The sequence below is a fragment of the Ambystoma mexicanum genome, chromosome 6q (assembly GCF_040938575.1).
Source record: "Ambystoma mexicanum isolate Mex_15411 chromosome 6q, UKY_AmexF1_1, whole genome shotgun sequence".
In the NCBI taxonomy this organism is placed as follows: Eukaryota; Metazoa; Chordata; class Amphibia; order Caudata; family Ambystomatidae; genus Ambystoma; species Ambystoma mexicanum.
Window position 1 is genome coordinate 383,391,081 of NC_090937.1, and position 72,089 is coordinate 383,463,169.

Sequence of the window (72,089 nt, forward strand, 5' to 3'; positions counted from 1 at the left end):
AGCGGCCCAACTGTGGAAGCAAGGGGGCCACTCTCTCCACTCCCTGCACTATGATCTCCCCAGGCCTGCCATTGACAACGTGGGATCCCCACACGCCAACATCCCTCAAAGTCGGACCAACAACAGGTGGCCCCTGGCACACGGGGCAGGCCTCCATGCTCCGCTTCTACCCTTTGATCACAACCACAAGGGGCACAGCTCCCCCCATCAAACCCTGTGAGCTCCACAAAGCTGGGACACCTGCAGCACTTCACAACAACCCTGGGGCTCATGTTGCCGCTGTTCAATAAATGTCAGGACCTGTTAAACGCAGTCCCGTGATACCGAAGAGGATCGCAGCACTCTCCACCACACCTTACCACAAGACAAGTTTCCCCTGGGATTGTTGTCTTGCCTCCTGATCTTGCGACCCCAGCCCAGCCAGCACTCTCCCAGTGCAACCACTAGACCTGGTCAGGTGCAGTGGGAAGGGATCAGCACGCAGGGCCACATCCTGTGCTATCATAAGGATCCGGAAAAGGAGCAGAAACTTTTCAAAGATCTAAAAGGGGCAATTGAAATACATCGCGGGGCTGTGATCCCCCTCACTGAGAGACTCCAGGAGCTATATTCCATGCTAACCCGAGCAGCAGATCATTGGACGACAAACCTTGAGACGTCCTGGCGGCCCTCATTTCCAAATACCACCGGCGTTCACATATAACCTTCCCAGACACCAACGCGGGTTCCCCCCCGCTCCGGGTGATCCTGGACCTGCACCTTGGACAGGCTGCGTTCATTAAGCCATACGTCTGGAGCCATGGAGCGCAAAGAGGTCCAAAGCTCCACTGAGATTCCAGGGAATGATTGCGATAGTGCCACTAAGTCCGATATCCACCTGCTGTTGGGGAAAATCCGGTCCATCAAAACTAGCCTAACAGAGACTGTCACAGATCAACAAGCAAGAATGGCTAAAATGGAAGACCGAATGGAGGCGGTTGAGCACAACCAGAAATCTGCAGACATCACATTGATGACATTCAAGGCCAGATTTCAGGAGGAAGGACAGTTCTCACTCTACAAAATAGCAACGCCACATTCACTTCAAGGCCCATCACAAGACCAGTCACTAATCAGTTTTATATTCACCACACAATCCCGAATGCTCGTTTTGAGCAAGAGGACATGTAAACAGCCCATACTACAACATGGCCTCACATGACAAGATAACTATTGGATCCCTTAATGTTAAAGGCATGGTCCAGTAAAAATGTTTATTGTCCCTATGGGTCGGCCATGTTTTTTTAAGCCTAAGTGGCTCGATTTTAGAAAACATTCCTATGGACCTTACCCGAGTTTTCGTCCATTAAACGCACGCGAAAACAGGCACCAGGGAGCTGCCATTTTGTTATAATCCTATCACTTGCCGCATCGCCCTGGCTGACCTGCTTCTGCGGCACTAAATCAAATCCCCCGCCCCTGAGCCTGTCATCAGCAGACTTGTACCGCCCATTTCCCAACGCCAAAGCACGTCTCGTGTCAACAATCGCTGCGCCTCAGCTAATGACGTGTCACCATGGAAATGGCAGGACGCCTCTTTCCTCAATAAGTATAAACAGACCGTTTCCCAACACACAGCAGCAGACTTTCGATTCCATTCATCTCTCTGTGTTACTTTGAGTATTCTGTGACTCGTTTCTGTGCTCTGGTCAGCTACCTTCGCCGCTTGTAGCCCGTGTGAACACCTGTACCATCTCTGTAAATTATTTTACTTTGTTTACCACACAATGGCTACAATAATGCCCTACATGTACGAGCCTGAGTATACCGAGGAGGAACTACTGGAATGGGAAGCACGCGAAAACGATGAGGATTCGGACGGCAGTTGGGAGGACGATTCAACAGATGAAGAGCCTGGGCCTAGTCACATGGATGGCGTCTCCACCTGGTGCACATGCAATCGGTGCAAGCTAATGCCAACCGAGGACGAGAACTGCTGCTGCCGAGAAAACTCGGGATGCCTGGCCTACATTTCGGAAGGCGAGCCACGACCGCAATGCATCACCGAGCTGCCAGACTTCAGGGCAGCCTGCCTCACACGGGCCGTGTTGAGAATAATGATGGTGCTTATGCACGAACTTCGTGCAACTGTTCGTCCTCGTAATCCGAGTAACGAGTAAGTATACTCTGCTTGTCATGCCACTCCTATTTCATGTTCTTCTACTATATCCAAAATTATATATTCATATCATAGTAACGCATGAAAGTCGTTCAATAGTGTGCATTGTCTAGATAGCATTTGTCCGTGCAGAATGCCATTAGTTACAAGAATTGTCATTGACAACAAACGTTTATTAAACTTATCTTGGTCATTTAAAAACAGTTTGTTTCATTCCTTTTCACAGGTGGTACAGGCTGGTGGCCTATCGTTCCTTTACATGGTGGCTCCACGGGAGGCTTGGACACCGCGTTCGAAGAGTAATACCCGCCTGTGCCGTTCGTGCCATAAGAGAAACGTTCCCGAGTGACAGCGGTCAGTACAGGGGATTTTCTCTCGCTGTGCTGCAACCTGACCTGTATAATCTTTAAAGTCTTGTATTTTTGTGTCATGAAAATAAGATACAAAATAAAACACCTCATGAAAAGTCTGTACAAGGGATTCTTATTATAATGTTGACAAAAAAGTGTCAAGGATCATTGGAATAAATATCATGAGCTACTTAGTGCATTAAGCAATACAGTGATATACATAGCATACATGATGGAGGTGCAATATTCATACTCGTGCCATGTTGAATAGTGAAATGATAACTGCTTTCTTATGACAGTTTTGCGTACTGCGAAACATGTAATAAGTAGCTAATAAAACCCACTCATTACATAATTGCATTATTACAGACAAAACACAAAGAGACAACAGCACATACAAATATGAGTATATACAGGGAAAGTAAAGTAACCAAAAAAGCAGCAGTGGTAGCAGAAAGTGTTCATAACCTAACTGATTATCTTTATGCAGAGAAATGATTGCACTGTTTCAAAGCTGCTACTTACCCTATGTATATGTATCACATGATGTGACTGGACCCTAAGGAAAGTAGTGTGAGTACAATGTATATAAATATGAGCATATAAAGGGAAAGTACAGTAATAAAAAAACAACAGAACTATCAGAAAGTGCTGATAACCCTACTGATTATCGTCATGCACAGAAAGGATTGCTGTCTTTCAAGCCTGTGTCTTCCCCCATGTATATGTTTCATATGATGTGACTGAATCCTAAGGGAATTACTGTAAGAACATACTTGAAGGATAAGTATACAAATATAGTACCTTTTGAATGTTTAGCTCCTGACTGTTACTGAAGAAACCCATGTGGCCTAGATATGTCAGTAAAGGAAAAAAGGGGGAGCCAGACATGTGATGTCGTCAGGGATGTCACCAATGACATTTGTGATGTCATCTTTGATGTCCTGGGTGTTAGTCTTAGCAGTGCACGGTGGTGGCGTGAGTTATGGTTTCTTAGCTTACCGTAACTGGCGAATTTCAGGGGTTTTTCGGTTTTACTTTGAACCATAACGTCCCTTTAACAAAGGTTTTTTACTGAATATATATATATATATTCAGTGTAGTGGTGGTTTGGATTAAAAAACAAATAATTATATGCAGCTTCTTGTGTGCTGTAGTAAAACAGTTTAAGTGGTTTAATAAAATGCATATTAAAAGTTTTGAGCTTTAGTGGCCTCTCACCTCGCTGAACTCTTCAACCTGACTTTTGACACTGCTTACTTTCCCTCTAATTTTAAACAGCCACAGTCATTAGTCTAATAAAAAAGCAAGGGGCTGACCTGAACCTACCGGCTAACTTTCAGCCTGTGTCTCTCCTGCGGATTACTCTTAAGTGCTTAAATGGTTGTGTTCAACCATCTTACCAATTTCTTAGACATCCACAACCTTCAAGGTCCCCTAGAAGCAGGTTTCTGCTCCTGGCACTCCCCGGAAACTGCGCTCATGAATGTCTACAACTTCATCGCCTCTGCTAAGCACTCCAACCTATCCTGTATCCTAATTCCCCTTGACTTGTCCGCTGCCTGTGACACTGTTGATCACTCCGGTCTCCTTAATACTCTCTTTGTACTTGGGATTCACAATCAAGCCCTTGTCTGGATTGAATCCTACCTGGCACATTGCCAATTCTCTGTCTCCTGGAGCAACAACACCTCTTAAATCATTACTCTAACAGTTGGTGTTCCACAAGGCTCTGTCTTGGGTCCATTCCTCTTTACACTCTACACCTCTGCTCTTGGGGCATTTATCTCCTCCTTTGGGTTCTTGTACCAACTTTTCAGGCACAACACCCAAACGTCTTCTCTTTTCCTGAACTCTCCACCGGTCTCTCTATCAAAATTTCCAACTGTCTTTCTTTTATTAAATATTGAATGGCTTTGGATTCTCAGATGTTAAACTCTACCAAAACAGGGGTGCTCTTCTTCCCTGCAAAATACACTCTCTCATCTGTTCCATGTTTTTCCAGTCCCCATCTGAAACTCTCCCCTTTTCTCCTTCAGCTACAAACCTCAGCATAATCTATGACTTTCTCACACCTTCTCTACTTTCATCTCCAAAACTGAAACGGCAGCTTGCCTCAACCTCCTCAATATTAAGAAGCTCAGGCCCGTCTTCCTTTCAACATCACCAAGCATCTCTTAACCACACTTGTCGTCTCTAAACTGGACTACTATGCCAGCATACTCTTTGGCCTCCCAACTATGCTTTTTGTCCTCTCAACAAGATAATTAACTTCACTACCATGACTCTCTTTCAAATCCATCACTTCACACCTATTTCCACGTACCGTCACTAGGCTGGATGGCTGATGATGCACAACAGGGTTAAATTTAAATGTCTTCGCCTGGTTCAAAAATCTATCCATGGTAAGAAACCATCATATCAACCATCCTCTATCCAACTCTACAAGCCTCCATATAGTCTCCCCTCTGCCTCCACGACTACCCTTGCGGCACCTTGCCCTCCCAGTGCTTCCTCTTGCTTCCGCTCTCTCTCTCTTCTTGTTCCACTTGCATGGAATTCTTGTCCATTGATCATCCCAGAATCAGTCCACATGGATCTGTTCAAAACCAAACTAAAAGCCTACATCCTATCCTTCGCATTACCCTCTTAACCAACCTCTCAACTGCCTCCTAGCTAAAAAAATTTCCCTTGCTTCTAATCTGCCCCTGTACCTCACTTTCTCTGCCTCCACTCTAGCACTCAATCCATTATGGTCACATCTAACATCTATCACAGCTGGCCGTACCGCCTACCTGGACATAAAAATGTCTAATGTTAGTTTTCCTTAATCTATTCTGTCCACCCATGTATTGTCCCTGGTGACTGTTCCATTTACTGCCCTCCACAATATGTTCAGAATGTCACTCGAACTCACCCCATTGTAAGAAGTTCACTGCTTCCCGTCAAATCTGATTTCTTATCTATTGTCCATTCTTTTTTGTGCTCAAAGGAGCATTGTTCCGCCCTGTTATAAATAAATAGACAAATAATAAAGATAATTTAAATGTGCAATTGATTCTTGATTCCATACGTTGAACTTCCGCGCTGTACAAAATAAACATTCAACCATAAACAATTCCTTATCAATTAATGTCTATAAAGTGTCAAGGAAAGCTATTTTACAAGAAAGGATTTAAAAAAGCGTGTTAGCTCTAAGTAAGTGCTGCAATGACAGCTGGAATTCTGCTCTGTGCTTGCCCGAGCAGCAGGCATTGTGAGGTCACAACCTAACTGTAATATCTGACTACGGTGCAGTAGTGGTATGCAGGTATTGCTGGATGCAATGTATTATACGTCATTATTGAAGTTGTCTAAGCAGGAACATCAAAATTTCCTCTTAGTTTTTTCATGTTAACATATGCATGTCTCATGTATGTAAGACTCTTGGCATCACTATTTGGAATAGCATCCAATTATCTGCAACTGGAAAAGGTGAATCCTTATTTATAATTGCTCTCAGGTATTCATATATTCTGATTTTGTATGTATGAATTATGCAACCTACAAATAATAAAATACACTGGCCTATTAGTGTGTGCACTTTATGCCCTGGTAAAATCTTTCTGTTACAGTTACGAAGATATGAAAGGAGTGACATCAGTACTATTCGAAAGATAAAACTGAAAGCATATCATTATGTAATCTACTCAATATGGAGTTGACTACCATTCTCTACTGTGCTTCTGTCTATGCGATTGCAATAGTGCACAAAACAAAAACTTCACACCCATGACATAGGGAAAAACCCCAATTTAATTTGAGATACCGTTTTCAAGGTCTTTGATTAGGAACCTGACGGATGTATCAAATTAGTATTGCCACTGCACTAAGGTTTATTAGAACCCTGTATGGGGGAGCCAGCCAATCAGGAGGGTAGGAACGTGGGCTGAAACCATGTTCCCCCACCATCTGTCCCCTTTAAAAAAAATGATTCCCCACTCCGCACTTACCTCTTCGCGGCGGCTGAAGTTCTTTCAGATTCAGTGGTTATTTTCCACTAAACAGAGAGTTTTGAGAAATCGCAAAAACGTGAAACAGGTAAATGGTGGGAAACAACCACCTTACAATCCTACTTGGATATCAAAGCTACCCCTACAGTGTTACATATTTTAATGATACCAACTCATGACGACTCAGACCCAACGCTATGCTAACATGTTAAGGATTTAGAATAAATGCTTCATCTCGGATTGTCAGAAAATCATTGCAGAGATTGAGATGTCAGAAGAGACATGCTTTTAATCAGTTGATGGAGATGAATGTAAAAAACATACCTCAAGAGGAAAAAAACCTTGAAGATTTTAAGAGGGTAATTCATCCTTGCAAACAGAAAACCTTTCTTAGAGATAAAAAAAGATTATGCATAGGGCCATATTCATTCATTTTCAAAATGATTTGATCAGCAATATTTAGAGAAAATCAAGAAGTACACTGTGGCAGATTCATTATCGGTCCAGACTACCATCCTGCTGTCAATCTCAGAGGTTGAGTCATCTGACCCTGAGGACAGAACAAGATGGTTACATTTCTTTTATGAGTTCAAATTGCTTCATATGGGCAACAGGCCAGCATAAGGACTAACAGGCCAACTTTAGGGAAGAGCGAGAAAGGTCAAGGATGAAGAAGAGGAGGACAAGGAGGGGCGTACAATCAAAGAACTCCACCATGTCAGAATTGTTCCAAGATGACAAAGACAATGGGGGAAGTACTGCTTATATTTAATACAACCATTTTTAACATCTCTGATAAAACTTTGGGTAAAAAAGAAGACACAGTCCACCTGGCTGGTCTCTTATTTTTTCCCACCTCTTCATTTGAGTATTTAGCATCTAAACAACAATGTGCCAGTGTTCCTGAACGATATCTTGTTAGGCCAGTCATTAGTTATTTCCGTTTTGAAGATCTTTGAATTATTGCCTGTTTAGACAGTTCAGCCACAGAAAAGGACATTTCTTTGGATTAAAACCTAATCTGCCTTGGCATTTCCTTTAGATTTGGCATATGCACTAATGATCATTTGGACAGTATTATGAAGGTTGGGTCAAAACTCCAACGTCAAATAGCTGGTACTTGTTTTGATGTGCTGGAACAACTAGTCACTCAAGATCTGAAAAAATTGGAACGAAAGAATACACCCATAAATTGATAACCTCACACAAACCCAAACAAAAGCACTAGAAGATCTTCGTGCTAATAAATCGGCTGTAATAAAATTAGCAGATGAGGGGGCAGGGAGTGTTATTGTTTAGGACAGAAAGCTTTATATTGGTGACGCGTACAGGCAATTGAATGATTCCACATGATATTAGATACTTACAAGTGATCACATGAAACAGATCAAATTAGAATACCATATTAAATTAGAGATGTGGAAAATCACGGACAACCTGAATTGGTATGATATTTTGTTGCTAAAGTGACACAATTCTGTCAAGTGAAGATCTTGTGAAGATAACCTCCACTTCCCATTCAAGTACTGAGAAGAAGTAGAGGCTTGAAGGTCAGGCATGTCTCATAGATTTACTTAATTATGGTCAGGCAAGCCGGCAAGGCAAACCCTTAACCTACACCTGCAGCCTATTAGTCCAACTAAAGTGTAGAAAGGTTGGAGCTGCAGGCATAAAAGCAGAGAAAAGGAGCAGAAGAACGGGAGCTGTGTGGAACGAGAAGCCAGGATGCCAACATGCAAGAGGAAAACCTGGGAATCCCGCTGGATCGTGAATGCTGTTCAGAGGTTCCAGAGAGGGGACAGCGGGCAGAAGGCGCTGCAGAAAGGCAAAGGTAAGGCTCTGATGAGCAGCCGGCGAGTGCGAAGCGAATCACTCAGCTATTTGGCTCTACGCTGGAAAGAGTAAAGGGAAAGAAGGAGCTGGCGGAGGAGCTGCCGAGACTGGGTAAGTGTCAGGGACACTTAAAATACCCAGGGCACTCAAAGAAGGCCATGCAGATGATAAAGGACTTGACTAAGTTACTTTGCTGAATACTGAACTGAATGAAATAAGTGAAAGTAACTTGCTGCTTTGAATGAAACAGACCGAGTTACTTTACTGAATACCGAACTGAATGAAATAAGTGAAAGTAACTCATTGCTTTGCATGAAACAGAATTAGGGCCTCATTACGAGGTTGGAGGTAGCCAGCCGTTTATACCGGCATTGCTACCCCCAAACTCGGGTCCGGCAGCGGGTCCCGCGAAAGGGAATTACCGGGCCATTCCGACCTTGGCTGGCCCAGTAATTCCAATTTCGCGGGACCCGGAGCCAGTACGTCCCCATTCACATTTGAGCCCCCATAGGGGTCAATGGAAATGGGGAGGATGGTAGCAGCGGTACCTTACATGACGGTACCGTTGCTACCATCCTGTTCTGCTTGCGGGTGCCGCTCTGCACGCCTGGTCTGGCCAGGCGAGCAGAGCAGCGCCGTGAGCAGAACTCGTAATGTGGCAGTCCGGTATGAACGGTGCCAGTGCCTTACCAGCACTGTTCATACCCCGGCCGCCACATTCGTAATGAGGCCCTATGTCGCTTATATTGAATACCAAACTGAGTGAAATAAGTGAAAGTAATTTAACACAATGGGCCTCATTACAAGTTTGGCATTAGCCTTGCTGGTTATACCGGCAGGCTGCCGCCAAACTTGCTAATTTTTCCAGCCCGTGGCAATGGGGAAATACAGGGTTATTAAAACCCTGGCGGACCCTGTATTTCCCCATTGCCAGGGGCCGGAAACTTTTACTCCCCATTCCCATTGAGCCCTATGGGGCTCAATGGGAATGGGGAGTTCGGATGCACCGGCACCATTCAGAATGGTGCTGGTGCATCTGACATGCTCTGCTCGCGGGTGCCATTACGGCTGCCAGGTCAGACCTGGCGGCCGTAATGGCACCCGCGAGCAGAACTCGTAGTTTGCCGGTCTGGGAACTACGGTACCGGCAAGCTTACCAGTACCGTAGATGCCGGACCGGCAAACTTGTAATGAGGCCCAATAAATGAAATTGATCACATTGCTTCTAATGAATACTGAATTGAATGAATCAAGTGAAAATACCTTATTTTGAATGCTGGATTGAATGAACTGAGAAAAAGACTACATTTATTGAATACTACTTTGAATACAACAAGTAAGCTGGCCTTAGATGATCACAGATAGAAAGGCAAAAGCAAAGCTATAATTTATGTAGTAAAAGCCACAGCTATGGCCGACTATTTATCTGAATGCAATGATATCAAGTGAAACATCATTGTTGAACAGTGAAGGAAAAATCAAACAGGCAGCTGAACTGAAGGAAAGAAGTAAATGTGGCAAAAGTTGTGAAGCTGCAAGAAACTGTTTATTGGGTCAAATATTGAACTTTGAAAAAAACCTGAAAGTTCCTGGTTCGTGGCCTGTAATGGGTGGACCTTGTGGTCTAAAACTGCGCGCAGACCAGAGAGCTATTACTTATGAAACAAAGGATGATGGAAAAGCAACTGTTACGTTCCTGATTGCGAGACTTGTGATGGGTGGACCGTGTGGTCTAAAACTGCACCTTGACTGGAGAACTTCTTGAAGTCAACAAGGAAGCTTGCTGTGGTGAAAGCAGTAAACCGAATATTGTTGGACATCAGACTTGGGGAAGGGAACCCTGAGTTGTGAAAGTCCAGCTGAAAAAACCGAACTTCAAGATATTTTATTTTGATATTGACACTAAGCTTGGGGAAGGGAATCCTAAGTTTTTGGTGTCCTGAAACTGTGTTACCCCAGAACTGTGTTGATCTTGGGGAAGGGCACCCTAACCTTTATAAAACTGTGTTTCATCTAATACTCAAAGGAGGAGAAATTGAACTTGATGATGAATCTATTGACATTTGGTAGAGAAAGCTGACGAATAAGCCAGAGCTAGAAATGGCTTAGAACTTTATGTTTGGAATACTTTTTGGGTTATGGTTACATATAGGATTTGGACATAGACAGATTTTTAAGTTGAGCATACTGACACAGACTTTCCTTAGATTCTTCAGGTAGGGAAATCCCACCTTAGTATAGGGCAAGTTAGGCCTTAATCCATCCTGACATTTTCTTTAATAAACATTGTTCAAACTTTGAATGTGTTGTCTGTATCTCCTTCCATGATGCCAACCTCACAAAACATCCACCATTCTACTCTCAGGGGTTCATAGCTTTGCTCCAAGTAACACTTTCAGGATCACATACACATCACATTCAGCCACCATTATCTGAGTGGTCAATGAATGGAGGGCCAGTGAGACAATACACCACCATTCCAGACAGACTCGAGCACTCAAGGCCAGAAATAACACATTAGCTATGAACAGCAAAGTGAGGTACTGGTTGAAATAACATTTCTCCTAGAGTATAATACTTTTTTTATTTAAAGAGCTATGCCAGTGTCTGGTGTGAGTTTCCCAACACATCCCCCAAAAATACTCAGTTGGCCCAGCTCAGGAGATGTTGTTGCCCAACCATTGTACCTTGGCATTTTGGTATTGTTGTTTACCGATGGCGTGGAAATCATGGGACTCACTAGTTAGGTGGATGAAAATAGATTCCCCCAGCTCAATGCACCAGGAGTTCAACCATTGATGTGCTGATGCAAAGCCAGTTTTGATGCATTTAGTTTTGGGTGTGAGTGCCATTAGTGGCAGATTACACATTCCCCAGATATTTTAATATGAATCTCAGTGAGAACAACATAAATGTGCCAGTCATTCCTATATGGGAAGAGAACTCTTACTAGATATGTCGCAAAGACAATTATAAGAATGAAAACCATTTCACAGTCTTGGGACTACCCAACATGACATTATTAGCTGCTGGGATCAAGGTTGCCAGCTTCACCTACTTGTCCCCCTCACGTCAGGTGGGCTTTGTGCAATTGAAAACTATTATCAAATTCAAACTGCTGAACCAAGCAAGGTTGGGTAAACACTTTGTTTATTGCAAAACCTAATCATATCATTTGAGGAAAATAGTGCCAGCATGTGCCTTTGGAGATGCCATCTAATTGTGCGAGATGGCAAGTGGAGAGGCAGGTGGACAAAGAATTTGAGTATCTTTTTACTCCGCTAAATACGCTGATAAGAACGTATACAACGTAAATCAGATCATAATTATGTAAATGTATTTAAGCGTTACACCAAAATGCAGGATAGTGGATGTATTAGCGTGTTAACATACAACACGCAAAACACGCTTCTAATAAAGCGTTTCTTAGTTTAACAAGGTAAAATGGATACATGGAGATGACGCGGTCACGCTAATTTGACGTGACTACGTCATCGTGTACATTCATATAGCGGCCACTTTAGTTTTCCTGGAGCCGAAATGCTGCGAGGAAAACTCTGAAAGGAAAAGGAAACCTTATACGCAACTAAAATTAAAGGTAAGCGTGCTTTAGACTAAATACATATGCGCAGACTGACTACAGAGGAGCAGAACAATGAAGGTACATAACGAATCCTTACTTATAAAGGGGCATATTCTTATATCTTTTTTCTTAGAAAGAAGATTCCATCATGTATACAATCAAGTGTTAACCTGATTAGAAAGAAGATAGTGCAGAAAGCACAACAGTAGGATTGGTTCACTCATCATACTAAGTGATTAAGTATTTCATATTAAGTAATCACCATTCAAATTAGCAACATGTGCTCATATTAAAGATACAGTAGCACACGCATTTACTATCGTATCTATTTGGTTCTAGGTCAATACTGTTGACAATTGAAAATGTGTTACAATACACAGATTTCTAAAACAAAATTGGCTGTATTTTAATGTGATTTCTCAATCCTGTTATTGTGATAGCTCTTTTCTATTCTTCTTGTGATGAGGATATATCTCTTTAACTCTAGATTTGGTCTTTGTTTAGAAAATGTTTCCCAATGTCTCTTGGTGAAATCCGTAATTAGCTTTTGATCTCTGTATAAACCTTGATCTCTGAATCAACCTTTTAGGGTTAATATATGCTCTCTAGTGCCCTGAAGGTTCATGTATGTTCTCTAGTTCCCTCAGCACGTGTTTCTCCATCACGTCATTGTAGATGGTTCATCAGGAGGGGTTATAATTGTCAACAGTATTGACCTAGAACCAAATAGATACGATAGTAAATGCGTGTGCTACTATATCTTTAGACATCGGATCCATCTCCTTATTTTCAAGGAGTTTCTTTCTGGTATTTGTGTTACCATTGCACGGAAAGTAATCTCCTTTTTAGCACAGCCGAGTTCTCTTTTACTCCATGTAGTCCATATGGGCGACCATGTTAGACTTTAGGAAGAAGTGACACTTTTGGTGCATCATTAAAGAACCGGGCAGATCAGTATTTTTGAATGCTCCACTGTAGCCTGTGTCATCACTTGGAGCCTTTTTAGGCAAAAGGAGTTGCGTAAGAGCTTCAATATTGATTTCAACAGAGACAAACTTCATGCTCGTTCATCACTAATCAGAGGTAGGAAAAAGCACATGCATTGGCCCTCAATCCTCAAGAACTGGCCGCCTTGCATTTTCCCTCACTGCTTAGGCTTGCTGGTTCACTCACCCATTGCCCCACGTCCTTTCACACAGTGCTTGTTTTGAGTACTTTTGCCAACCAATCACTGTAAATGGCCTTTCCACTATTCTTGCACTCATCACAATTACTTGTCCGATGGGTTAGACTACATTTTCCTATATTTCCCTATTTTTAAGCAGCCCATTCTGTTTGAATTGGTCCCCATGCCTCTTCATTTGACCACATTTCTGCTCACTCTGATTCCCTTATAGTTATAGCTTTCACTCTACCCTGTCCCTCACTCTTTCATCCACCCCCTGTTATGTCTTTCACAGTGGAGCAGCAGTCTCGCACTGTTCCTGTGCAGGGATGAAAATGCCCTGATAGCTCAGTCAACCTCCATTTCCTCGTGTCTCAGTCTTCTAGTACCATTGTGGGGGATTGAGGCCTGTAATGATAGGTGGCCACACTAAGTTGGAGCAAATCTTGTCTACATAGGAGTAGTTGCTATTCGGAAGGACATCTGGGTCAACAAGGCTGGGTCAACATCTGGGCAAACTGTTGGTTAAGGTCATGAATCCGAAGGGAGCACGTCTGTCTAGAGGGAGGTAGCATAGAACTGGGTGGGCATAGGTGTGTCAAGAGGAGAATGAGGTATCTGGAACTGTGGCCCTTTGCCCATTAAGATTGATCATTTACGCCAGGACTTAGCTTAGGTCAGATTGCTTACTCTTTAGAAGACCACAACAACATCAACTCTACGTTTCTTTAATTTTGTGAAAGGAAATTGAACATTGGTTTAAGGTTGAGGTTCTATAAGGATTTAGCTTAAGTGCAGCATTGTGAAATTGTACAAGTGTAGCACAAAGATTTATTGTCGTTTTTACCCCCATTTTATGATATCATCTCAGAACTCATCTCTCTGAGTTATGACTCAGTACAACATATGAACTCATAGAAAAGAACGTTTTTTTGTTCTAATGATCGGCAGTGTTCAACAGATTGTTGTTGCTGTGATAATGACCTTTCGACATCCCCCATCCCTCTGCCTTCTTCTGATAGTCGCCCAGATGTGGCTGTGAGGAGCAGACTCATCAGACTTTGCTTAGGAGTCGATGCTAATGTAATCCAGACCTCCAAGCAAGACCATACCTCTGAAGCCAGAGAAGTGAAGAAACCCAGGAAACAGAGCTGCCAACAGGAGCATCCTAGTAGCAGGAGGCGATGCAGTCAAATTAACAATTGGTTGGAAGACCTAGATGGAATAGGGCATGATCAGCCGGTTAGTGGGGCTGCAGAAATAAGACTGAGCACATTAGGAATCTATTAGGACAAAGGGTTGACCTCATAAGACCCTATGCTACAGTACCTACCAGGAAGGGTGGTTCCAGCAGGTGGCACCACTAAGAGGAGTGATGAACACTGAACAGGATTACTGTCTGATGGCCCCTTCAAGAGGGATATATCTGTCGACTAGGGCAGAGCACAGTGTTAGAAGTGAGGCAAAGAAACAGATGGCACTACCTTGCGCTAGGGTAGGTTTCTGGTAGGCCAAACAGCAAAGATGAAAGCACCTGGGACTACACTTGCATGCAATCCCTGGTTCGTAAACACAAGCATTCACATTCATACAGGTACTTTGACTAAGGAGGCTTCAGAGGCATGCACATACTGTAGGAGAATTTTCTCTCACAGCCAGGCCACGAGTACGAGGAGAGGCTGCTAATAATAGTGGTCCAGTGGAACAAAAGGAAGGTATGCGACTAAGGCGGCGGCTGCATATTTCAAAAGCAGTCGTTCATATGAGGGAAGAGGGCCAAGACAGGAGCACGTTAATAATGGTGGCTGCATATGCCAGGAGCGGTCAACGAGATGAGCGGGCCAGTTGTGGACTGGACAAATAGAAGATGGAAGCTGCATATGTCAGAAGCAGCTCCAGAGGTACAACTTGGCAGGAAAGTCAGCAGATCTGGACACTGTGGCCATGTACATCGGGGGCAGCCACCATCAGCATAATGAGGTGGGAAGAGCAGAAGACCTTGACACAGCAACCTTGTATACAAGAAGCACCTGCCGGCAGAAACCAGAGCAAAGTGAGGAGCAGCACAGAGGCACCAAACTACTTATAAATCTTGGAAAAAGGGCCAGACACACCGCCCGAGAGTCTCTATTAACAGGACAGAAATAGGACAGATAAGTCTAGGATGATGTGTCATCCATCACACATTGCCCTGCAAGTGCAACCTTGCAATTTAAGAAGATTATCAAAAAATGTTGGCCTAAGACCACCCGGGGGCGCAGACGGAATGGCTGCCTGAGCCTTCATCTCCCTCTTCAGGTGTTAAACCACAGTGAATTACAGCTTTCTAAAGTAAACTTCATGTGTTTTTAACAGCACGTTACTGCTGCGAAACATCCAGGGCACATCATAGCAAATTATCAGGAGAAACCCCAACGTCGATGAGGCCGAACGAGTTGAGCCAGGCACCCCTTGTCACGGAGCGGCGGTGGGCCCGTAATGATGTCTGCAGGTCGGGAACGCTGAGGATAAAGCATCCTTCAAGCAGGCACCCTGCACCTACCTACAGCAGCGAACATCTAGTGAGCCAATGGGCCGGAGCAGGGGCACTTCACCCAACGCAGGCAGCACTCCCAGTAAGAGGCCGGCAGAACTGGGAAGGGCAGCCGCCGTGTGGAGTGGACACTCCTCAGTGTGATCCCCAGGGTTGTGTGCGCCACGTCCCGGGACGAGCTGAGCGCCCCCCCCACTGTTCTTCCCCAGATTCGGTCGCCTGCAAAAAATGCCACAGCTCCCTCATCACTTCCCTCGGCAGCAGCTGCCCTGGGCCACCGAGCAGCACTGGAGCTCTACCTCTCATGGTGCGGCCCCGCCGCCTTGCAAGAACCGAGTCTACACGGCAAAGCGGGCCGCACTGAAACACCAGCATTTTGAGTGGAGTAATCAGCGCTGTGTTAGCGGCCCAACTGTGGAAGCAAGGGGGCCCCTCTCTCCACTCCCTGCACTATGATCACCCGAGGCCTGCCATTGACAACGTGGGATCCCCACACGCCAACATCCCTCAAAGTCGGACCAACAACAGGTGGCCCCTGGCACACGGGGCAGGCCTCCATGCTCCGCTTTTACCCTTTGATCACAGCCACAAGGGGCACAGCTCCCCCCATCAAACCCTGTGAGCTCCGCAAAGCTGGGACACCTGCAGCACTTCACGACAACCCTGGGGCTCATGTTGCTGCTGTTCAATAAATGTCAGGACCTGTTACACGCAGTCCCGTGATACCGAAGAGGATCGCAGCACTTTCCACCACACCTTACCTCAAGACAAGTTTCCCCTGGGATTGTTGTCTTGCCTCCTGATCTTGCGACCCCAGCCCAGCCAGCACTCTCCCAGTGCAACCACTAGACCTGGTCAGGCGCAGTGGGAAGGAATCAGCGCGCAGGGCCACATCCTGTGCTATCATAAGGATCCGGAAAAGGAGCAGAAACTTTTCAAAGATCTAAAAGGGGCAATTGAAATACATCGCGGGGCTGTGATCCCCCTCACTGAGAGACTACAGGAGCTATTTTCCATGCTAACCCGAGCAGCAGATCATTGGATGACAAACCTTGAGACGTCCTGGCGGCCCTCATTTCCGAATACCACCGGCGTTCACATAGAACCTTCCCAGACACCAATGCGGGTTCCCCCCCGTGCCGAGTGATCCTGGACCTGCGCACCTTGGGCAGGCTGCGTTCATTCAGCCATACGTCTGGAGCCATGGAGCGCAAAGATGTCCAAAGCTCCACTGAGATTCCAGGGAATGATTGCGATAGTGCCACTAAGTCCGATATCCAACTGCTGTTGGGGAAAATCCGGTCCATCAAAACTAGCCTAACAGAGACTGTCACAGATCAACAAGCAAGAATGGCTAAAATGGAAGACCGAATGGAGGCGGTTGAGCACAACCAGAAATCCGCAGACATCACATCGATGACATACAAGGCCAGATTTCAGGAGGAAGGACAGTTCTCACTCTACAAAATAGCAACGCCACATTCACTTCAAGGCCCATCACGAGGCCAGTCACTGATCAGTTGTATATTCACCACACAATCCCGAATGGTCGTTTTGAGCAAGAGGACATGGAAACAGCCCATACTACAACATGGCCTCACATGACAAGATAACTATTGGATCCCTTAATGTTAAGGGCCTAAATTCCCCACACAAGCGCTCGATGCTAGCATGACTATTCAAACTCTCGAACTTGGGTGTACTGTTCGTCCAAGAAACCAAATACACCCAGGGCGAGGAGCGCAAGATAATTGGTAGGGAAATTGGAGAGGCTATTTGAGCCTCGGGCAATGAAAAGAAGGGGGAGTCTGGATCTTGTATAGAAAGTCTATCGGCCTCCAAATACAGCACATCTACAGACACAATCTGGGTAGATATGTGGCCCTCAGGGGCACACTACAGTGACACACGGTTACCCTGTGTTCAGCCTACACCCCGAACCAAAACCAACTGCAATTTATTGAGTCTCTGCTTGATTTCCTAGAGGGCTGGAGAGAGGGCACTCTGGTCTGTGGAGGAGAGCTCAACATGATAGCAGACCCCAATCCGGATTGGGAATCTAGGAGATTGAACGCCCAACCGCCTAAATCCACACAAAAGGAAACATTCCTAAGCCAACTGAGGGAACATCACCTCATAGACTCCTGGAGGGCAAGGCACCTTGACTCTCGAGCTTTCACTTTTTACTGTCCCCCTCATCAAACCTATTCTCGTATTGACTACTTGCTATTGGGGTGGAAAGCGAACACCTGGTGCTTGATGCCACCATAGAGATAGTGGCATGGTCTGACCACAAGCTCTGTGTGTTAGGCCTGGATCTGGGTCCGCCTCACAGAATGGAGCGAAGATGGGTGTGCAACGATTATCTCTGCAAAGACCCAGTGTTCAAGGACACAATCACAGAAGCGATCAAGACTTTTTTCGACCCTTTTTCGACCGATGAAGTTACACAAAACACGATATGGGAGGCGGGAAAGGCCACACTGCGAGGGGTACTGATATCAGAGGGGGCGCACAAGAGGAAAATCCAACTGAAAGGGAACTAGAGCTTAAAACAGAGATTGTGCATTACAAGCGCATTCTTCGCACTCAGAAAGCAGGTGCAGACTCAATTTTAGATTATGTCAAATCACTTGGAGAGGAGTTGAAAGATATTTGGCAAAAAAGAGCACTCACACATTTGAGGCTGCTGAAACAGAAATTTTATGAGAGAGGCGACAAAGCCCATACCATGCTGGCCAACCGCTTTCGGAAACAAAGGGCAGACAGAGCAGTGTATACAATTAAAAGCGAGCAAAGCCTAATCCTGACCAGCTACAGGGACATAACAGATTGTTACTCTAGATTTTACACTAGCCTATATACCGCATAAAACCATAGCACAGAGTCAGAGATCGAAGAATACCTGTCAAGTCTGCTCCGACCACCGATAGCACAGGTTCTCCTAAATGCCCTCAATGCCCCTATATCGACCGATGAGGTCCAAGACGCCATCTCCCATCTCAAAGCCAGCTCCGCTCCCGGCCAGGACAGGTTCACCCCGGCTTTCTACAAAGCAAACTCCAGTGCCTTCACCCCTCACTTAACTAAACTCTTCAACTCGATATTAGAGACCGCGCAAGCGCCTCAGTCGTTTGCAGAGTCGAGGATAGTTGTGATTCCCAAAGAGGGCAAAGACAGAGTGCGCATCTTATCGCCTGATTTCCCTCATAAACATGGACGCTAAACTCTACGCCAGTATCTTAGCCTCCTGACTAGCTCGAGTTCTCCCTCAGCAAATCCACACAGACCAAGTGGGCTCTGTAAAAGGTAGGCAAGGGGCAGATAATGCACGGGAAACCCTAGATCTTATGGCACAACCGGATAAGGAAGAAGACTGTCCTACCTTGATGTCCATCAATGCCGTAAAGGCCTTCGAACGAGTCGAGTGGCCTTTCTTGACCGCAGTTATGAAATGGGCAGGCTTGGGGAGATTTGGGCTAAGGGTACAAGTGCACTATATCGCAATGCCTCCGCAAAAGTACTCGTAAATGGTATCCCCTCCAATTCCTTCGCTCTGACTCCCAAATTCATGGCATGGTAAGGGGGGGGAGGAATATAAATTAGCGATGTTCGCAGACAACATCCTGACGTACCTTACACCCATTGGAATCCAACCTTGCCCTCTTTAGAACCATGCAGGAGTAAGGATGACTATCAGGATTCGGAGCTAACTTAAAGAAAATGACTGCGCTGCACCTTCACCTGACCACTCCCCTCCCATCTCAGTTTATAGCCAGGTGGGGATTCCAAGTTGAAATGGAGGTGATTAGATACCTGGGGGTAAACATCTCGTCAACCCTCCAGAACCTGTTCTAAGCAAATTTCCTGCCCCTGTGGAACACCGTTAAATCCAATCTGAACAGGTGGTCCATATTACCATTATCTTAGGCAGCAAGGTTTACAACTATAAAAATGAACATTCTCCCTAGATTCCTCTTTCTCTTCCAGTGTCTGCCAGTCATAGTCCTGGATACATTTTTGGTAGAAATCAAGCAAACTCTATTAGCTTTTTTTATGGACAGACTCCAGGCCCAGGATCCCATACAGAACTCTAATCCTACCAAAGGATAAGGGTGGCACAGGGTTTCCCGACTTCTCTGAATATTACAGAGCAGCCCAATTTAGGATTCTCTCTGACCACCTCTGGGAAAATCTGGAAAAACAGTGGGTCTCCCTGGAGAACTCTTTCTTCGCTCCGGTTACACTAGGGAAATGGTTATGGGTCCCACGTGCCTCCATGCCCCACAGGATTCGAGAGCACCCAGTCCTGTCTGCACTGTGGACTATGTGGCACCCTTCACAATCCATGAAGGGTATAACAACGGTGCCATCCCCCCTGTGCTGCATTTGGTCCCCCCCAATACGTGACTTCCTTAGTGAGGTCCCCCGCTTCCAACAGTTATATGAGGAGGGCTTAGTTAGAGCCGGGCAGATGTGGAGGAAGGGACCGTAACTCTCGAAAGAAGAGCTACAACAAGCACTGCACAGTATCTCGATAACCCCTCTACTATATTTGCAACTCAAGAGTACCCTCCATGACCCTCGATGGGGAGACTCTTTGCACTGCCCCCTCACCGCATCTAAACAAGTCTTAGCGAAACACTGGGGCTCAAGGGGACTGATTGCCGAACTATATAATGCACTCATCACTAGGGGCCATCTAACACGTCCCACTTCAGAAACCAAATGGGACACTGACCTTGCACTTCACGACGCCACAGGGGCATGGCAGGCAATTCATAGAGGGGTCTGAGGTTCAACTATCTCCATGCAATACAAAATGCACAATGTCATATAGTTGTTTACATGGCACTATACGCTTCAAAGGCTTTCCAAAATGTACCCGGGGTCTCCCCCGCTTTGCTGGAGGGGGTGTGTGGAGGTAAGCAATTACTGGCACCAGTGGTGGAACTGTGTATATGTTCAAACCTATTGAAGTGAAGTGTTGGGGTGGATTCGAGCAGTCGATGGGATCTCCAGGACGCTTTCCCCACTATTAGTTCTGTTCTGCACTGAATTGGAGGGTGAAGACTCGTACGCATTGCTAACGCACATGCCTCGCAACCTTTTCCTGGCAGCAAAGGTATGCCTGATGATTAAGTGGAAGCGTGCCACCCTGCCCTCAAAAAGGGAATGGATCACCCAGGCACACGCCATATACGAAATGGAGAGTCTCACCGCCGCTCTCCAAGATTCACGAAAGCACATTGACCTAATATGGTTCCCCTTCATAGAACACTACTCAACTTACTGAGAATCCCTGCTGGTCTCACCTTAGCATGGGAAACTTTCTAGTTTGGAATCGGCTGCATCGAGTCCTTGCAGTATTGTTAAGCACATTATGCGCTCCTCTTTGAACTGGGGACTGAGAGAGTGTAACTTGTCCGAGACTAGATCATATTAGCGCGTGGCGGATGAGAGGGACACGTAAGTGACTAAAGTGGACCTTTTCGCCTAACATGAAACGATATAACAATCTTCCTCATAGCGAGTTGGGGGGAGGAGGGAGGGAAAGGAAGGGGGGCGGGGGAATGGGAAGGGATAGCTAAACGGAAAGACTGTTTTTTCTTGACTCATTGATGCACCCATCATCTGATGTAACAGGTTACTATTGTACTGCACCCAATATGGTTTTTCAACCCTTGTCACTTATGTTGTAAAACCAATAAAAAATACATTAAAAAAAATATAAATATATTGGCCGGTCGCCAAACTTACAGTACAGGATGAAGAGATTCCTATGTTCGCACTAAAACATGCTCCCAATCTGAGAGACAAACTGGCACCTTCTAGATATAGAAATACTGTACACAAATACACACTCTGGAACCTACGCCCACTGAGTGGCCACTATCCATGTGGCACATGCTCTGTTTGCAGATTCACAGAAAAGACTATGGGGTAATTCCAACCCTGGCAGTAAGGGGTTAACGGTGCCGGTAAAGGTGCTGGAGCAGTCAAGCCCTTACCGCCTCATTACGAGTTCTGCTCAAGGGACCCGCTAAAGACGCCTGGTTTTACCAGGCAGCCTTAGCGGGTCCCGCAAGCATCTCAGCATGCTAACAACAGGCCTGTTATTAACGGGCCCGTTGTTAGCATGCTCCCCGTTCCCATTGAGCCCTATGGGGGCTCAAATGGGAATGGGGATGGGTTCCTTGAATGAGGAATTACCGGGCCCTCCAAGGTGGGAATGGCCCGGTAATTCCTCATTCAAGGAACCCGGACCCAGTACCCGGTAAGGGGGTAGCCATGCCGCTAATAGCAGCATGGTTACCTCCTACCTCGTAATGACCCCCAATTTCCTTTTTAATCAAAGATAAAATATGGGAACTATGAGAACTCACCAATTGTAAAACACAGAAAGTCGATTATTGCATTGAATGCCCCTGTCACTTTAGGTATGTGGGTCAAACTAAAAGGGCAGCCAACATAAGGATTTCTGGGCACAGGTCAAGAATTAGGTGCAAATCAAATACTGGACCCTTGTTTCTCCTTTTAAGACATTCACCAGATGACTTTAAATGGTGGGTGTTATATACTTTTAAGGGGAACAATAATGTTGAGCAAATGTTGTTCAAGAAGAAATCACGATGGATCCACCGTTTGGGATCCCACAGGTATGGTCTGAAAAACCAACTTGTCTTTTGAGCTCTGGTACGTACGGGTGGTCTCGGTATATTGCAATTAAAGGTTACTCTGTAGACATGTATGTGAGAGCACACAATTATAACATACCCATAGTCTATGTAATGCGATACAATACATAACCCTCAGCGATTTTGGTTGTAGGTTTGGACCCCTTGTAATGTCACTGAACCATCTGATTGGTTTTGGGTGTCCATCAACTGAGGGATTCTGTGAAGGATATTACAGGAGTAATTTGCAGTTCTTTGGTGGAAATGGCAGACTGCAGTCGGAAGCCCGTAGGGTCTTAAACCTATTTTTTCTGCTGTTCTACAACTTGTTTTACTGTCTATATCAGACTACATCTAACTTTGAAACTGTGTATTTTACTCAAATGTGTAACAACCAACTGTAGTAATTTTGCTATATCGTACTGTAAGCAATTCTATTTAAAGTTAATGTCACCGTATGGATTTTTCAATGGTCCCCCCACTTTGGGACATGTCAAACTCATAAACTGCCTACTATCTCAATCAATTCTGAGAAACTATTACGGTGGGTACACCAGGAAGACATTATTTGGTTCCATCTCTGAAACTAGTGCACCGCGCTTTTGATGTTATGACATCATTCTTGACCTTTCAGAGCACTGATGCCGTTTCTGTAAACATCACTATTCCCATTGAACGCGGGTACATTTGCTAGTAATTTTGCCGTGAGCGCTCTTTTTCTGCTGCCTAATTCAGTTGGTGAGTAATCTTGCAGCTATATTTGTGTTACCCCTTAGAAGGATATCCTCTTCTCCCTCCAGTTCTGTGAATTACATCGATTTGATGTTCGCTATTTTTACAGCTAGCGGGGCACGCAGGAATCCTGTGTCCCCGTGCTGACTAACCTTACCTAAGCAGTAATTCACTTCGGCCTCGCACTATCAGTTTAAATAAGGTATGTGTTCCCCTCTCCTTTCTCGTGGCAATTCCTTTGCCCGCTGCTTTTGGATTTTTATCTACCTGGGTTTCCTTTAGAACCAACATATGTTGTCGCCTTTATTTTAGGCTTTGATGTGTGTCAAATAACAACACATAGTTTGTGCCTCCGCTTCCTTTGAAGCAATGTGTAATTTTTATTTGGCCTTCTTTATTAAGTCTATTGTCCATCTCGACCATGTGTTATTAATTTCCCACATTTTGGACTGCTTTCATTTTTACGACCATTGTGGGGATTGGACATTTTTCAACATTCTCCAAATAATCTGGAGGTGAGTTGCGTCACCTACCTTTCCTTGACAGTATTAATATTTACAATTCTCTTTGTTGCCCCTTTTTTTCTCTTTTAATACCAGGGCGCTGTTTGGTCCTGAGGAAGGCGATTCCATCTGGCTCACCGAAATGCTTTGTGTGCCACATTAATGATTCAGTGACACATTTTGAACTTTTTCTAGCATCGACCCTGGTTGTTTTAGGTTCACGCCACTTTTGGTTATAGCACCTTTTCACTTCTACACTCTGAGCACTAATGGGCATGATTGGGTTGTTGGTCCCAGCTAGATATGCTGTCTCTCACATCATGCCAATTGATTGATAAAGATATCAGAGTGATGCCCTAATTAATTTACAAACTGTGAGATAGGATTGATCAATGTCACACGACGATTTGATCTGTCCTTATCAAAGCCAATACATTGATTATGAGTGGATAAGTTCACTCTGTCTTGGATACCCAGGCACTATATGCATTACATGTGTTATATTACTTAGCCGTTTATAAATGAAACATGTACTTTGTCCAACGGGAACAACTTTTCTGTTATAGCAGAGGCACCAAGGCAGCAGGACAGACCCACTTGCAGATCCATGTGCTGGGGAAACCAGACAGCATCGATGTCTAGATGTTGGCCCCTCACCCTCCCCGCTCCCTCCATAGCATTACCCCAGCTGAAGTAACTGAAATGGTACTCGATGGTGGTGGATCACCCATCACCTGACCTTACCCCACACACTGTAAAATTATGTGAAGGCAGTCTACAGGCTTGGATAATTGCAACTTCATGTTGGGTTTGCATTTCTCCATCAATTGCATCCTGGACTTGCTGTCTTGGTTTGCGTGAGCGCCTGGAGACTGCCCCTGGGTGGTAGCAGTGCGGGGTATAAATCAACATAATATAACATTTTAATATATAGGATCAAAAAGTACAATAGTCAGTCACAGGGATTCTGCGAGCTAAGATAACAGGCCAAATCCGTTTCTCTTCATAAAACAGGCTATCGGGAAAGCGTTGGAAGCAGCTGGACTTGGATATATATCGCGCTAGGTGCTTTCCTCTAAGCTGTAAGCTGTGCTGTACGGCGCTGGAGTGAGGGTCTCTCTTATTTTCATCACACCAGTCCTGTGTCCCGTGTACCAGTCCTGTGTTGTGTGCTGAAGAAAATACATAGGAAAAGGGTAATAAGGCTAACAAGGCTAACACAGTCCAGTGAGAGACGGCTGTCTCGGGCTGCATAGGCCCCCTATGGTGGTAAGCCGACATGTTCTGGAGCTGGATGGGACGGAGCCCCGGGATCTCTACTGTGTGACTGTCTGTTTGGGAGAGAGAGCGTCTCCTTGCCTTTCTGCTTCTTTGTTCTGTGTAAGCACGTCGAGTGCAATCGGCACCCCATGGGTGACACAGCTGGAGCAGGTGGGGAGAGTTCCTTTCTATACTCACCTTACTAACTTAAACAAGGAGCTGGTGGAGGTGTGATATTGACCCTTGACCTTTGCTTTATTATTTAATCTCTTGAGTCAGAAAGCGTGCAAGCCTGTGAAAAACTTTACTGATCCACATTTACTGCCTTTACCACCTTTAGTGGTTATTGGCTAGCTATTGGCCCGTTAGTAAAACAAAAAAAAGAAAAACTTTTCACAGGAAGTGGCCTTAAGATTTGCAGTCTCTGTGCAGTGGGAAAGGCATAGCAGAGTTGCTTAGCTGGTTTAGTTGGCCATGGTGGCAACATTTTGAACACAAAAGGCGGTAAAGGGGGCGTTATAGCTAGAAATACGAGTATAAAGGCTGTAGGGCCCTCTAAATTGTCAAGACAGGCTACAATTGATTGGATGGCCCAAAGACAGAGGGCCATGGGGGCCCCTATAGTCGGATGGACAAGTGAATATGAAAGCAGGGAGACTGTGGCAGTGATGGCAACCAATACCAATATCAGTTCAAATGTAAGTGGGTTGAGTGGCCTCGAAGCTGCTTTTCCGCAGGATATGGCTGAACATCCAGTTAAACATTTAGTTAGGATACAGGGTGGAGACTTGCAGGTATTGATATCAAGTGATTCAGCAGCAGCTTTGGAAGTCCTGGATCCTCACTTAGCTATCTAAATCCCTACTCCAGGTCTTGGAATTGTTGGTAAGGGACACTCAGAGCTGTCTGCGATGAAGGTCCCAATCAACACAGTTTCTAATGTTGTTCTTCATGCTGGCCAAGATCCCTCTATTGTAGATGAACTCTCGTCAAGAGCAATCCTGGAGGCTTTAGAGCGTTCGATTCACTGCTATTATGCAGAAAATTGTCTACCTGGCTCCCTTGGATTCGAGGGGGAAGCAGAGGGGGAGGGGATTGTATAATTTTGGATGATGCTGATTCCCCTGATTTGGAACAGTCTGGGGACCTTTTGGTAATTCCCCACAGGATCAAAGTTCGTCAAGCACACGGGTTTGTCTGGCAGGTTCTGCTGGCAATCAGGGGAGTAGTCATTTCAGAGATCTCCCATGTATTTAATCTGTTATAAGGGAACAGGGTGTCTATCGGCCGGAGTGCTCACAGGCTGTCCTTTGGAATTCACCTCCCGCCTTTCAGAATCTTGTGGGCTTGAGCTTTTTGTTGAATGGCGCATCTGTTAATGTGCCAGCCGCTGAGTCAGCCGCTGAGCGTTGTGTGAGCCCAATTCTAGAACAAGTCTCATACCTTTCTCAGCATTTTAATAGGCTTGTTACAGCTTTTCTAGAACTGAGGGATGTGTTCAGTATCTTGATGGACAGGTGTGACAAAGATGCAGGAAAACTGGACTCTTGTTTCTGGGTGATGAGTTTGTTCGGAAATCCCTAACCAACCTTGTGGCAAGAGATGTAAGAGATATGGAAGTTATTAATTCCACAAATGTTCGATCTGGACATGTTTCTGCCTGCAATGTCTATAAGGCGGTGGTTAAAGCCACAGGAGATGGTCCGGTGTGTCCTCCAAGAGGCTGAATTGGCCCAATGGGTGGTTAAAGCCACAGGAGATGGTCCGGTGTCTCCTCCAAGAGGCTGAATTTGCCCATTGGGTGCATGTTGGTGGGGCTACTATTTCTAGGGATATGAAAAGTACTAGAGGACAAACAACTATTTCGACGCCGACTGGCAGCCTGGTGGAGAGTCATAATCGGCTCTCTTGCCCCTGAACTGTTGCTGCTAAAGTTGGTTCTGGAAGGTCGGGCTGCCCAAGCAGATCTGAGCAAGGTGTTTGCAGAGACCACATTTGGTGTATTGAGGTTCTGCAGGCCTCCCAGGGTGCTCCCTGCGATGATGTGGGGCGAGGAGTTGTCAAAGATGATCCTCTGATAGGCTGGAAAGACTTATATTTAATATGTTGCTTTAAGGGTCTAACACATGGCAATAAAAATGCCTATAAAAGAACGTTACTGTGTGGCCTTTGGGAAGTGCTAGGGGTAAACGATATTTCTTTTAAATTGTTTCCAACTGTCCGCATTTTATCAGATTGTATGTTCTGCAAGGGGTGCAATATCAATGCACATTTTCGTGTGTTCTGTATTGTCGAGAGGCTCTGGCAATGAGGGGGATTGAGGCTTTTGAAGATATGAAGGCCGATATGTGTCATGTTCATGATTCTGGGTAACACTGGCAGCAGGAGGGGCAAGAGGAGGGGGTATTTCTTTTTTTAAGCAACCCATTGTTCTCTCTCAGAATTCTGGGCCAGGTAGAAATATTGAGCCTTTTATCGATCCCAATTGCCTTATTATTAATCTGACAGGACCTGAATTGGGGCCGAGGCTGAGGCAGATCTCCCTGGCGACCTTTCACGTCTCCAAGCAGGCTCGGGAGAAGGTGTATTCCTCGGTCATTCAGGTCCCACCGATGAAGCAGCTTTAGGGACTATAGGATGATAGCTGAGAAGGAGGTTCAATGCGGGCCTGTAAGGAGCCAGGAGGATGGAGGTCTACCAAATGTAAAGTCTACTCAATCTCCAGCTTCACAGTCAGCGGAATTGTTGCCGATTGTTTCATGGAATGCGGCCGGCATCAAACTCAGATTAGACAGTCCAGAAGCTTTGTCACTTTTTCGGGGGGCTGATATTGTTTTAATCCAGGAGACATGGGCAATGGAGGATGTAATCACTGATGGGTTTATGGCCTATCACATACCAGCGCAGAAAAACCCTAGGGGGTTCTCCGACAGAGGTTTTTGTATCCTGGCCAAAACACACCTTGTGAGTGAATCCTTCCAGCTGGAGTTCTCCTGCCCTTTTCTACTGGTCGTGAGAATTTGTAGGGTGGGCGGCTGTGATGTTTTGGTGGTAAACATTTATAAAAACCCTCATACTCAGTATGCTAAGAACTGTCTTTCAATATTGGCTTCTGTGATGGAGGGCTTGGTAACTTGGGCTGCTGTGAATGCCCTATTCCTTATTTTGGGAGGGATTTTAAAGCTAAGTTGGGTGGTGGTCCAGGATGGACTTTATTGGATTCCTCTGAAGACCATTTTATGGCAATTTCGCCAGTCATCATGAGGGATGATAGAACCTGTGGGGAGGGGCTGAGGATATTGAAGCTCCTTTTTAATTGGGGGTTGTTTTCAGCCAATGGCTGTTTCCCCGATGATATTCTGGAAAATCTTACCTTATCCTCTGCATTCAGTCATTCCACAATTGACTACTTTTGTGTGCCAGTAAAATCGTGGGACTGTGTTACTGGGTTTAGGGGGTCGGGTGATATATACAGTGACAATTTCCCCATTCGACTTGAGGTCCGGCTGCAGGGCAAGTATGTCCCTGCGGGTCTGTTTTATCAGCTGGAGGTTTCCCTAATGGCCAGAAGTGTCGGTTAAAAGGCCAGTTACTGGACTGACAGAGTTTGCAGAGGGACATAGTGGGTGTTCGAAACAGTTTTCTCAGACAGTTCAGATCAGAGCATTATTTAGTCTGACTTGTTACATCTTTTGACTAATCTCTCTGCCTCATTTACTTAGAAGACTGTTAAAAGGAAGGGTAGGTGGCACCGTGGGTGGTTTAATGCAGAGTGCACAAAATGTAAGTCCTCTCTGCTCGAACCTTTGAAGAATTCCCTGGCCACGATGCACAATGTAGTCATGGTTCGATCCATTTACAAGAAAGTCACGGCCTCATCACGATTTGGGCTGTAGCCCTTTAAGGCGGCGGTAACGGTATTACCGCTGCATTTAAGGGCTGGCCCTATCACGAGTAGGGCGCTAAATGGGCTGTTTTACCTCCAGCTTTTTTCTGCATATAAAATTCCCATTAAGCGCCCTGTTTTCGGCAGTATTACTGGCGGCTGTATTATTTTTGGGACATTGTAAATAATGGGCTTTTTAAATAAATTTAAGCATAGTGGCACGGTTGTGATGGTCTCGGACCAGGCATGGGTTCCCATTATTCCTCCTTATATAGCAGTGATACTGTGGCGGTGGCTACGAACAGCCACAAGCTTTGGATTTGCAACACTTATTATCTCTGACAAAAGATAAAATTATCTTCACAGTTGGGGAAATTCTGATAGCTTTGAAATGTCAGGCTAGGAATAGGGCTCCTGGCCCAGATAATGTTCCTGCCAATCTGTTTTTGGTAGAACCAGATGCATGGGTCCCTATTTTGACCTTGGGGATCAATGCTATCTGTGCAGGAGGTACTCACCCTGTCTCTTGGTCTTGCACAGTGATCCATGAAATGTATAAAAAGGGGTCAAGGGCGTTCCCAGCCTCATATAGACCAATTTCTCATTTGGATTTAGTGTTTAAGATCTTAGGGAGGGCTCTCCTGGGGAGGTTGGAATCTTGGGCAAACAGTAGTTATTTCCTCTCCCCTATTCAGCTGGGTTTTAGACCGGGTCTTGGAACCGCAGAGCAGGCCTTGAATCTCTATTGGGTGGTGGGCCACTCTCTATATATCAAAGAGGAGCCTATTTTCCTGACTTTCATGGATCTGAGCACTGCATTCAAGGTAAATCGTGACAAGTTGTGGAGTGTGCTCATATACATGAATTGTCCAGGTGCTCTGGTAGACATGCTGGAGAGGTTACATCTCTCACATGTGGCGTGTGTGAGGAGTGGGGTATATAGACATTGCACCACCTTTTTTCAAGTGGATCGCGGGGTGAGACAGGGCTATGTATTGGACCCTCTGCTCTTCTGTCTATATGTAAACAGCCTATATGACCATTTACTGAAATCTATGCTGGACATACCAGGGCTGGGTAATAGATGTCTGCCATTATTTGCTTATTTAGATGATTCAGTCTTATTAGCCCGTATTAGGGGAGGAAGGATAGCTCAGGGGCAATGTGTTTATCTTGGAAGCAAGACAACACAGCACAACACAGGCTCGAATCCCGATCCCACGTTTAGAAACCACTCGTTGGTATTAAGCGTGTTATAAAAGAACAATTATAATAATACTCCTAGATCCCTACAGTGCCTCGTCAGTGATTACTCTTGATTAAGGATTCATTGGACCTGAAAATAAATGCCCAGAAATCGGCTGCTATGGTCTGCTGCAGGGGGAAGTGTCATCCAAAATGTTTGCCGATATTTGGCAAGGGTGAGCTAATCCCTAGAGTGGACAATTTTGATTATCTGGGGGTCAGATTCTCATCGAATTTCGCGGTTGAAGTGCATGTTGATAAGCAGACCCTAAGATTTAAACAGGCTATTGGTTGCTAGAGCTTTGAGCACATTCAAAACAAAGCCGTTTGAGCTTGTGCTCAAAGCTTGTAATGGCAAAGCCACCACTGTTGCTAGGTACGGTATGGAGTTGTGGGGTTATGGAAAGATTGAGGGCATTCAGGTGGTGTAGAGCACCTTTTTTAAGAGAATATTGGGGGTTCCTAGTTCAGCCCCCAATTTTGCGGTGCACCAGGAACTGGGGTGCTGGTTTCTTAGTGATCTTATTGCATCCCAGCCTGTAAGTCACTGGCTGAGGGTTTGGGGGAATAGTAAAACCATTTGACTCATGAGCTAATTAAATATCGGGTGCCTAGAGACCCCCATTTGAAAATTCCCTGGCTCAGGTATGTTAAGGGCTCACTGGTGGCAGTGGATGCGATTAATTGCTTTTACACAGTAGATATTATATCTTCCAATGTTGTACAATCTGTGAAAGCCAGTGTACGTCAGTCTTTTAGAGAGAAGAGAGAGTCATTGGAGATCATCAGGCCTGCTAATTGGAGATACATGATTATTATGGTCCCAGGTCTCCAGAAGTATATGTGTTGGGCTCCGAATCCTTCTTAGCGTACACTTATCACAGGGCGCGTTTTAATTGCATTCACTTGAGAGCAGGGGTGGCGGCCTGGTCCAAGGGGAAAGATGGCCAATCATGTGTATTTTGTATGCCAGCTAAAAAGGATTTAGCAACTTTTTTATGTTTTTGTCCTGCTTTCTCATCCATTAGATAGCATACATTAAAACCAGTTTTTCAGGGCCAATGACTCCGTTGTCATGAGCCTGTTTTGCATTATTTCTTATGGGTAGACTCAATTTATGTGAGGTGGGCACTTTTTTTGTATTATCGAAAAACTTTTTTTACTTGACATGGCTTTATATGAGGTCTGTTCAGTAACAGTTACATACCTGCTCTTCTCAACCGATTGGATCTTATTATCCTGTTGCTAAATTATCTATTTCTTTAAATATTATTCTAATAATACAATTTTGTACTATGCATATTTTTAAAAAAGCGCTGCTCTCATCTTCTTGTGAATGAATCGCTTAATTAAGCACTTATTGTTTGTTGTATTCTTTTTCTTGTTCTAGCAAAGTAAGCAGTGTTTTTACACTGTACTTCAAGTATATACATTTTTGTTCTGTTTGTCAGCAGTAAAAGTCACCATTGACCGTGAGCACCCATACTGCCCTCACACGATATGCAATGTCCAGCTTTAAGCACAGCTATTGGGCCGGAGCAGTTAATGTCACTTTACGCATTGTCCCCTCTTTTCAATTTTCAGATACAGTTATTTATTATATTTGAGCACAGCAATTAAGACTTGGGGATCCAATATCTGTGGTTATTTAGCTTTCCCAACTGGAATAGACGCAAGCCAGCTCTCTCTGGAAAGTGTGATTTCCCCATGCAAGGGCCCTATTGTGTACAGCTCAATTAAGTTCTGTTCACTTCGTCCTAGGCTGTTGGGTGGCACAGGGACTGGTCGAGATATAACGACGTGAAATTTGAAAGTAGAAGAATTGGACAACCAGGTGATTATCTGGTCAATCAAGAGTTGATTAACAAATCATGACAGGCTAATGATTTAATTGAAGATACTAAAATATTGTCATTAATTACACATTGTAGATTTACCAAGTACGGCGAGAAGAGGGTGGACAACTCCTGAAGAAGGGGACTATCAACCCCGAAACGCGTAGAGAAAGCTATACATTGGTATTACCAATATCACATGTGATTTATGAACTTCTTTTGTACATGTGCCAGGAACCTAATTAATGCTATTGTTCACCTGAAGCAAGCTATTGAGAATTGGAAATGTGGTACAATTAATTGGTTGTATATGCTTATGAATTGACAGTATTTAAAACTGTAATTATATATGCATTCTATGATAAACAAAATACAGCTTTAAGTGAGCTCAAAAAGCACATATATAAATATGTAATTGAAGTAAAGCTTGAACTAACGTTTTTGTTTACTAAAAATTGGTCCAGAAGTATATTCTTTTAAAATTCATTCTAAACAACTAAAGTATTGATTGTATTATACAATAACGTTTGGGTGTGCAGGGGACAGGAGAGTTCCACAATATGAAATTCTGAAAATTGGAATACAGATGTGCAGCAAAAAGAAATTCTATAGCAAGACCGGAGGCGAGTATTATGCATTAGATCTTCTTAACTTCAACCACGAGCAAAGACTAAAATGTTACAAAACTTTGTGAACAAGAAAATATATTTTCAAATAAACACAGAAAAAGACTTCCCAGCAACTGTGGCAATCATGAGAGGATAGATAAGTGGTGGCGTGACCATATGCAATCCGTGGTGAACCAGTTGGTCTGGGAACAATGCTGACACCACTTCCTTGAATTGCAAGCCAGAAAATGAGATATCGGAGAGACAGTGCATGAGGCTACGGGAAAGAAGAATACCAGGAGCACTATGGGGGGCAAATCTGACAAGTGGCAGAGAAAGTCTGAACCCATCGAGAAACCCGGTGACACTGTCCCTGAGCAGAAGAGGTAACGGGGAGAGCGGGAGATCCGGAAGGGGGACTGAAGAACATGATCAGAATGATCAGACCAGTCCAGATAAAATATTGAAAGTGAATGAAGAGAAAGAGAATCGGTACTGCAACGCTCATACTCACCCCAGTCTAAAGAATGCATTAATTTCACGATTCATGCTCCTGACCCCCTCAGGTATAACAGCCCCTGGCAGCAGTGGGGCTAAAGCCCTTCACACTGGCCCCCAGAGCCTTAAAACTCCATCAGAAACATCAGAAACATACATGGAGTCAGTCCTGGTGCCTTTGGCGCCAGGCTCATTATCAGGAATAAAGCAATACCAGTTTTGGACCTTAATCCAACATGGAGGCATATTACACAGCTCAGTTCTTTAGAACCAAGCCATGTGGTCTAGTGTTTTGGGTGTGGCTGGGCCTGGAACTACTTGGCCTAGAACTACTTTACCTGGGCTATTTAAACCACACCCAAACAGCAGAACACGCGTCGCGTTATTCTGCACTCCTGCAGCGTAACGCTCACCGTGTCCAGCTCCTGCTCATCTGCTTCTCCGGCGGCCCGATCCTGAAGCCCCTAGATCTGGTTTCCATCAATAACCTGGAAGAACAAGTACAGCATTAGCGAGCAAGAACACTTACCTGTGAAGTAACCGGTCTTGAATCCATCCTGCGCTTCGCTTACCTCACACATCTCCGGAGTTCGTTGCAACTTCCAAAGGTAAAGAAACAATGACAGCATTAATAACAATTCTTACCTGGGCAAGCAGCGAGTCCTGGCAGCACCCTGCACTTCTCTTACCTCGCACATCTCCGGGTTTCACCGCAACCTGCAAGGGAGAAGGAACAAAGTCAGCATTAACAAAGCACTTACCTGGGCAAGCAGCGCTTCGATCGCTCATCACTCCGGAACATCACCGCAACCTGTACAAAGAAGGGAAGAGAATACAGGTTAGCAATCAACACCAATAAACAGCGCAGCGTTCCGCGCATCAATAACTCAGTGTGGTCTTCGCCATCGGCGCGGAAACTCCGAGATCGCAACCATCCCTGTGAAAACAAAAAGAGACATTGTTAGGGAACAGCGTAGTGGAGCAAGACGCCGAGAAGACAGAGAAAACGGAGGGAAATAAAGAGACAGAATAAAGACGGAAAAGACATTATAACTCACCTGGAAGACAGCAAGCAGAGTCTGAGTCACAGCCGGTCTGGACCCAACATAAGGGCACATCGACCAGTGAAGCAACTAGGTCCACGGAACGCTCGTACCAACCACGCGCACCTTCACAGAGACACAGAACGGAGAGTTCAACGCACAAAAACCTAAGGTGAAAAATAACCCCAAGGGAGGTGGATTTGGACCAGAGGGAGGTGGGAGTCTACCCATCACAGAACCAGTATCTTAACCCTCCATTCTCTTGTTATAGGCGCTACCCAACGTCTGGCACATAACCAAGCAGAGAGGGGTCTGGGATAGCGCTTAGATCTCCATCCAGTATCGTGTGGCGCCCCCGTGGATACCAGGTGAGCGTAACAGAACGCAAAGCCTTAATTAAAAACATCCACCTGGGCTTCATGGAAACATCAGAGACTGACCAACTAGCTCAGTTACTGGGAGAATTACGGGCCGAGGTGCACTCCACCTGGCAAGAAACCAACGCCCTTACGAGGGAGTTGATTTTCACCAAGGACCGCACTGATGAATTAGCCAGACAATTGCTCCAAACACAGGCTGGGCAGGCTCAGTTGCCAGGAAGTATTCCGTCGGTTCCTGCCACATCCGTCAATCCAGTGCAGGTGGTTATGCCTGGGGCAGTTCCTTTGGCCCCACGGGGGACCCAAGAAAATATGCAGTATTCATGAACCAGTGCCGCCTCCATTTTCTTTGTAGACCCGGAGCCTTTCCTAACGATCAGTCGCGGGTTGCCTTCGTTCTGTCATATCTGAGTGGCAGTGCCGCGTATTGGTCCATACCGTTAGTAAGCCAGGATGACCCACTCCTGCGGGATTTCAGGGGGTTTCAACAAGAGATGGAGAAGCTGTTCGCACGACATACCCAGGGCCATGCTCTGGATAACAAACTTCTGTCCTTCCGCCAAGGCAGCCAAGATTTGTTAACATATATTGCCACTTTTAACAGACTTGTTGTTGAAACTGGGTGGCCTGAGGAGAAACGAACAACATCATTCCATCGAGGATTACGGGGGGAATTGAAAGACATCCTAGCTCAGGTAGTAAACCTGCCAAAAGACTGTGTAGAGTTCATCAACCTAGTGGTGCAGCTAGACCACAGGCTGCAGATTGAAGGACAGATCGAGCCAGAACGGAGAATCGGACTGTGTATGTACGCTCAAAGGAGAACATTCCGCGTTCATCAGAAAACACTTCAGAACCCATTCAAATTGGGGGCGGGGGTACGGAACCCATTAACCAAGGCCGAAAGAGACAAAAGGAGACAACAGCAATTTTGACTGTACTGCAGGAAATCAGGTCACTTCCTCAGAGAATGTCTGGTAAAACCTCCTAAGAGAACAGTTGGAGCTACAGAGAAAGAAGACGGAGAACAAGAGTAGGAAAACTTCCAGGCCCGGCAAGCGTAGAGGTCCATTTGTTGAGCTAAGGAAAAGAGCCACAGACCTCACACCTTGCCCTGCCTGTGATTTTGATCAGTCACCACAACTGTCTCGGATGCATGCTGTGGAGGCATACATAGACAGTGGAGCCGTTGGCAACTACATAGACCAAGGCCTGGCAACAAGTATGGGGCTTCTCCTCTGTCACAAAACGACAACTGAGAAGGTCACCACTGTCGACGGCACAGAGATAGCTTCTGTCCTGTAACTCAACGCACAGCAGAATTGACCCTTCTGTGCCAAGACGGACATCGGGAAGCCATTGCCTTCGACCTTATCAAGGCCCCTCAGTTCTGGGTGATTCTAGGGATGCCGTGGTTGTTGGCTTACAATCCTAACAGTGACTGGCGAGCCAAAAAAGATAAAGAGGCGTTGGTACTAGGTGTAACAAGTACACTACGAAGCGAGTACCACGATTTCCAAGACATTTTCCAAAAAGAACAGGCTAATACATTACCCCTTCGCAGGCCATATGACTGTCAGATCGACCTCGTACCTGGTGCACAAATCCCGTGTAGTCGAATTTATGCACTCACCGAACCTGAAAATCTCCACTTGAAATCATATCTGGACCAATACCTGGCAAACGGTTTTATCCGCCCGTCCAAATCCCCGGCAGCCTCGCCCCTATTCTTCGTACCCAAGAAGGAGGGCTACTTCAGAACGTGCATCGACTACCTCGCACTAAACCAGGTAACAGTTAAAAACCGTAATCCTCTACCCCTTATCCCAGAAATGCTGGACGAAGTCAAGGATGCCCAAATTTACACCAAATTGGACCTCAGGGGGGCATACCATCTCATGCGTGTAAAGAAAGGAGACGAATGGAAGACTGCCTTTCGTACTAAGTATGGGCTGTACAAATATCAGGTGATACCCTTTGGGCTTTGCAACGCTCCCGCCGCGTTGCAGTACTTCAAGAATGATGTACTATGGGAATTGATTGACGTATGTGCCCTAGTTTACATCGACGACATCTTGGTGTACTCCTCTTCTAAACAGGACCATGTCAGGCACATTCGCTCCGTCCTTGCAAAACTCCGACAGCACCAGCTATATGCCAAACTTGAAAAATGCTCCTTCCATGTCACCGAAGTCGAGTTCCTTGGTTTTGTCCTCACTCCCAGAGGCGTCCGGATGGATATGCACAAAATAGACACCATCCTTAGCTGTCCATCACCGTCTTCAGTCAAAGGTGTCCAAAGTATGCTCGGCTTTGCGAACTTTTATCGCCGACTCATCCCGGGTTTCTCCCAGATTGTGCACCTGATCAGTTCTTTATTACGAAAAAACAACAAACTGTTCCAATGGACAGAAGAGGTGGAGAAGGCCTTCCAGGAACTCAAGAAAAGATTTACCTCAGCCCTGGTGCTACGACACCCCCACCCAGATCTCCCATATGTAGTGGAAACAGATGCCTCCAGCATGACAATGGGGGCTGTTCTTTCCCAAAGGGATCCCGAAACAGGCCAGTTACATCCCGTGGCCTTTTGGTCGAGAAAATTTACTACACCTGAACTTAACTATGCAATAACAGACAAGGAACTCCTAGCGATCAAGGCAGCCTTTAAGGCTTGGTGGCATTACCTCCTAGGTGCCAGACATACCATCACAGTAATCACCGACCATTGCAACCTACAATACCTCAAGACGGCAAAGGCTCAATCATTCCGTCAACTCAGATGGGCTTTATTTTTTGCAGAATATGATTACATAATCACGTACCGACCTGGAGTCTAGAACGGAAAAGCTGACGCCCTATCCCGCATGGGTATTGATGAGAACGCATATTCAACCCCAGACCTGGTGGCCATTATTCCAGGTGATAAACTACTAGGACTTACAACAACGTTATCTCTGGACGAACTCCAAAAGGAAATTCAGCTTCTAATGAACACCGAGGTTCTACAAGACTGGACCACTCAGGGTGAACATTACACAACAAAGAGCCAACTCCCGTATTTCAGAGAGCGTTTATATCTACCGAATAAGGCACTACAAGAACAAGTCATTTCTGGTTATCACGACCCCCTGATAGAAGGACATCCAGGAATTGCCAAGACCCTAGCCAAGGTGAAAAGAAATTATTGGTGGCCGACCTGGCGAAAGGACATTACGCAGTTTATTCTGTCATGTGGCATTTGGGCACAGAATAAATCCCAGAAACAAAGACCTGCAGGCCTTCTTCAACCCCTGGTTATTCCACCTGCACCTTGGCACACACTCTCCCTCGATTTCATCACAGATCTGCCTCCCTGTCAAGGGTTCAACACTATCCTAGTGGTTGTTGACCTGTTCTCTAAAATGGCCCATTTCATTTGGCTTAAGTGTCTACCAAACGCATTGAGTCTGGCAAAGTTGTTTTTAGAGCGAATCGTATGATTACATGGTTTCCTCCGTCCTGATTTCTGACCGAGGGAGTCAGTTTGTGTCTAACTTCTGGAGGAAGAGTTGTGCAATTGCCCAAATCAATATTCGTCTGTCCACTAGTCACCATCCCCAAACTGATGGCCAAACAGAGCGGACAAATCAGACACTAGAGCAATACCAGCCCCTCAGCTTGACAAAACCCCTCCCACCCCACTCAACTCTCCAAAACTTGGGATGCATTCTACCCCTTCCTCCAAGACACACTCACCACCCTCACAGCCAAAACAAAACCAGCCAATTTTCTGGATGATGCATACACAGTTCAGCCTTCAATACCTGTGTCGCCACCCTGGCTCCATACTGGGTCAACATTATCAACTTGTATCCCTCACACTGCACCATCCACCACACTCAAACGGGACAAATCCCCATGCTCCCTGACCCCTGTCCCTCCCTACCCTGCCTCACCATATCATGCTGAACTGCGCCGGAGCACATCTTCAGAAAAATAAATATTGACGTGTGCGGTAAGACTGGGCACACTTGCGTTGTTTAAACATCACAGGATTTACCTTCACTAGCAACCTCTCTGTCGATGTCTATGTTTAGCATACAATCGCAATCACAATAACATCACTGTACTGTTATATTGCTCTGCCCATACTATACTGACTCACCGTACTGCTCCTCAGCGTACATCGTTCTGATCGGATCCAAATCTGTTCTCCATCTGTACCACACCCATCAACCGTGTTGCCCCAGCATCCCATCCACCTGTTGCTCCCATGGCCTGACTGCATTACACAGATCTACCACCAGTTCGGCTCTGTATGGCCCCGCGCCACATGATTCCATTGTATCACCTAAATGCCAGCCCATTTTATTTGAGTCGGCCCTACCGCTCTTAATGCCTTTACTGATATTGAGATAATGTACTGTGCTGCTATGCTGTGCTACATTGTCCCATGTTGCTCCGTATTGCACTGATTCATCGTTGCTCCTGCCATTAGACCATGTTATACAGGCCCACCCTGTTGCTTACTTACTGTTGCCTATTCTGTTGTTAAGTACTGTGCCACTATGACCTGCTGTACGGTCCCACGTTGCCCCGTATTGCACTGATTAATCGTTGCTCCTGCCATTAGACCACGTTATACAGGCCCACCCTGTTGCTTACTTACTGTTGCCTATTCTGACCTAATGTTTTATGCCGATATGATGTGCTGCACTGTCCCATGTTGGCCCGCACTGTACTGATTCATCGCTGTCCCTACCACTAAATTACCCAATGACTAGCCTGTGATTGCTTTGGGACTAACCTACCACTGATGCTCCCCATGACTAGCCTGTGATTGCTTTGGGACTAGCCCTCCATTGAGGCTCCCCATGACTAGCATGTGATTGCTTTGGGACTAGCCTACCACTGATGCTCCCCATGACTAGCCTGGGATTGCTCTGGGACTAGCCTACCACTAATGCTCCCCATGATTAGCCTATGATTGCTCTGAGACTAGCCTACCACTGATTCTCCCCATAACTAGCCTGTAATTGTTTTTGCAAATAGCCTGCTATTGATTGCTGCCCTTGATTAGCCTGTCATTGCCTTGGTACTAGCATGCCGAACCAGCCTATCACGCTAAATGCTTTAGCCCCTACTGTTTGCACCAAATTCTCCCATGACAACGTAGGACTAGCCTATTTTGCTAAAGGTATTAGCTGCACACTGACCCCTTAGGTCTGCCGATTAGAACCAACTGTACCTATCTATGCAAAAACGGGACTAGCCTATTCTGGGAATTCTACTACAGTTGCTCTGCTTAGCCTACTGACCAGACTTGCCTTCCCTATTGCAGCACAGAATGAAATCTTCAACCCAGTATGCTCACCACAGCTTACAACCTCAGCCCCCTAGGCACACTACTTATACTTAACCTCCTAGTGTGCATTGCTAGGCCCACTCCCTCACACCCTTGAGTCTCGCTAAGCTTGACCAACATGACGATTGATGATCTACCCAATACTGTACATCTAGCACCTCTACACTGAGCTTACTCCCTAGCAATCCGTGTAATACAGGCTCCAGGAATACTAGACTCAGATCTAGATTAACTAAACTCTTTGAACTCCTTGCCAGATCCCTGCCCGAGGCAAACAAGAAAACCAACCTCGCTACTAGCCAACACACTACAAGTACCAACCATACTCTCAATAGGCCACCTCTCCATGTCACCACCAAGCATCATACTGCCTAACAACCAAACACAGCAGATTTCAATGCCACCCCTGTCACAGCCCCCTTCTCCCATCCTCTCAAAGGAGCTTTAATAAATGCTAGGTCCTTGGTCGCTCATGCTACAGAGATTGCCGACCTGGTTTTGGCAGAAAATCTTGATTTTCTCGCAATCACCGAGTCATGGCTGCATGACGCGGCAGGACCTATGCTCTTGCTAGCAGTCCCTGATGGCTACACAATTCTAAGAAAGGACAGAGATAAGACGTGAGGTGGAGGCATTGCCATTATCTCCAAATCCAGCCTCTGTATGAGACTCACTCCTTCTCAAGCCACCCAATCCTGCAAAGTCCTCACAGCTAAACTGCCATTAGTCAACTCCCAGACTCCTACTATTCATCTAATATACAGACCACCTGGCCCCATCGGGACTTTTGAAGAGGACATCTATACTATCCTTTCTAACAACCTCAAAACTTCCTCTCAATTACTACTATTAGGTGATTTCAACCTGGGCTTCAACGACCCATTGGATAAACATGCCACTTCCACCACCAATATCCTGTCCAAACTTGGCCAAACAAAAAATCAGCACACCTACTCATAACAAAGGGAGAACCCTTGACTGGGTGGCTGATTATAACTGTACTGCTAACATTACCTCAATTTCCCCGCAACTCTGGTCGGACCACTCCCTCCTGTCTTTTGCGCTCACGACTACCAGACCACTTCCCCAGACGACCCCACTGCCCCACCTTGCCTAACAAGGAACAAAAAGAGTATTATGGTGGACAAACTTATTCCCGCCATTCTCCCCACCCTTATCTCACTTGCGGACAACCTAGATCCAGGAACGCTTGTTAATGAGTACAATAAAATCATGCTTACTTCGCCCAAAACTCACCTGAACAAGTGGTTCACCCCACAGCTAAAACAATTACGTCAAGAAAAAAGGAACTGTGAAACCTCCTGGAGATTACTTTCCTCATAAGCTAACAGAATCAAACTGACTGAAATCTCATCCCAATACAAAAAGGAAATCTGCCTGGCCAAACATAACTCCTATAACAAACGCATCTCTCATGATAACTCCAGTATGAAGGAATTGTTTACAATCCTAAAGGAATTAGAGTCTCCTAACCTTATACCTGACACCTGTACCAAAGCAAAACCTGGTGCTGAGATATCCAACAAGCACTCTCCAATAAAGTAACTACCCTCCAAAATAAAATAGCCAAAGAAAAGCATCTCTAAACTCTCTAAAACCGCCTAATAATACGACTCCTGACCTCCCCCCTAAGGATATGATATCGGACACCTCCCCTGCCTCTTTCAAATTTACTAAAAACTTCCATTCTTGAGGTAGAAAAATGTATTCTCTCACTTAAGCCATCTAATTGCCAGGGTGACCTCTGCCCAGCCCAGCTTATAAAGGATGCAGCGAGAGATCTTGCCCCTTTTATTTCCAAATTTACCAATGCCTCATTCGCATCTGGCACTATTCCCTCCAACCTCAAACGATCTTGGGTGCTCCCACTGTTAAAAAAGCAAACCCTAGAACCTCTTATACCAACCAATTACCGACCTATGATGACAATACCCGTCCTGTTAAAAATACTAGACAAGGTTGCCTACCTTCAAATCCAAAAATATCTGGAACTTCACAAACTCCTAGGAGCTCAACAATCAGGCTTCCGACCTCAACACATAATGGAGACTGCCCTTATCGACTTGAAAACCCAAGTCGATGAGCTAAGGGACAAGGGGAAAACCGCCCTCCTTCTCCTCCTTGACCTACAGCTGCATTTGACCTCGTGGACCACAAGGTCTTATGCAGCCACCTAGACTCAGCTGCCCATTTCTCCAAAGAGTCCATTGCCTGGATCGAGTCCTTCTTAAGTGAGAGGACCATGAAGGTCTTCTCCCCCTCAGCAGCGGCAGACCCCATCCCTATCACTTGTGGGGTGCCCCAGGGCTCTTGTGTCTCCCGCACATTGTACAACATATTCACTAAGCCCCTTTTCAACGATCTGGACCATCTTGGTATCACCTACACCAAATATGCAGATGATACTCAGATTCTCCTCCCACTTTCTGGGGATTATGTAAAGGATTTGGCCTTGTTGAACAGAGTATACCTCAACATCCAGGCATGGATGGCGACTCACAGTCTATGCCTGAATGATGACAAAACTGAGCTCATCATCCTGGGTACCCCTACCAACATCAATAAACTAGGTCAGGATTACTCATCCTTCATAATCGATGGTAACCTCATCAAAGTCGCCAAAGAGGTCAAGACCCTTGGCTTCTACCTTGACTCCACTCTCTCCTTCACCAAACAAGTGTAACGCTCACCCGGGGACGTCACTCAGCCTGTTCTGACTTCTTACGAACTTGAACCCTTCCCTGGAGTCTACTTGACTGGAGACTGGGCCTTGTTTTCTTGGAAAGTGTGCTCTCCGTCCTGCTTTCAGCACAGGGGCGCGTTGATTGATGCGGGCTTGTTGCTGCCTAGTTACTTCACTGGCAAGAGTCCGACAGGTAAGTATAATGAGTCTTTTGAACAGTTCTCTAACTTCGTTCCTTTCCTTCCTTAGATGATGGCCGGCGTCTGGGGATGGCGACGTGCTGCTGAGATGAGTAGCGCTGAAGGTGAGTGAGAGCGCGCTGCGCGATGCGACCCTTTCGTATTTGTATTGAACTGAGTTCTTTTTCTGTGTCTTTTAGGTGCCGCGACGTTTTCAGCGTGGATGCCGGTTATGGAGAAGAAATGCGGTGAGTAAGCGTGGTATGCGGCGCCTCTAGATGTTTCCACGCTAACCTGGAGTGTCTTTTCCCTCTTGCAGATGGATGAGAAGTTCCGGAGACAGAGTTCTCCCAGAGAGCCTGGGATTCAGGTAAGCGTTTGAAGCTCATACAGTCTTTAAAAAATAAGCAAAGATTTGCTGAATGCTTACTAATGCCTTTTTTCTGTTCTTTTCCCTTTTCCTAAGGAAGCGTCGTGCCGGGATGGGAATGACACCGCCGAAGATCCCCGCAGAACAGAAGAAGCGATCAATGATGGGCAGAAGCGCTGCAAGGTAAGGCTGTTCCTAACGGTGTTCTTGTTCTTGCAGGAGCTGAGCGCAGAAGAAAGATGCAGGCCTACTGGAGACCGATCCGAACACGGTGAGTGTCACGCTGCAGGTGCAGAAAACACAAAGCATGTTTCTCAGCCTGGGCGTGGCGTAAATAGTCTCTGGGTATCCCAGGTGTCTCTGGGCTTAACCACACCCAAAAGACTACACTGCACATGCAGTTCTGGGAACCAAAATATGTGGGGGCATCTATCTTGTCCCCATCAATGCACTACAAGTCCAATCCCAATGTTATCCTTTCGGAGTGAGTGAGTCTGGTGCCACAAGCGCCAAGTCTGACTCCAAGTGGGTCTTTGGAGGGATGGAGAGGCCCCTGAGGGCCATGTAGGTGATTGTGGCCTGGCGCCAGCCTGACATCTTGGAGGGCTGGGGACATGAGGGGCAGGAATCATGACAACAAGTGAACTCCATGGCCTCGGCCACCGTCTACACTTGTAAGCTTATTAGAACCAGCAAACCCTTTCTATCTGATGACAGTTGCATTATCCTGGCCAGAGCCCTTATCCTCTCTAGGCTAGACTATTGTAATGCCCTCTACATTGGGGCTAATAAATCAATCATCCAGAGGATCCAAATCCTCCAAAATAATGCCCTCAGAGCCGCCCTCAGCGTGGCTAGAAGAACCCATATATCTGAGATTAGACGTAAAAACAACTGGCTATCAACTTACAACAAAATCCAGTTGAAAACTGCGTCCCTTACCTACAAAGCCCTGAACAACGCTGCCCCCAGTTATCTCACGGACCAATTCTGCAGAAGAAACTCCTCCAAACCCACGAGACTAGCTAACACCAATTGCCTCACCATCCCCAGATTTAAGCTTTCGAAAGAGGGCGGCTGCAGTTTCCCAGTCAAAGCGGCCCAACTCTGGAACATCTTGCCACCTTCAATTAGAGAAGATCAAACCTACCTGAACTTCAGATTTAACTACATCAACTGGCTCAAGTCCACCGATCGTTAGGCCCGTTCGTCCCCTACCTGCTACACCGACCAGACAGTCCACCCACGGCTAACACACTACCTACCCGTTTTTGCCTACTCCTCGTATTTATTGATTTATACCTGTTCACTGTACCTTTATATGACCTTTACCTGTGTACCTATACATGCTCCTTAGTGTATTTATTGATTTATACTTGTTTCTGTGCCTGTACTATTTACTATGTACTATTTCTGTTCACCATGTGCAACTTCCTGTAACCTAAGCTTCGCATATCCTTGTAACTTCTGCGCTCTGATACCTTCGGGTCTGGTGTGCACTACAAATGAATAAAATAACAAACAAACAAACAAACAAACAAATTGTCCCCGGCTTATTAGTTGGTTTCTTTCTTTTTGTAGTGTTCTTTTGAAGAAGAGGGAGTAGCGATGTAGTCAGCAAGGTGGTTGAGGCTCTCCCTGCTTTCCTCGATGGCGTGGACTGCTTTCCCGGTTTGTGGACTTTTATGTTTATCTGATTTGTTTTTGAAGACATATGTCCTGGTACTGTGGCCGATTGCCTGTGAAGGTTCCATGACCTAGACTCCCATATAGGATTTGGTTACATGAAAACCTTTTTCCGTGCTCATTGGAAAAAACGACTACTTGTCCACAAAGTTCTAAAACGTTGTATTCTTCGCTGCTGGTTAAAGTAAAAAAGATCTAATGCAAAGTACTGACCCCCGTGTCTATTAATAGAATATAAACCCCTCACTCATATAAAGGGGTTAGACACTGGGGGAAATTTCACTGGGTCTAAAAAAAAAGCGATACACGCCAGTATAATACTGAGCTTGTCAACTGGAATGTTGCCACAGCAGGAAGTGGATCCAAAAGAAATCATTTGTAAACTAACTGAAAATGATAAAAAGCAGGTGTGTACATTTTCCCCCGACAAATGTTTTTATTACCACAGGGAATGGTTAGAAATCTGCCGCACAAAAAAAAAACATTTGTTATGATGTGTTCACAGGAATGGGGATGACTCCTCTATGTGTAAGGAAACTTAGAGGTGTTCTACAGGCAGTCATTTTGTAATCAGAAAATGGACGCCAGTACCATTGGATGACACGTCTATTTCTGGTACTATTTCTGCTGCTGCTGCCTCACAGCGCTCAGACCTGGTTTACACATTGCTCCCGAACCGTGCAAGTGAAGCAGTTAATTTGTTTACACATAAATGTCTCGTTGCCGCCTTTCAGGCCGCATTCCAGACCACCTGAATCACTTCAATAGCACACCTGCCCGCGTGACTCAGCCGCGCGCCCTCCGCGTTCGTGTCACCGACGCCTTCTCAAAGGAGCCCGCCGCCCATCTGTCTTTACACCGATAGCATCTTGTCAGAGCCCGCTATTGTGTCTCGCAGGCCCCCTTCCCTTTCATTGCAGCCGACGGCCGCTTCAAGACGGAAGGCAGCTGACTGATAGTAAACCCTCTCGCACAGAATGATTACACAACACCACAGCCTAATGGAAACGCAAAGCCAGTAGGTCCACCTCTGCTCAGCGACATGGCTAATCTCTGGCGCCACCAAGGATTTAAAAGAGCAACAACTTGCGATGCGCCACTTTCAGAACTCCCACACCTTTCATAAAATTGCCGTTTCTACTTTCCTCAGATATACATTTGTTTAGGTGGGTTTGTGGCTTAAAGTAGCACCTCTCAGAGTCTTTGGGAAATAGTTATCAAACAGAGGCACATAAATCAAGCATTGGCAAAGCCAATAGTTTTCGCTTTGGTTTAAGCATTGGGAAGGGGAGCCTGATCAATGAGGTAAACAAGACACAGACGCATCAATAGGTTGCCAGGGGTTGCACTGGCTATCTCTGGAAATCCTCTAGGTACCTCCCTCGCTGCCATTGCAAACTCTAGGCACTGCCTCTATAGAGAGGTTTCGCAGTGTCAACTCAAAAAGTTAGTTATTTGAACCCAGTGAAGCTCGTTTTCGGAGTCCCTGTAAAAACACGCCTGGGACCTGTTACGTTTGCACTTTATTATAGACAGGTCCCCTGTGTCATTTCCCTCATTTGCATGGTGGAGTGGAAGGGGGAGGGTAAGACGGTGATGTACACGCTTGTACGCTGCGCGTTTTGCACTCTGCTGTGCAAATGAAGTAAACATTGCCTGCCGTGTCCGTATGGCAGGCAGCGTTTATTGATATTTTATTTCTGTCGCGCTCATACACATGTGTTTCAGACCGCGTGGTGATGTAAAAGGCAGCTAGACTCCATAGGAATCCACAGCATTTGCGCCAGCATGAAAGGCGTTTACACATTTTGTTTATGTTATGGCTCAATAAAAATGAGCTCCAATGAGTTTTACTTTAGGAAACACCTGTTGGCTAAAAGCAATCACCACTGTTTTGAAAATTTAATTATGCACACTCCCTCTATTCAAATGTACAATGTTTCAGCCATCACAACAAGCAACTCTTGAAGGGCAGATCTGCTAGCTGCCTTTCTTGGAGAAAGGATTCTAAACTTTTTGGATCAGTACATTTGAATATGTACACTGAACCCTTTTCAGGGAACAAGCAAAACAAATATTATAACAGCAAGGGGCTATAGAAAAAATAAAAGGGCACGAGTTAGGGTGGATTGCCTCCCATTAAAAAAAATATGCAAAATAACCAAAGGAAATGCATATAGATGTAAATGAACAGATGAAAAGACGATGGAACAGATGGAAGCACGTGGGCATATGTGGCTATACCTTATAAATGATTGCCATAGCTGGCATATCAAGTTTTACCTGTAGCACTTGGATATGTGTGACTGTTCTTGCATAGGATGAATATACCTGGCATATATGGCATAACACAATAAAAGATGGCAGTACTTGGGTAAGTAAGATGGTATTTAGCATATTATGATAATACCTGTTATATCACTATTTTATTAATCAAACACTTTTCAGTTGTATTTCTCATCCCACACATTAATGCGTATGTAATTAGGTCCATCTTCCAGTAATGGCATGGCAGTCAAATGTGAAGTGATGGAACGTCCTGTGATGTCATAGGGTGCGTGATGTCACTTACACTGCCCCAGGCATCTTGGTGAATTATCAGATTACTTATTGGTGATCTTTATTACTCCTACCCCTTCCTCAGCACACTACTAATGACTACTAGTAGGCTCCTGCCTCTGCCACAGGAACTCTCATTCCCAACCATCTACCTTTAGCCATGTCACACCTTAGGAGGTATAATACTCTCACTTTACCCATCAACCCTTAGTTACTGTACGAGCAGGGATCATAGGCACCCTCCCATTTTGTTGGTGGGTGAGGACAGAAAGTCAGTACTGTGACAAGGAAGAATAGGACTAGGACTAATGAAGTTTACCTGTAAATTGATCATTACCTCCACATCCCTCTTCCTTTTCCCAGGCCTATGACAAACCACACTGAGACAAAGTGTGTCTGCTGCACCTCCAACACCATCTTCATTTATTAAAAGACCCAGGAATGACTCCCTCTCAGTGAATTGCTGGTTGCAGAGCTCCATTCGCAAGAGATGTTGACCCAAGGGTCTTCAACATTCAACTTGTAGCATCTGATGAATGAATTTGGGTTCACCCGAGTGGCTGCTCTATACCTTTCTTCAGGAGACACACCCTAACCACTGGCCCACTTTGTGGATCTGCCCTGAATGGGCTGTGGCGGCTTCTGCTCGGCCATCTCATACGACATGGTAATGAGAAAGCGGATCCATCTGCTAATGGTCACCACTGAAGTTTTCCTTCCAGGGCTCCCAGAACCAAATGTAACCAAAACACTGTCCATTATCCTAACGGATTCTGTCCTCTGCAAGTACTCCAGAACTGTTCTCTTGACATCTAAGCAGTGGCAAGCCTCCTCCTCCAGAGATGCTGGGGACAGGAAAACATCTCGGAACACTTCCTTCTGAGACTTGTGGCATTTCAACATAACCTTTGAGATGAATGTCAGATCACAAATCATGATGAGTGCATCTGACTGTATGTTCAAGTATGCTGGTCTATACAAAAGAGCATGTGTCTCCCCTGATCTATGTGCACATGTAATTTCTATCAGAAATGTAGTACTGAGAGTCAGAAGCCTGAAGTTATTCTCCTCTATGCGCTCGAACAGAGCCCTCTGCAACACTCCTAGTGCCAGAGGAAGGTCCCATTGAGCATCTCCTGACATCTTTACTGCAGTGGACACTGATAGGCTTTTAAGCATTTTTGCCAGCAACTTCACCCCTTCCAAACCTGATTTTCAATGTTTTTGGAAATCCTTAAGGATAACACTACCAGGCCCTTCTGTGATCCCCTCAACCCCCAAATAAATTGAAGACTGCCTGAAATCCCATACTCTAAAGCAGGGATGTTGCTTCTTTTGCACCATGCTACAAAATTGTCCCAGCGCCTATCATATAACTTCAGAGTGGAAGGGCCTTCTTGCTCGCTGGATAGTTTCTGCCACCTGACAATCCCAGTCTCTGCAGTCCCCTCCTCACAACTGCCACACCAACCATTGAATCATCTGCTTTGATGCTTGATCATGGAACCCACTCAGAGGAAAAGGCCATTGGGAATCATGTACATTGGTTCCAGCTGTAATTCCAACAAGGCTGGAAATCACCCCCTCCTGAGCCAGAAGGGGACCACCGGAATCATTGTGAGCTGACTCTCCCTGATCTTTATGATCACTCTTGGAATAACAAGAATTGGAAGGAATGCATAAAACAATGCCCAGGGCCAGTCTGATACATAGTATCCACCCCTATAAACCCCCGGACTGAAATTGTAAGAAGAATTAGTGGACCGTGCATTATGGGCAGTTGCCAGTAAATTAATCAGGTGTGCCCGAATCTCTGGCATATCTGATGAAAGATTCCAGGATACAATGTCAACTCCTTGGGACTGGCGAATCTCCTGCTGAGCCAGACATTATATTGTCTATTTCCCTGATGTGAGCAGCCTCTGGAAAAGCTAGATGTTTCTCTACCCAAAGACCAATCTCCATTGCCAGGTACCCCAATGCCCAAGCTCTCATCCCCCACTGCTGGTTTATGTAAGCCAGAGCTATGGAATTGTCTTTCCTTACAACCACTGCTTGTTTCCTCACTGACTACTTGAACACTTTCTGAGCCCTCCTGATAGCCGCTAGTTCTCGCCAACTGGAGGACTTCGACCATTCTCCCTAGGCCCATATTTCTTGAGGACACAGTCTTCCCATAATCACTCTCCAATCAGTTCCACTGGCGTTGGTATTAAGAATGATTTTCCTGGAGTGCTATAACCTTACACCCCTTCTGAGACTTGACATGAACTCCTGACTGGAGGCTCTTTCTCAGAGATCTGTTTATTGGAATCTTGCACTCAAACTCCTGGGATGCCGGATGCAAAAACACTGTGACGATGGTATATTAGAGGTTTTAGGTGAAGTCGTACCCATGGAACAACAAACATGCAGGTTGTCGTGTGCCCCTGGTTTATTAACACTTCCCTGGGAGTTGCCACCTCTTTTTGTGATGAACTGGCTAACAGTCTCTGTAAACAAATACCTCTGTCCAGAAGAAGACAAACCTTCTCCTCCTTCTTGCAAAATTGCGCCCTTATGAATTGGGTGGGCCAAACTGTAACTTTGCTATATTCACCACAATACCCTGCTGGGCTACACAATAGCCATTGAACATGTCTGACTGCCATCTTCCTGAGAACTGCGTGGACCATTCAATCATCCAGTTACAGGAACACCTGCACCCTCTCTTGATGTAGGAATGAGATAAGAGGCGCCAATGCTTTTGGTGAAACGCTGGTAGCTGGCCGAATGGAATGGGAGAATTTTGGAAAGAAAATGATTCTTCCCCACCTTAAATCTTAGTAATTTCTGGTGTGTCCATCTGAAGGGAACATTCTAATACGCCCCCCTGAAGGTTCACTGAGGCTAACCATGCCCCTTTCAAGACCCTTTGAATTACCCTTTGCTTGGTCTCCATATTGAAGAATTTAGCTACAACACATATGGGCCTCACTATGAGTCTGGGGGTAGCCGTGCCGCCTGGCATTGGGGCCTTACCGGGGCATTACGGCCCAGCGGTCCCTGTGGCCAGGCGCTGGAAAAAGAAAATCCCAATTCCCATTTGAGTCCCATTGGACTCAATGGAAATGGGGAGGACGGATGCACCGGCACTGTGTGCAAAATTGCCGGTGCATCCGTCAAGGTCTGCGAGCGTGTGCCTTTCCGCCCGCCAGGTCAGACGTGGCAGGCGGAAAGGCACCCGCTCACAGAACTCGTTGTTTGCTGGTCCCGTAACAACGGTACCGGCAAGCTTACCGGTACCATTGTTTCCGGACCGGCAAACTCGTAAATGTGGCCCAATGATTTAAAACTTTTGATCTGGGATCAACTTGAATTTATTGCTGGGTTTGTGAACCAGTAACATTATTGAATACAATCCTGAGCCTTTCTGGCCTTTTGGAACCTTCACAATTGCCCTTTTTTTGGAGAAGTGTCATTGCTGTGTTCCACATGGGTCCTCTCTTCACCCTGCCCTACAGCAAAGGTATCCTGATTATGCCTCAGCGAGGAGGGGAGAGTCACACACTCTATTTGGTACCACAGATGCACTGTCCTTCTGGGCAATGTATCCGATGTCATGCCAATCTGTCCCATACCCTGGAAAAGTTGACCCAGCTACCACCTGCTGACTAACTTTGAGTGTCAGGACTTCAGACTTTTCGGTGGTTATTTGACTATTCTAAAATTTTGAAGCACTACCTTCCCTTTCTGGCTTCCTCTGACCTAAGTAAATATTGGGACTTTACTTGGATCCTAGTCTCTGTTGTTCTGATCTTGGTAGAACCGTTCTTTCTCAATTTGGTCGGATGTTTGTTTTCTTTAAAAACTCTGTGGGCTTTGTCCCCCACTGTGCATCCAAACAATTTGCTGCCCTTGAATGGACATTTCAATGCTGCAGGGAGCTGTCAGATTACCAGTCCCTAATGTAGACAAACTGTCACCTTGAGATGGTTGCCCCCATACCTACAGCTGTTCCACTCCATCATAGAAAAGGTCAGAAATTAATTCGACCTGCATATCGTATATAGCATGTGTGCATTCCGACCTTCATCTAGGGTTGTCTTTAACGTCTTAAACCCTGTCAACACAGGCATTGCAGTGTATGACCCATATTTATTTTTTTGTAATACAAAGTGGGAAACCGCATACGAGCTTCTCAGATCCAATTGTACTTTCTTGTCCACATAATCTCTGATGGCTGCTTTTGCTGTGGCTGGTGATGATTCACGGAATCTCGTCAGTTCTCCCTATAGAGGAAACTTCCCTATGAGGCTAGGGAGGTGAGGCCACTACTCAATAGTCCCCCTATAGGTGATAAAAAGTGGGAGGACCTCATAGGGAGAGACTCCCCTCCGGTGAAAGACCTCCTAAAACCCTTGTTCCAAGAAGACATGGCCTTGTTAACTCCTTCTCCCTCCCAACCTGAAACTACTACCGTGTGTTATTGTGAAGTCTCCACTAGCTCATTTGTAGGATTAGATAAGACTGCGACTAAGAAGAACCAAATAAACATACAGAACAATAGTGGAAGGGATTACTAAGGAACTGTGACGAGGTGGTCACTAGGAGGCATGACGATAACTTCAAAGGCATTGATGACAAACAGTGACGCTATGCTGGGGTGGTTCCAGCAATATAACGTAAAGACCAAGGAAGGACAAGAGAAGTTCAAGAGCAGTGAAGGAAGCTGGTTTCTATCCTACAGAGCCTTGGGATTTCAAACCTGCGCTGCCGAAGCATCGAGAGACAGTCGGTCTCAGAAGGAGAAACCAAAAGGAATTATGCGAGCCAGAGTAAATCCAACTCACTGCCGAAGCAGGAAGATTCCAGTGGTGACATGGCCTCTCCGAGGTGGACCATGTGGTCCAGAAAACATGCTGCGACCACTGCAGCAATGACTCCATGGAGCTGAATAGACCAAAGAGGAGGAAAGCGACAACACGCGCTGAACGTATGCAGAACCAACAGTGACTTGAGACCCTGAGAAGGACCAGTAGTGCTCACCAGTGAAGATACAAGTAACGGCATTTGTGGGAAAGCTGGGTGAGGTTTAGGGAGCCCAAAGAGTCAAGTATTCCTTGGGAGTGAGCTCCCTCATCTTAGTAGTGATACCGAGAGAACTAAGAGTCAAGTATTCCTCGAGAGTGACTTCTCTCTTCACAGTAGTGATACCCAGAGAGCCAAGAGTCAGGTGTTCCTCAGGAGTGACCTCCCTCTTCACAGTAGTGATACCCAGGGAACCAAGAGTCAAGTATTCCTCAGGGGTGATCTTGCTCATCACAGTGGTGACACGAAAACCCATAAATCTCAAAAGTGCCTCAGGACTGAAATCCCTTGCCACAGTGGGAAAACACCAAAAGGACAAAGAAAGGTCAGGGAGTAATTGCCCTAATATTCATGATACAAAGAGTCATAATAAAGCACCAGCAAGACGAAGAGGTGACAAAACCTTAACTGTGTTGTTTGCAAATCCATGGGAGAAAATAAAGAGACTTTAAAAAACATGCATAAAGGACTATTAATGATGAGACAACAAAACCTCTCCCAAACAGACCAGGAGAAGGAGAAGGGAATCATTCTCCTGGTCTAAGGGTATTGGCAAATCAGACCCTATTGCAAGAGACTGCTGTTAAGTCAGCCTAAAACAGGATTGTTTCATCAGGAGTAGGGAGCCATTCTCCGAGTGGCTTTGATGAGAAGTTCATTGAATCCTTTTTGGTTTATTTCTTAGTGGTAGGGAAAGAGTAGTTGGTTTGGACAGGGGACAGTATTTTGATTTTTTACTTCTATCCTGACAAACACATAAGCTATTTTGTGTTTAGGTTGGGAAAACCCCTCCAGCAAAAGGGAGAGACAGGTTCTTTTCTTTATTTGAATAAAAGTCTATAGCCAAAATGACAACGCCTTGTCAGCCTCCTTACTCCATCACGCCACAGGCCATAGATAATCTACCCATCAGACTGGATAAGATGCCAACAATCTTAATAATTTAGACATAAATCAAGGCAAGTTGATACATTCTGTGTCATTCCTGTCCCTCAAAATGTTATCTTTAATGTCTGATATCAAAGGAAGCCCCACCTTTTGACTATGCTTGTACTCCCTGATGTTATGGTCTCGCAAAGGGCCAGGCATTCATTGTTCTGAACATCCCGTGGACTCTCATACTTCTTCTAGAACCTTCTCCATCTCTTCTCTGCCCAGGTACTTGCCTGTGGCTGTTTTCCCCCTCCTCTCTATGCCAAGCCGAAATTGAAGAGGACAATGAACAGGAAGAAGAAACAAAGGAAGAGGAAGATGAGAATGCAGTCTTCTTTCTTTTTCCCTTTTTCTTGGCTTCTTTTTGCTCTTGTACTGCCTGCTGAACTATGTGGCTCATCACGAGTATGCCGGTATACGGTAAAAGTGGCAGTAATTTCGGTTACCAACACTTTTACCTAAAATTAGAGGCACAATGGTATTACCAGCGCGTTATGAGATGGGAAATGGCAGTAATGCCACTGTTTCTTGCCAGTAATACCGGCAAAAGCAAGGTAGAGATACCTCCACCTGAAAGCAGAAGGTAAATGCATACAGACAATGCAAAGGAAGCCACAGGTGCATCCAATGTACGCATTAAGGGTAAAAAAGGGGCACACCTTCCCCAACCACACATCCCAACACCTCCATGCTGCCACTGGTGTGTGTGTGCATAGACATGCAGCTGCTCCAGATGGACATTGAGCTGCAGAGGCTGGAGGACCAACAAAGGGAACATGTAGCAGAGGAGATGAGGAGGAGGAGCATGGTGAGGAGGAGACGTCATGCAAGGCAAGCACCCATACCCCAGTTCAGGGTCTCACCATGGACCATCATAGACAGCTAGATACTCACCCTGTGCCGGCTGAACACAGAGACAATCACTGAGCTGCTGACTCTGATCCAGGAGGAAATTGAAAGCAGATTCAACATCAGGACAGCAACACCACCGCTGATAAAGCTGGTGTTGGTCCTGCACTTACTTGCAATGGGCACATTCCAACACAATTTCCCACTGCATGGCATCTCCCAGCCCACATCCTCGAATGTGCTCAGGTGCTGGAAGCACTCCTGGGCCATGTGTCACAGCATATTTCCCACCACCTCGGTGCAGCTGGATGCAATGAAGGCACGATTTTACACCTTGCCACACAGGCACAATGTGCTAGCTACCCAGGACTGTACCCATGTAGAGTTGGTGGCATACCAGACATTGGAGGAGGTCTATCAGAACCACAAGCAGTTCCACTCGCTCAATGTCCAGGGCACATTTGATCCAGGCCTCACCATCACGCTTTGTTGTGCCAGCTTCCTAGGATCGACCCATGATGCCATGGTCCTGCGGAACAACATGCTGGCAGCATACATGCAAGGGCACAGAGGCCAACAGCCCTGGATATTGGGTGAGTACATGTACCATCACACTAACCTTGCAGTACAAGTGACATGCAATGTGAGAGGGGTAACACACATGGAGATTGCATGCCCTGACAAGGCCCTATACACATAGGACCTACCCACACAGCCTGCACATGATAGACTGCAACCCACAGGAGTAGGACATGACTCACAGTCCCGAAGTAAAGCAGTAAATGGCCAAGGCATGTTACCTCAACATGTCAGCTACACACACTGGATTAGAGGTACCACAATGCATCTATGGGCTGGCAACAGGGGACCCACCTAGGGGTGTCCAAGGTATGTCCAGGGGGGCCCCAACAATCAGGGAAACAGAGCAACGAGGACCATTGTGGTAAACTTGTGCTTGCCGCTCTCTTCCTGTCTGCAGGCTCTCACATCGTCTGTCTTCCCCCCCCCTCCCTCCTACTCTATGGTGCTCTCTATCTCGCCTATCTTCTCTAACTACTTCTCTATTGACTATCCTGCTCTCCTCACTAAATCTGGTAGGAAAAAGTTTAAAAAGGACATCCTGGTCTCCAACCCAGGCCTCCCTATCGCTGACACCTACACTAGTGCCTGCTCTAAGGAAACTCTCACTGACATCCTCTTTTTTGTGCCTTCGCCTGACCTATGGTCCCTTCATATGGTCTCTGTGCTCTCTCCTTTTTCCTCTTCTCCCATTAATGGTGGCACCCGCTGGGATGTCCTCTTGGCCCCCTTCCACTCTTCTAAGGCCATCATTAATGTCTACGCTAATGGGACCGTCTTGGTCCAAGGCCCTCAGGCCAACCTTCACCTCTTTGATAGACGCTTCCCTCACCTCATCAACTTCCTCTCCTCTCCTGCTGTCCCCCCTCCTCTGTCCTCGGCTACCTTGCCTCTACCCTCCCTCCCTGCCCCCTCTCTTGCTCCTTCTTCACCTCCTTCTTCTACACCTCCGCAGGGCGTACCTCTGATCTGTACCCCTCCCCGGAAGTCCTTCAAGGATGGCAACCTTCTCCACATTGCCACTCTTAACTCTCGCTCTGCCATCAAGCATTCCTCTGATATCTGTCACCTTCTTGAGGAACTGGACCTTGACGTCCTCGGTCTCACTGAGACATGGTTCACAGCCAGCTCTGTCTCCAGCTTTGACACACTCCTACCTGACGGTTACAAGATCCTCTCCATGCCCAGGCCCAACCGTGCAGGGGGGGGTGTTGCCCTTATCTTCCCTGAGTGGATTCCTGCCACTGTCACTCCTACGCAGACCTATTCCTCTTTTGAATGTCTTGTCTGCCGACTCTCTCTCTCTCCTAGCCATTCCCTTACCGTGGCTACTATCTATCGGCCACCTGGTCAAATTTCCTCCTTCCTCTCCGAGTGGGCTGACCTCTCCTCCTCACTCCTGTCCACTACCACTCAACTCCTCCTTCTTGGTGACTTCAACATCCACCTAGATGCCTCCTGTCCCCCCACTGGACTCTTTCGTGACCTCTGCGACTCTCTCTCACTCTCTATTCTCCCATCTGGGCCTACTCATTCTGCAGGGCACACTCTTGATGCTCTGATCTCTTCTGGCCTTCCCCTCTCAGTCCCTCTCTCCACTCCTTTCTCCTGGAGTGATCACTTTCTCCTATCCTCCCACCTCACCCTCCCTACCCCACAGGCCAAGCCACCCTCATCATTGCCACCCACCTTCTCGGTCATCCGACCCATGAAGCGCATGTCAGTTGAGGCTTTCGCTGCCACCTTCTGCCCTCCCCCCCTTCGGCTGACTCCCACCCTGACACAGCCCTCTCCTTGCTCCACTCTGCTATTTCTGATACTCTTGATATCCTTGCCCCTTTCATATGGTCTCTGTGCTCTCTCCTTTTTCCTCTTCTCCCATTAATGGTGGCACCCGCTGGGATGTCCTCTTGGCCCCCTTCCACTCTTCTAAGGCCATCATTAATGTCTACGCTAATGGGACCGTCTTGGTCCAAGGCCCTCAGGCCAACCTTCACCTCTTTGATAGACGCTTCCCTCACCTCATCAACTTCCTCTCCTCTCCTGCTGTCCCCCCTCCTCTGTCCTCGGCTACCTTGCCTCTACCCTCCCTCCCTGCCCCCTCTCTTGCTCCTTCTTCACCTCCTTCTTCTACACCTCCGCAGGGCGTACCTCTGATCTGTACCCCTCCCCGGAAGTCCTTCAAGGATGGCAACCTTCTCCACATTGCCACTCTTAACTCTCGCTCTGCCATCAAGCATTCCTCTGATATCTGTCACCTTCTTGAGGAACTGGACCTTGACGTCCTCGGTCTCACTGAGACATGGTTCACAGCCAGCTCTGTCTCCAGCTTTGACACACTCCTACCTGACGGTTACAAGATCCTCTCCATGCCCAGGCCCAACCGTGCAGGGGGGGTGTTGCCCTTATCTTCCCTGAGTGGATTCCTGCCACTGTCACTCCTACGCAGACCTATTCCTCTTTTGAATGTCTTGTCTGCCGACTCTCTCTCTCTCCTAGCCATTCCCTTACCGTGGCTACTATCTATCGGCCACCTGGTCAAATTTCCTCCTTCCTCTCCGAGTGGGCTGACCTCTCCTCCTCACTCCTGTCCACTACCACTCAACTCCTCCTTCTTGGTGACTTCAACATCCACCTAGATGCCTCCTGTCCCCCCACTGGACTCTTTCGTGACCTCTGCGACTCTCTCTCACTCTCTATTCTCCCATCTGGGCCTACTCATTCTGCAGGGCACACTCTTGATGCTCTGATCTCTTCTGGCCTTCCCCTCTCAGTCCCTCTCTCCACTCCTTTCTCCTGGAGTGATCACTTTCTCCTATCCTCCCACCTCACCCTCCCTACCCCACAGGCCAAGCCACCCTCATCATTGCCACCCACCTTCTCGGTCATCCGACCCATGAAGCGCATGTCAGTTGAGGCTTTCGCTGCCACCTTCTGCCCTCCCCCCCTTCGGCTGACTCCCACCCTGACACAGCCCTCTCCTTGCTCCACTCTGCTATTTCTGATACTCTTGATATCCTTGCCCCTTTCATGAGAATCCGCCTGAAGCCCAAAGCCAAATGTAACTCCTGGTATGATTCGGATCTCGTCACCCTAAAACGCAAGTGCAGGGTGGCAGAGAGGAAATGGCGTGCTTCTTGTTCATCCTCTGACAAACTGGCCTGCCGCCTGCTCCAAAGGCAATACCGTCTCTCCGTTCTCACCAAGAAGAGAGCCTTATCCAAGCCCGCATCTCTGCGGCATCTAACAATTCGGCTGAACTCTTTAAAATCTGCAAGGAGCTTGCCACCCCTGCTGCAGTCTCTACCTCTCCTGTCCCCTCCCAGGCCCTCTGTACTGCACTGGCCTCTCACATCATCTCTAAAACTCAGGACATCCTGTCCTCACTCTCCTCCTATCACCTCCCTCCCTCGCTTCCCTGCTCTTCCTCCGGCCCTTCTGCAGCCACCCCTCCTCCCTCCTTCTCTGCCTTTCCCCTTTTCTCTGCTGACGAAGTTTCCAGACAAGTCCGATCTATGAAAGTCTCGTCTAAACAGGTTTACCCCTGTTCCTCCAAAACTATCAAGGACCACATCGACTCCCTGGCTCCTGCCCTGGCTGACTTTTGCAACCTCTCCTTCGCCTCTGGAGTCTTCCCATCCCCCCTCAAGCACTCCCTTGTGCACCCTCTTCTTAAGAAACCCTCTGCCGACCCCTCCTGCCCGGCTAACTATCGCCCAATCTCCATCACTCCCTTCCTGGGCAAGCTCCTGGAGAAACTGGCCATCTCCCAGCTTAACCTCCATGCGGAAGCTGTTGATAGTCTTCATGACCACCAATCCGGCTTCAGAGCGGCAAGAAGCACGGAAACTGCTCTCCTGAACATCCGTGATGACCTGCTCTTGAACCTCGACTCCAACACTCCGTGTGTTCTCATTCTGCTCGATCTCTCTTCTGCCTTTGACACTGTCAACCATGCCATCCTGCTCAACCGTCTCCGCGATAACCTGGGTATCACTGGTCAGCAGGGGAGTTGCTAGGTCTGGAAAAGACCCGGGGCTACGCTGTTGTCGGAACTGTCGGGACTGGGGGCTAGCTAGTCTTTTGGCTGTAGCTCCTGAGATTCTATCCGGGGCTACAACCAAAAGATCAGGGGCTATAGCCCCCTTAGCCCCCCCTAGCAACGCCCCTGCTGGTCAGGCTCTGGCGTGGCTGACCTCTTTCCTTTCCAATCGACCCTCCCAGGTCCAACTTGGGTCCTTCCTCTCTGACATCTTTTTCTCCACCTGTGGTGTTCCCCAGGGATCTAATCTCTCTCCCTGGCTTTTCAACCAGTATCTGGCACTTCTTGCCCACCGCATCGCCGCCCTCTGCCCCAACTTTCAGTGCTATGCGGACGATACCCAGCTCATTTTCAGGCTACCCTCGGCCTCCTCCTCTCCTGTCCTCATCTCTGACTGTCTGTCTGCTATCCAGGAATGGTGTGCTGCCAACGACCTCCGCCTTAATGCTAGTAAGACTGAGATTCTACTCATCGGCACACCCACTCCCTCCTTCCCTGCAGCTCTCTGGCCAGCCTCTCTTGGGCCTCTTCCTGCTCCTACCTGCAAGGCAAAAAACCTCGGGGTCATCTTTGACTCCACACTCTCCTTCTCTCCTCATATATCTGACGTCTCTAAGAAGTCACACTACCAGCTGCACCTCCTTAGAGGTATTCTTCCCTTCCTCTTCTTCCCCCAGAAGCTCACCGTCTCCCGAGCCCTGGTTCTCTCGAAGCTGGACTACTGTAACAGTCTCTATCTTAATCTGCCTGCCTCCACTCTCCGCCCTCTGCAACTCACCCAGAACAGAACTGCGAGACTTGTCCTTGGCCTCAAGCCCAGGGACCGTATCTCTCCAGGACTGAAATCTCTACACTGGCTCCCAGTGGCTCCGAGGATTAAGTTCAAAACCCTCTGCATTGTCCACAAGGCCTTCTGGGGCCTGGGGCCTAAATACCTGCAACTCTCTCTTCCTAAATATCTTCCTTCCCGAGCCCTTCGCTCATCCGTCTCCAACTCTCTCAGGGTCAGCCGCTTCTAGAAGCAACGAGCTGGGGGTAGATCTCTCTCCGCGGCAGGAGCCTCCCTCTGGAACAGCCTTCCTGCCTCCCTGAAACTTGAGGAGAACCATCTCCGGTTCCGGAAGCACCTCAAAACCTTCCTCTTTGCTTCTGCTTTCTCTCTCCCTCTCCCCTGCTAATTTTTCACAAAATTCTGCACTGAATCTGAAATTTGGCCACTCTCACCGACCTCGGTCCTGGGCCCAGCCACTCTCCACTTGCACTGCCTCCCTGGCAACCCCTGCACTGCGGGACTGTTCTCTGTATCCCTACAGCCCCCCTTCCCAGCACTTGTCTGCACTTACCTTGCACTTGCCACCAGCTGGCCCTATTTATTTATTTATCTTTTATTTCTATTCTACTTACCTTGTACTGCACTTTTCCCTTCCCCCTACCCCTGCACTTGCGCGGTCTGAATGACACCTGGCCTAGTAGGATCGTTGTCTGTCCTCCCCCTGTTCCCCCCTCCCTGCCTCGTCGCGCCTTGAAACACTTGTGTATAGGTGCGTTACAAATGCCATATCATATCATATCATATCATATCATTGGCAAAATGATCAACGACCAATATTACCGTCCAATCAAAGTAAAACCAGATAGTGCAATGTTACACAAGGAGAGTAGTTGCCCCAACGACGGTCAGCAATCCTGAATTGTCTGACCACCCCCAGACACCCTTTGTGTGACCTGAGGGGGGTGGCGAACGACTGGGTGCATGGCCCACTAACACCAATCAAGCTCATGGTGTCCGTCATGTAAGAGTGTGAAGACCACTGACATACATGGAATGACATTCTGCTAAAGTGCAACTAAGGGACATAACACTGGCAGTTGACATGACATGTACTCAGGTTACCATGTATATGAATCCATCATGGAATCCACACAGATAACCTGCACAGGTAACCCAGACACCCATCAGGAATGATGCATTGGAGCAATGCACAGGCCCTAACCACCCACCATGGCATGCTGCCCTGTCAAGCACAAACCATGAAAGCAACGAGTGTTGACTATAAGCAGTGTGCAAGATATACCATGTCAGACTACACACGCCCCCGAGTAGTTGACTCCACATGCAATAACTTGAATGTGAAACTGTGTTTTGTGACGAAACATTCATGCACAGTCTGTTTATCGAGATGCTGTTGTTACAGGCAACGCATTCACAGATCATCATGATTGACACCTATGTCCTTTGCCGTTGCAGGTGACTCTGGATTCTGCCAGCTTCCATGGCTAATGACTCCATTCAGGAATCCCCAGATGCCACAGGAAGTTGCATACAACTGGGCACATGTACACATAGGGTGTGTGTTGAGCGCCCCTTTGCCCAGTTGAAGGCTCACTTTCCACAGTTTACACTGCTCTGGAGGGACCCTTATGCATAGACATGATAAAGTGGGACAAATTGTCCTTACATGTGTAATGTTGCACAATATCTGCATACAGCAGAACATTCCACTGCACTGGATGTGGACATGCCACCCCCTGAGGAGGACAACAGTGCTGTGCGCCAAGAATTGATTGACAATGTTTTCTGAACACCATCTCATAGCACTTCCCTTGCACCTTTTGTGAGTTGTCAATTCTCACATTAAACACTTGCACACAATATAGAATGTCATAGCATTGCTTCAAGTGAAAATATTTGTATGTAAGAACGTGAAGTGTGTAACGACCTTCACCAGAACAGCACCCCCCCAAAAAACCCACCCTCAATTTACCCACCCCAAAAAACCACCTTCAAAACACCCTGGCAGTGTCCAACTGTCCCTTTCTGTGCCTCTTGGACATGGGGCTCTTCACTTGCTCCTTTCCAGTGAGGAGACGCTATGAGCTGCCACTTGGGGTAGCAGGTGGGGATCCCTCTGTGGGGGCTACAGAGGTGGAGGGCTCTGAGCCCTGGGCCCACATGAACTGCAGGGTAAGCTGCATACATTGGTGCACAATCTTAGTGGAGCTGGAGGTAGGCTCCGTCTGCTCCTGCACCCTCTGTCCCATTGCCGTCATGGCAGAGGTGGCATGGCAGAGAGACCGGGCCATCCTGTGGCTGCAACCTTACATGCACTCATGCATGGCATTCATCTCCTGCAGCTGCTGGCCCACCAGAGCTCTGATGGAAGCCTGCTGCTCTTCAATCACATGCAGACGCGCACATATGGATGACACACTGGGCATGGGCAGAGGTGGTGGGTTGTGTTGAGGGCCAAGGCTGAAGCATGCAGATGCACCTCCCATCTCATGCTCCTCCTCATCCCCCTCATTTTCATCTGTGGTGTCCACATGGGCCACGCCAGGATGGGCCATTGGCTGCATTGGCCGTTATGGTGAGGGGGGTGTGCTGGAACTCCGACATGTTCCAAACACGGCAGGGACAGCAGCACTGTGTCCTATGCCTCGGAGACTAGGTAATGTCAAAGTGTAACTGAAATAGTCTGGTTTTCAGCTCTTTCCAGGGAGGGATTGTCGAGGATTGCTACTGGAATGGAATGCCACAGGACCAGAGCATAATTAGAAAATTACTGCTTCCTCGATTTCTCCTTATGAGTGTATGCTCGAGTCTGGCCATGGTCCTACTGAGCATATATCATGATCCGCTGGAGGCATTTAATTTAGGCTTGATTCATCCACATACAGACAAGAAACCCCGCCCAAGCTCTCACACACCTGAAACACAAACACCCGTCCTAGCTTACCAAACACAAATTGACATTTATTTTGTTACAAATGTATTAGTGATTTGTTAGTGTGTTGGATGTAACAGTGTGTGATAATATGCGTAAATGCGTAGTTGGTATGAAGTGACAAGTTACATTTAAGAGTTGTTTCGGGGTTTGTGGAGGCGTGTGGAGCGATTAAGTAGACAAAGCATGTGAAAAAAAGGTTAAGTGAATAGGTGTGCTGAAGGAGCATGTTCAAGAATGTGCCAAACGTTTAATTAGGGTGTGTTTGTGGCTATCAAATGTGTGTGCTTATGCAGGGGTGTATTTCGAATGAGCGGTCAGTTGCTGACATTGTGTGTGTGCATGAATCATATGCTACATATTGTCTTTTAAGCTGCAAGTATGGTGGTGCGCATAATAATTTATAGTCTGCTATGAGACCTTTTAATATGCAGTCTGGACGTGCGTGTGTGTGTGTGTGTGTGTCCATGTGATAATTTGTGTTTGTGTCCAGTAGGGAGTTAGTTCAGTTGGGTGGGGGTGGCTTTTTAACTATATGCAACACTGGCTACAACATATCATAATCTTTCTAACATTACTTCGGAAGCAGGAGCAGGAGCCCCGGACCGCTGCTGATGCAGTTGGTCACAGCACCCCAGAAGGAAAAGACCCATGCAGTCCTCGTGAAGGTATGCTAGCTATCTCCAGCATTTATAGAAAAAAATAATCTCGGGCTATTCTTAGCGCTTATAGGCGTGGTAGCCAACGTCATTTCTTTTTACAATTATCCATTGGCACCAGCTTTGCATCCGCTATGCACACAACCTGTGCTGCCTTCCTCTCTTTGCCAGCATTGCTACTTCGCCATCAGAACACACGAGGTGTTCATACTACCAAGATGGCTGCCCGTATTGCTTGTGGGAACATCCCCGGCCAGCCTCCCCACCAGAAACCGGAAGGCGAGAGCCGGCCCATCCTGGAAAGGCCCTGAGGGTAAGACCAGCAACTGTCCTGAGACTGTCCCGAGCTGACCAGAGCCCAGGCCCCAACCCCCTGACCTTGCATACGGAGACTGTGAGTAACCAATGAAACCATGAACCTACCCACCTACCTATCGTTTCATTTGTCCCCTACCACCTTCTGCAGTAATGTGTGTTTGTTGACTGTGCACTACTTGCCTACTACTACTACCCCAAGCCTACAATGCACACCATCACACTATCATCACCCATTGCAAAATTGGTTCTAGGTGACCCTCTGTCTTTGCTTTTGAACTACTGCATGTTTAGGCACCCATTGCATAATTGAATTTAGGTGACCCTCTGCCTGTGCATTTGAACTACTGCATTCTTAGGCACCCATTGCATAATTGAATCTAGGTGACCCTCTGTCTGTGCTTTTGAACTACTGCATTTTTAGGCATTGGTTCATGGCACTCACAGCCTTTGAATCGCTGTAGCTGTATCTGTATCTACATTCTATTGCCTTTTACCCAGCCAACACTACGCCGTCACACATACTGCACGTAGACTACTACCGTATTCGAATCTTGAACTCCGCACACAGCCACACTGCTTAGACCCGACTTTGTTAGCAGCACACCAATACTAAATCTGATACCAGCGCCCCCACATACAGCACACAGCCACACTGCTTATACCCGACTTAGTTAGCAACACACCAATACTAAATTTGATACCAGCGCCCCCACCTACAGCACTGATTCCAACAATGCACACACCCATGTGCATCTAGCTCCCCACTTTCTACACAAGTATCATACACATCCTGCTCCTAGCACTAGGAACGTACCAATACTACACCATTTACAACACCATGCCACCACCTCTCAACCACGTTAACAAACCCAGGCCAATCGACTGCCGCCCACAACCCCAGACACAAAACACACTACCTTGTAACACCCTCGAGAGGAACAGCAGACTCCGCTCAAGACTTACAAAACTCTATGAACCATTAGCGAGAACCCTGGCATCCTCTAACAAACGTACAACTAAAGACTGGCCCACTCCAACCACCTTCAGCCCCTCCAGGACCCAAATTACAGCCAGTCATACCACACCCGAACTAAACAAACCTAGCCTCAAGTGCGGACTAATAAACACTAGATCGCTAGTGGCACACGCTACAGAGATAGCAGACATCATCCACTCTGAACAGCTAGGCCTCCTATCAGTCACTGAATCCTGGCTACACGCTGCAGCAGGAACCCCCCTTTCATTGGCCATACCTAACGGATATACCATATTGCGGTCAGATAGAACCGACACTCGGGGTGGAGGCATTGCACTCATAACAAGAAACAATCTACCTTGCAGACTAGCACCATCCCCAGTCATCAACTCATGTGAGCTCATGACAGCCAAAATTAACATAATCAACAGCCAGACCCTCACAATATACCTGGTCTACAGACCGCCAGGCGCCATTGGGACCTTTGAAGACGACATATCTAATATCATCTCAAATAACCTAAAAAATTCCTCTCAGGTCCTACGCATCCAATGTGGCTAGTATCCTAGCGGAACAAAGATTCACCCAAAGAGTGCTCTCCCCCTCACACAACAAAGGCAGAACCCTGGACTGGGTAGCAGACCATAACTGCAATGCCACGATAGCCTCCATATCCCTCCAGATTTGGACAGATCACCACCTCATAACCTTCAGCCTATCCACCGACAAACTCACCTTGGCCACCGCACCTCTAGCGCCGTCCATCCCTACCCGGAACAAAAAAAACATCACCTGTGACAAACTGCTACCCCTCATCCTTCCCACACTCAATGCCATCCCGGAAAACCTGGACCCCGAAGCTATGGTTAAAGAATTCAACCACATCATGACCACATCTCTAGACTCCATAGCACCTCTCAAACTTAGACAAAGCAAACCCAAAGCCCATCTCAATTCATGGTATACCCCATACCTAAAATCACTGCGCAAACCAAAAAGGCATTGCGAGACATCCTGGCGAGCACAACCCTATGACGAAAACAAAGCCAACCTCAGCTCCATCACAGCCCTATACAAAAAAGAAATCATCCTGGCTAAACGCGAAACCTACAACTCCAGAATTAACCAAGCCAACTCTAGCACGAAATAACTCTTTGTCATCATCAAAGAGCTAGAAGCACCCATCCCTGTGCCTGTGCCTGACAACTGCACCAAAGACCAACTCTGGTGCTCCAAAATACAGCAAGCTCTAGCCAACAAAGTCACTACCCTTCAAACAAAAATTGCCAAGAAAAAAGCCACACTCTCTGGCAACAAACCCACTAGCATCAACCTAGAGCAACCAAGTAACCCTACCAATCACCCCAGATTTAAGTTCTCCAAAGTCACCATAAAAGAAACAGAAAATACCATACTATCTCTCAAGCCCACCAACTGTCAAGGCGACCTATGCCCCGCTCAACTTCCAAAGGATGCAGCCAGAGATCTAGCCCCCTTTATCACGAAACTCATCAACTCATCCTTCTCCACCAATACCATCCCATCCAACCTCAAAGAATCATGGGTGCTTCCTCTACTGAAAAATCAGACCCTAGACCCACTAATACCCACCAACTACCGCCCGATTACCACAGTGCCTTTTCTCCTTAAGATCTTAGATAAAATGGCATACTCTCAGATACAAAAATACTTAGAAACCAACTCCCTACTAGGAATCAGGCAATCTGGCTTCCGACCCCAACACGGGACAGAAACAGCCCTACTAGACCTTAAGTCACACATTGATGAACTCAGGGATGAAGGGAAATCAGCCCTCCTTCTACTCCTGGATATATCAGTTGCCTTCGACCTGGTGGACCACACAGTCCTATGCAGCCACCTGAACTCGGCAGCCCACTTCTCCAAAGAAGCCATAGCATGGAGACAATCTTTCCTAACCAACAGGACTATGAGAGTCTTCTCTCCTACGGCAGCAGCTAACCCCATCCGCATAACTTGCGGAGTGCCCCAGGGATCTTGCGTCTCACCCACCCTCTATAATATCTTTACCAAGCCCCTCTTCGATAATCTGGACCGTCTGGGTGTCACCTACACAAACTATGCAGATGACACACAGATTCTCCTACCGCTTACCGGTGATTACGAAAAGGATTTGGCCTTGGTGAACAGGATATATCTCATCATCCAGGCGTGGATGGCCACCCACGGTCTATTTAACATAGACAATAACATTATTACTGTCGCCAAAGAGGTCAAACTCTGGGCTTCTACTTGGACGCCACTCTCTCCTTCAACAAGCAGGTCAATGCCTTGGCCTCGGCCACGGCATATACATGCAAGTTGATTAGAGCTGGCAAGGCCTTCCTGTCACAGGACAGCTGCATCACCTAAGCCAGAGCCCTCATCTTATCCAGGCTGGACTACTGTAAGGCTCTATACATAGGTGCCAATAAACAAACCATAAAAAAAATCCAACTCCTACTAAATAACGCGCTGAGGGCAGCCTTAGGTATCCCTAAGAGAAATCATATTTCAAACACCAGAAGAGCCAACAACTGGCTCTCCACCCACGATAAAATAAAACTAAAAACTGCATCCCTCACCCACAAATGCTTGAACAATGCAGCACCCCGCTACCTTTGTGACAGAATCACCTTGAAGCCCACCACAAGAATCACCAGTCTCACCAAAACACCAACTACCTCTGGGCCCCCAGATACAAATGCACCAAAATCGGAGGCAGCAGCTTCCAGGTCAAGGCAGCACTCCTCTGGAATTCACTACCATCCCCTCTAAGAACCGATCAAACCTATCACAAGTTCCGCCATAGCATCACTAGTTGGCTCAAAGATGCCGACATATAGGCACATACCCGCTGACCTTGCCCGCTACCCTCTACACAGTCCAGGCACCAGCAGCACCAACTAACTACCTTGTAAATATATGCATGCAATGTACCTGCCTTTATATATCGCAACCTGACTGTGCCAACAAATAACCAAACGGCACTTGCACACAAATGTATTTTCATGTTGTAAACAAGCTTTGAATATCCTTATGCCTTGCGCCTGAATACCCTCGGGTCTGGAGCGCACTACAAATAATAAACTAAACTAAACGAAACTTTCTTCCCCAGACAGACCGGATTGCAGTTCATTAATACATATATATCAGCTGTGTTTGATTTTGACATGGTGGCTTCTGAGATAAGAAAATTATGCAGCCACAAGCATTTGATGTAATTTCGTTGTCAGCTTGATGGAATGTCACTCATTAATGACATGACCTGATTTGTAATCTGTGTGGTCTAGGTGTCCCCACAACAAATATGTTGGGTCCAGCCCAGAAAGCCCACTGTGTGACACCCTGAGAAACATTGTCACCTTCCTCCATGCAGTAGGAACACCCCCTGGGAAGTCCCCCAGGAATCCTTGCTTCAAAGACAGTCCTGTCATTACAATGGCAACTTCACACCAGGGTGCTGATCAGACTTTTTGATGTGGGCAGACAGAGGAAGGGGATCAGAGTTAGAGTAGCCCAGAGGAGAACTTCGGTCACAGATGGGTCTCACCCTATTTGATTTTGCTAGGGCTCTGAAACCTTCTGTCTCACTCGTCATTTCCTGCAGACCAGGCAATCTGGGTATGACATCAGAAAACAAAGGACATTTTTTAGAGAAGCCTCAGTAGGACCCTAATGACAGATTTACTCTGGACGAATCCATTTAGCAGATATGGGGGGGGGGGTCCTTAGTTTATTTATTTTTGGACACTGCTTGAAGATGGATTCACTGGAACCTGATTGAGATTAGAGTCTACTCCAATGTCCTCTGTCAGAGAGTTGAAGACAGTTGTTCCAAGGAAGAGGAAATCTCTTCTGCTTAACCCTCCCCATGCCTTTTTCAGGTGACCAGCTGGCAAGACAAGGCCTACTGCAACTTTAAAGCTGGTATAGCCACACAAGGGATACACACTCAAAGGCATACAGGGGACAAATGAGTGACAACATCAACACACAAAGGGGAGTCCCCCAGATGAACCATTCAGGAACAAATTTGATGGCCCAGTCTCATTTTAAACTGGGTCCCATTCCGTAAGTTGTATACATCACCTCACAAAGTGAGAAATACACAGTGTACCATATTTTTCATTTAATATAAAAGGATCATAGTTTTATTTCGTAGGCCATAGGTCCTACGTACACCAATCATAAAAAACACCACATACAGACATATATCAATGTGGAAAATGTGTGAATGCATCTATTAACAATTTCATGATATAATCATAAAAGCACAGGTGACACAGCAAAGATTGTATAAACCAGAGCAAGGCGGGCACACATTCTAACTTCCTGGCCCTATCTGGCTAACAAGTCACAGATATGCTCCGTATGGCAGTGTCACCCAATTACAATGCTAAAACTAATTGGACATGGCGAATTAAATTACGCCTGACCAAAACACACACATCCCAGGTCTACGTCCATTATGGCGTTGTTGGGCCATATCACAGAGCTCGGTAGCATGGAGCGATGTATAGGACGTTTCGGCAGGGCATCAATTCTGCTGCCTTCGTCAGGACCCCAAGGGGAATGGAGTTCTGTGGTTGTGATAAATAATGATATTACTGACCTATTCAGCCAAATAAAAAGGCCCCCAGCAGCCCAAAAGAAACAACTTGCAGCTACTGGAAAAGTGACTAATAACAACATAAAGAAGGAAAAGATATCCTCCACCTGTGAAAACACCGAACTACTGTGTATTAGAGGAAATCCACCCTTCACCAAGGTGGTAGCATCAATGTAGAAACAACCTCCACCAGAACAAATCATTCACTGTACCCTTCCCCGTCTACGGGCGAGGAGAGGGCAGAGAAAAAGAAAACGCTCCACAAGGAACGTAAAGTGGGGGAAAATAAAACACACTAGTATAAACCCCCTAGGAGACGAAATGAGGTGCTGCTGTGTCCAGGTGTCCACATGCCAAGTGTACCCAGTAGCCCGACCCAGAACTGAAAGATATACAGTGCCCTCGGCAAGGTACATAAAGGGCTAAATTGCCCCTACACTTACTTGAAGGTATAGAATGGTCCCCCCATGAGATATTTCAGTACCACAGAAGTGGCAAAAATGCGCGGGAGAAAGCCTCCAAGCCTGCACATATAAAGACAGAGACACAAATTACCAAACAGATGAATAAAAGTACATATAGCCTACCGCCAGTGAGAACCAATGCGTCAGAAACTCACCTGCAGCAAGAGGCTAAGCAGGTAATGGAGGGAGATCCCTCTAGCGGCGAGCATGAGGGTCCGAGGACCAATTGGGCCAATATGAGGGGGGGGCAGTATAACGTCCTCACCACACCATTACCGAGCTGAAAAAGGAGAGAGAACAGAAACGAAGCGATACCAATCGTAAATGCAGAGAAGAAAAATATACCATTTAAAGAAATATAGTATAATGCCCCGCTCTCCTAAACCCGTGGAAGCCGAAAAATGATAATAATAAAAAAAAAAATAATAAATAAATAAATAATAAAAAGGAATAATAAAAAATAAAGTATAAAATATAAAATAAAAAAGAATAAGAGAGCTCAGACTCCAAGAGAAGCTCGGGACGGCTGGTGCCACAACACTATGCGGTCTACCAATAGCCGTCGGCTATATTTTATTTTTTATTATTCCTTTTTATTATTTTTTTTTTAATTTATTTTTTTTAATTATTATTTTTGGAGTTTCATTCCGATTCTCAGCGGCGACACGGGGTGTTGGAGTGATACTCTTGCCCACTTAGTGTTAGAGCACTATTGTTTATGTCACACCTGGGTCCTCAGCTTGACCCATCTTGGGTGGTACGGACCCCTCTATGGGGGTGAGCTTGGGCTTGTAATGTACGCCAGTGGTAAAGCCCTCTGGGAGAGCGACGGTGATCAGCTCCACCCTTTAGTCCTATTTTTCTATCCTTGCCGTGGCGACCCACGCTTATATCAGGCTTTTTGCCTTGGCAGCTGTGGGTCCTTTCTTTGTGTCGACTCTCTGACACGGGAAGCGCTGAGCACATTTCCGGGATCGTACCGAGCCCGAGCTTGAATGGCCACAGCGCGGTCTGTATGCGGTACAGCCCTGCAATCCTGACTGAATGGTTGTGGTTTAACTGGGGGCCCTCCCAGGTAGGTGTTCTCTTCATACGTTGAACATTGGAAACGTGTGATGGCAATGTATGGGATTCGCGGCGGATGCTTCTGCACCGCGTACATCAGGTTACATGCATTTATGTCATTTTTCGGCTTCCACGGGTTTAGGAGAGCGGGGCATTATACTATATTTCATTAAATGGTATATTTTTCTTCTCTGCATTTTCGATTGGTATCGCTTCGTTTCTGTTCTCTCTCCTTTTTCAGCTCGGTAATGGTGTGGTGAGGACGTTATACTGCCCCCCTCATATTGGCCCAATTGGTCCTCGGACCCTCATGCTCGCCACTAGAGGGATCTCCCTCCATTACCTGCTTAGCCTCTTGCTGCAGGTGAGTTTCTGACGCATTGGTTCTCACTGCAGTAGGCTATACGTACTTTTATTCATCTTTTTGGTAATTTGTGTCTCTGTCTTTATATGTGCAGGCTTGGAGGCTTTCTCCCGCGCATTTTTGCCACTTCTGTGGTACTGAAATATCTCATGGGGGGGCCATTCTATCCCTTCAAGTAAGTGTAGGGCCAATTTAGCCCTTTATGTACCTTGCCGAGGGCACTGTATATCTTTCAGTTCTGGGTCGGGCTACTGGGTGCACTTGGCATGTGGACGCCTGGACACAGCAGCATCTCATTTCGTCTCCTAGGGGGTTTATACTAGTGTGTTTTATTTTCCCCCACTTTACGTTCCTTGTGGAGCGTTTTCTTTTTCTCTGCCCTCTCCTCGCCCGTAGACGGGGAAGGGTACAGTGAATGATTTGTTCTGGTGGAGGTTGTTTCTACATTGATGCTACCACCTTGGTGAAGGGTGAATTTCCTCTAATACACAGTAGGTCAGTGTTTTCACAGGTGGAGGATATCTTTTCCTTCTTTATGTTGTTATTAGTCACTTTTCCAGTAGCTGCAAGTTGTTTCTTTTGGGCTGCTGGGGGCCTTTTTATTTGGCTCAATAGGTCAGTAATATGATTATTTATCACATCCACAGAACTCCATTCCCCCTGGGGTCCTGACGAAGGCAGCAGAATTGATGCCCTGCCGAAACGTCCTGTACATCGCTCCATGCTACCGAGCTCTGTGATATGGCCCAACAACGCCATAATGGACGTAGACCTGGGATGTGTGTGTTTTGGTCAGGCGTAATTTAATTCGCCATGTCCAATTAGTTTTTGCATTGTAATTGGGTGACACTGCCATACGGAGCATATCTGTGACTTGTTAGCCAGATAGGGCCAGGAAGTTAGAATGTGTGCCCGCCTTGCTCTGGTTTATACAATCTTTGCTGTGTCACCTGTGCTTTTATGATTATATCATGAAATTGTTCATAGATGCATTCACACATTTTCCACATTGATATATGTCTGTATGTGGTGTTTTTTATGATTGGTGTACGTAGGACCTATGGCCTACGAAATAAAACTATGATCCTTTTATATTAAATGAAAAATATGGTACACTGTGTATTTCTCACTCTGTGAGGTGATGTATACAACTTACGGAATGGGACCCAGTTTAAATTGATACTGGGCCATCAAATTCGTTCCTGAATGGTTCATCTGGGGGACTTCCCTTTGTGTGTTGACTTTAAAGCTGGTAGCCAGGACCCTGCTCATTTACGTGTTCTCCACACACC